This window comes from Glycine soja, chromosome 11 (assembly GCF_004193775.1).
Source record: "Glycine soja cultivar W05 chromosome 11, ASM419377v2, whole genome shotgun sequence".
In the NCBI taxonomy this organism is placed as follows: Eukaryota; Viridiplantae; Streptophyta; class Magnoliopsida; order Fabales; family Fabaceae; genus Glycine; species Glycine soja.
The window spans coordinates 36,571,313-36,640,843 of record NC_041012.1 but is presented as its reverse complement, the minus strand read 5'-3'; the positions used below and the strand labels follow the sequence as shown (position 1 = coordinate 36,640,843).

The 69,531-nt window shown below is 31.9% G+C and overlaps 5 protein-coding genes across 8 annotated transcripts; 1 reads left to right on the top strand and 4 right to left on the bottom strand.

Moving 5' to 3' along the window:
* Nucleotides 1-563: 563 nt before the first annotated feature.
* LOC114377276 (protein E6-like) lies at nucleotides 564-2,046 on the bottom strand. Its single transcript, XM_028335715.1, has one exon. It carries the CDS (start codon nucleotides 1,981-1,983, stop codon nucleotides 859-861), a length of 1,125 nt encoding a protein of 374 aa, XP_028191516.1. The 5' UTR covers nucleotides 1,984-2,046; the 3' UTR covers nucleotides 564-858.
* An 8,136-nt stretch (nucleotides 2,047-10,182) lies between these two features.
* Nucleotides 10,183-19,946, bottom strand: LOC114375949 (homeobox-DDT domain protein RLT1-like). Of its 4 annotated transcripts, none has more exons than XM_028333822.1 (18): nucleotides 19,160-19,946; nucleotides 18,571-19,005; nucleotides 18,128-18,210; nucleotides 17,041-17,451; nucleotides 16,843-16,923; nucleotides 16,569-16,733; nucleotides 16,253-16,475; nucleotides 16,018-16,118; nucleotides 15,430-15,516; nucleotides 15,177-15,329; nucleotides 14,924-15,079; nucleotides 14,416-14,625; nucleotides 13,678-14,337; nucleotides 13,029-13,589; nucleotides 12,259-12,876; nucleotides 12,043-12,147; nucleotides 11,674-11,937; nucleotides 10,183-11,395 (listed from the first exon to the last, which is right to left on the bottom strand). In XM_028333822.1, exons 1-18 carry the CDS (start codon nucleotides 19,356-19,358, stop codon nucleotides 10,517-10,519), a joined length of 5,391 nt encoding a protein of 1,796 aa, XP_028189623.1. In that variant the 5' UTR covers nucleotides 19,359-19,946; the 3' UTR covers nucleotides 10,183-10,516. The 4 variants fall into 4 exon arrangements, with proteins under 4 accessions (XP_028189623.1, XP_028189621.1, XP_028189625.1 ...); XM_028333820.1 differs by having other exon boundaries at nucleotides 10,183-11,398; nucleotides 19,160-19,942; XM_028333824.1 differs by having other exon boundaries at nucleotides 10,183-11,398; nucleotides 18,128-18,204; nucleotides 19,160-19,941.
* A 3,684-nt stretch (nucleotides 19,947-23,630) lies between these two features.
* Nucleotides 23,631-29,377, bottom strand: LOC114376446 (triose phosphate/phosphate translocator, chloroplastic-like). Its single transcript, XM_028334564.1, has 12 exons — nucleotides 29,046-29,377; nucleotides 28,870-28,944; nucleotides 28,615-28,680; nucleotides 27,289-27,367; nucleotides 26,535-26,655; nucleotides 26,340-26,435; nucleotides 25,823-25,935; nucleotides 25,607-25,684; nucleotides 25,367-25,483; nucleotides 24,747-24,846; nucleotides 24,545-24,645; nucleotides 23,631-23,962 (listed from the first exon to the last, which is right to left on the bottom strand). The coding sequence occupies exons 1-12, from the start codon at nucleotides 29,300-29,302 to the stop codon at nucleotides 23,945-23,947; spliced, it is 1,221 nt and encodes a 406-aa protein (XP_028190365.1). The 5' UTR covers nucleotides 29,303-29,377; the 3' UTR covers nucleotides 23,631-23,944.
* A 4,206-nt stretch (nucleotides 29,378-33,583) lies between these two features.
* LOC114373681 (protein DMP4-like) lies at nucleotides 33,584-34,549 on the bottom strand. The gene has a single exon (XM_028331196.1). It carries the CDS (start codon nucleotides 34,393-34,395, stop codon nucleotides 33,742-33,744), a length of 654 nt encoding a protein of 217 aa, XP_028186997.1. The 5' UTR covers nucleotides 34,396-34,549; the 3' UTR covers nucleotides 33,584-33,741.
* Nucleotides 34,550-58,335: 23,786 nt separating this feature from the next.
* Nucleotides 58,336-62,455, top strand: LOC114376622 (receptor-like protein kinase HSL1). The gene is made up of 2 exons (XM_028334826.1): nucleotides 58,336-61,179; nucleotides 61,652-62,455. The coding sequence occupies exons 1-2, from the start codon at nucleotides 58,548-58,550 to the stop codon at nucleotides 62,041-62,043; spliced, it is 3,024 nt and encodes a 1,007-aa protein (XP_028190627.1). The 5' UTR covers nucleotides 58,336-58,547; the 3' UTR covers nucleotides 62,044-62,455.
* Nucleotides 62,456-69,531: the final 7,076 nt, after the last annotated feature.

Sequence of the window (69,531 nt, the reverse complement as noted above, 5' to 3'; positions counted from 1 at the left end):
TCATTGGCATGGAACCTACAAGTGTTGATTCTAGGCAGCTTGTATAGGTTATTGCTGAATACCAACATAGATATTACTCCAATAAACCTTGAGTTTTTTTTTAATTAAAATGGAAAGGAGCAACCTTGATAAGAAATTGATACTCTATAAACTTTGTCATATACGAAAACTTTTTGATGAATTAGTATTTGTTATTTGGCAGATGGTCTTATCAAATGATCATATCATTATCTAATGGAGATTGATTCAGCTGTCTGAATTACAATATGTTACTCATAGCTAATCATTGACTTCATTTTGTCCATTTTGGTACAAAAGGGAAGGAATAACAAAAAAGATGTTTATCACTCAACTTCAATAGTGTGGTGCTCCCTCACACTGTTTTGAAAATGGTATCTATGATCATCTATGTTGGTAGTTAAGGCAAGATGGACCGCCAATGCGGATTTAAAACTAGAAAATTTGTATTTTTTTGTTTTATTCTTTTGTCTATGCTTCCCTTTTCCTTTCTCCTTGATCCTCAAATTTCGCTGGTTTAAAGAGAAAAACAACGAGAATATTGCTCTTTTTTAGTGAAAAAAGCGCAAAACTAGAACATGTTTGATAGCAAAAGCCACATATGCCTTGATACTACATGCCATATTTTCACATCATTACATAGACTGTGCAATTCCAAAAGCAAGATTTAACTTAACAAGATTACCACTAAGTAAAACCCCTCAATATCCTACTACCCACCCTTTAACATTGTTTTGTAATTTATAATGAAAAGCACAATAAAACATCGATCACCCACTGTGAATACTCCAAATCAAAAGCAAAATGAACTCTTCACTTTGACAAAATCATGATTGCAGCTCAAGGGTCGAAGTCCTCTTGGTCATCTTCAAACTCCTCCTGGTTCTGGTAACCTTCCATGGAGTTCACATTGTTGTTGCCAAAGTAACCTCTGTTGCTGGACCAATTTTCTGAGTTAACTCCTCTGGTTGAGCCACCATATTGTGTTGGATGGTTGTACTTTTCAGACTTAACATCATAGAAGTATTTTCCACCCTCTATAAACCTCGTGTCACTCAAACCCTGCCTCTCGCCGTTGTAATTGTTGTTGACAGATTTGGTTTTGTAGTACCTGTTGTTGGCAGCATCATCATTGTTGTTGTTGTTGTAGAAGTATTTCTCATTGGCGGCTTGGTCGTTGTTGTAGTAATATTTATTGTTGTTGTTGTTGTTGTTCTGATTCTCCATGGAGTTGTATCCTTCTTCAGTGTACTTTGTGTCACTCAATTCATTTTGCTTACCAAAAGCATCCTTGCCGTTATAGAAGTAGTTGTTGTTGCTGTTCTGATTTTCCATGTTGTTGTATCCTCCTTCTGTGTACTTTGTGTCACTCAATTCGTTCTGCTTACCAAAAGCATCCTTGCCGTTGTAGAAGTAGTTGTTGTTGTTGCTGTTCTGATTTTCCGTGTTGTATCCACCTTCAGTGTACTTTGTATCACTCAATTCATTCTGCTTAGCAAAAGCATCCTTACCGCTGTAGAAGTAGTTGTTGTTGTTGGTGTAAGAAGTGCCTGTGAGTCTTGTTGTTTCACTCAACTCATTTTGGTTGGTGTTGTAGCCATCCTTCTTGAAGCTGTAGAAGTTGTTGTTGTTGGAGTACTTGGCAGTGTCCTCTTCAGCTGTGGTAGTTTTGTATGGCTTGTAAGTGGTGGTGTAGGGTGCAGCATTAGTTGTTGTAGTGGTGGGAGGGTGCAGACCAGTCTCATGACCATATAGGCCATAACTGTTTTCAGTTTCAGGAATGAATGTTGGTTGTTGTTCTGGCTTGTTTACTTGGCCTTCATTTTTGGGAGTCTCAGTCTCTTTGATGTTGTTGTTGAGAGGGGTGACTTTGCTGAAGAATTGGCTGTCTCTGGCATTAACTTGGAGGGAAACTAAAAGGGTTGTTAAGAATAGGAAAGGAATGAGTTTTGAGATTGGAGCCATAGGTGAGTGTGAAAGAGTGGAAGATGGAATAGACAATGTATACTGATGAGTAGCTTTGATTGTCTAAGTTTCTTTATATAGAGGGGCTTGAACCTTTTTTTTTTTTCTTCTCCACTCTCAATTTTTCTAGTGAGAGGAGGGTTTTCTGATTATTGTGGTCCCCACATAGGGAACTTTAGGTGATTGAAATGGGCCATTTTATTTTTCCTTGGTTAGTCATATTATATTATATTACTCTTGGCCGGACTGAGGAGTGAGGACTCTGCTTATTTTCTTTATGGAAAGCAACATCATTATGAATTGCAAATCTTGTTCAGCAAAAAAATCCTACCTTTCTTGTTAACCTGATCCAAGTTGAGCTCAGCATTTAATTAACTGTATCCTATTTCGTTACTTCTAAGCAAACCCATGATTGATTATAGCTGCATCATAGAATGTACTTATGTACAAATGCAGCTAGTAAGTGGAATAATATATGCAGATAAAAAACAAATTGCAATCATTCAATCACAAACTATTATCAACAATACCACAAAGTTTTTATATTAATTAATATAAAATTATTCCAATTTAGCTAAATCTTGAATTTAAATTCGGAATATACAGTTATCATAAATACCCATAATAATCCTAACACACTCTATCATGATTATTTCTAGTAAAACATACATGTGATTTTTACTCAAAGACACTATTATATTTTTTTCAAAAAATACACTATTACGTATAAAAAAATATTAATTTTTATAATAATTATCTTTAAATACATTCAAAAGATAATTATTTTTATTAAATCACATAGTGAAAACGTTTTTATTGACTATGCATACCTATTAAACCCGTAATAAGTATCATAGGACCTAGTTTATGTAACTATTAAATGATGATTTTATTCAATTATCTTTCTAGAATGGTCACATTGTCTTCTAGTGTTTCTGTTTGATTTTAATTCGAACACTTTTTGTGCTACTCTGTTTCGTTCTAAATAACATTGATGTACAAAAACTTCCTCATTGGAGTAATCCAAAACCCGTCACACTAATTGTTACCCTAATGCAAATAGCACTATAAACTAAGCCTATTGATAGAAATATGTCCCAAAATTAACTTTTATATTTAGCCTTTTTGTGAACAAAGTAATCATACTCATACCCTCTTAACCCTGCCAAAGAAAATCCCAATGTAGATTACTGCAGATAGTTGGAATTTAAGTATGATTTTTTTTCCTGAATTAAAGATTATGAATATCGTAAATTTACTGAATCAGAAAACAATTTTATCTATAATGTATGATTGTCGTTTACCTAAATTAGTTTTACACATAAAGAGAATTAAACGCGAACTCTGCTGTTAAATAAATTGTGTTTATCAATGTGTCAATATTGTACATTAGTATGACTTATTTAAATGGTGGGGCATGCAGATGTGATATGAAAAAGCTGAAGCTTGGACGATGATTAGGGCACAAGGGTAGTATGGAAAACCAGAGCAAGAGAAGGAAGGGCCGGGCGAGTAATTATGCGTGAATTGTGGAGTGGGTGGGTCATGGAAAAACTGAAAATAATAGCATTTGGTGCACACACCATGTGCCCCTCTATGCTTTGTCTAGATTATGGACTGCACCTAACCCTTTTACTACACACATGAGTGAAGAGTGATGACTCATGATCCTTACGAACGCGTTTACTAAGTGCCCTTTTCTGAAAGTGCATGCGTCTGTTAGTCACTCTCAATTCCTTGCTACATGAAGTTAGTGCAGGGTAGGCACTGAGTTTGACTTGCATTTCTTTACCTTTTCCTTTTTCTCTCTGTTTTTAATCAAACAATCTTACTCCTCCTTAAACTTTAATTTTTCAATTAGTGAAAATAAGTCTTTGATAAGCATGATAAAGAGGACAAAGAAACTGAGACTCTGGTATAGGCTATAGAATTTCAAGCCTATGCCCTCAAAGAGAACTGAAATACATATTAATCGAATATTGACATAATTTCAGTCAATGAAAAATTTCTATTAAAATGCAATGTTTCCGCTTAATTCTTTAGGAAGCAGTTGTTTGTGTCATGCAAGCCTGCCTAAAAAGTACGGAGACAATATGACACAAATATGGAAGTGTGATAAATTTAAAAATAAAATAAAACATGGTTACAATGTTGCATACAATTAATAGAATGCACACAAAAAAAATTACAAGAAAAATTAATATTTTAAAATGAGTATAAATTGATATAAACATAATAAAATGTTATGTTACAATTTATTTAATTATTAAAATATTTTCAATTGAGGTCATCATATTAGTACAAATTATCATTAATTATGTTAATGACTAATATTTGTTTAAGTATTCGACTGGTATGTGAATATCTCATCTCAATGTTTTTTTTTTCTAAAAAGTTTAAATTAAGAACTTGTTTAAGGAGACTGAACTAATTTCAATTAGTTCAATAACATATTGATTGATGGATTTTTTTTATTGCATTTGTATGAATGTTTTAAAAATAAAAATTATTAATTAAAACGAGGAGTATTGGAAGTATTCATGAAAATTATGTGTTCAACAGAGACATTGAGACAGTCACCGTTTGGAAGAGTCCATGCTTCCTTGATGAGTTGATTCCAACGGATCAGCCACGTGAAAAAATTAGGGAGGGTGAATACGATGATGTTACTAAATTTTCTTAATTCAGTCATAAAAAGGGTATGTAAGTTGGGGATCAGCTTCTAACTGATTTTGTTGCAGTAGCCAAAATGGGAAAAGAAAAAGCCTAGTAGGTTGCCTAGAGAATCTTGCATGTTCTGGTTTTTCAAGTTTGAACAGAAGAAAATAAAATCTAAATGTGAATTTATTTGTTTTTTAATGGGAGAAATCTTTTCTTTTTCTGGTGACTTTTTCTTTATGTTATTTCAGTTTTTGTATATAGTTAGAAAAAAGACTATATACACTTATAACATAATAGGATAATTCAATTACATTCACATATATCATATATAGTAAATTTAATGATTTTTATAATAATTATCTAAAAAATCATATTAATTATGACTTATAATTAAATAATAATATAAAATAAAGAACTGTCTAAAAGGAGAAACTGACGGTAAGAAACTTCCATGTCATATTCATGTGTAGAACCGTGTCTGCCTCTGCCTACACCCAATGTCTATTTTCTCTTGGTTATGACCCCGCAAGAGAGGGAGAGTGTGTACCTATAATCATGGTTGTCGATGATTTTATAAAGTAAAAGTGTAAAGTTCAATTCATCTGAAAAAAAAAATGGAGAAAGAGATTAAAGTTCAACTACTTGACTAGTCTAAAGCCCACCGCCAAAAAAGAAAAGGGTAAATTGGTTACAATGTTCAATCCTATACTAGATGAGGAAAGAAAACAGCATTAGCTTAGCAAAGTCTGATATATCTATTTCAAAATAGGGTAATGTAATTGACATGATAATTGCAATTACTTTAGGTTTCAAAATTTTCTAGTTCATTAATGTGAATCATAAATTTAATAAGTTGTCAAAAAAAATATTTAATTAATAAGAAACAAACTCATATCTTATAAGAATGTATATAAGAGGATGCGTATTCAATTCTTATTATGGATCTAAGTATCTTTGTAAGTATTTATTGATCCTTGAGATCTGTCCTGATTTGATGAATTTTTAAGATTCAACACACATACACTTTTGTTAAATAATAATAAATAAATTTATGGATATATTTTTTTATTGTCCATAATCTAATTATAAATATATATAAAGAGAGAACTCTTATTTTATCCTATTGATCATAATTTAACTTTTTTGTTAGGATAAAAAATACACTAGAACAATAAAATATGATAAGTGAGAGAATAATATTATCATATCATAATCACTTAATAAATAATAAATTATAACATGATAGGATAATTATCTTATCCTAACCACTAATCATATTCTTATTTGATAAAATGATTTGGAAACAAATAATTTAATCCAAATTAATCAAATCTAATTAGATGGACTCACATAAAGAGATATAACTTTCAGGAATAATTTCTAATTCAAAATATCTGAACTAAAGTTTTACTTAAGTTAAAGGAAGTTCCTTGTCATTTTTTAAATGTGTGAATAAGGGTTGGAATAGAGACACATGACACTCTAATGCTACTAGATAGGGTGCCAATAGTATATTGGGGCTACTAGTATATACTTTACATACAAACAATTTTACCTAATCTTATATTAAATGAAATAAATATTTTTCTCTTAATTATTCGATAAATGAATCAACAAAAATTAAGTGTAACAAGACATTTGTAAATTAATTTCGTTTTTTCCCCTATAAATTAAATTAATTTAAAAATTTTCAAAACTGAAATATTTTGTATTTTAATTAATATTTCTTTATTATGAATAAAAAATATTCTATTAAATAAACTAATTTTATTTTCGCATAATCATGAAAGAAATTCCATTCTCTTGTAAGTTGTAATGAACATATATGGGAAATTATTCTTTCTAAAAGAATGACAAAAGCAAATTCAACTAACATTTTTTCATATCATATAAGAGTGATTTGAAGATAAAGCCTTTTTTTTATATTAATGAATCAAGTAAAAAAATTCTTTTAAAAATACATTTTTTTTATCTTGTCCATAGGTTCTGTTTATTTTCGGAGGTAATCCTGAGGAAACTTGTAACAATAATTATTTGTTTTTATCACTCCCATTCTAAGATTTATTTTTTCTTTCAAAGATTCAAGACAGAGAGACCTTTGATTGGAGTATTACCACACTTGCACCTTATGGATCAGCTTGGTGACCACTATCCAACCCCCTTGGTTTCTTTTAAAAATTATATGAAATCAACAAAATGACACATCAAAATATTGCATGCAATAAATCAGCACAAAATCAGGTAACAAGGTTTGAAAGTGCGCCGCATGCAGCTGTATGTTTTTATTTTTATTTGAGTATTAGTAGTATTGTCTTTTGTAGTGGAAAATCAATATAATAGTTTGATGTGGAGGAATTCACTTCAGAGTTCATACATAATAAGCTTATCCATTTTCCTTAATTTTGTTTTTCCTTTTACCCTTTATTCTTCTTGGATGAAGAGAAGTAGAATACGCAATTGGCGGAAATTCGATTACTTTCTGCCATCTTTCCAAATGGAATAGATTATAAATAGGAAGAAAAAATGAAGGCCGGTGGAAGAGATCGAAAGTGAAGTCAAAGAGGAAGAAGCACTCTTCCACTCCCTCTCATATCACAAGACTTTCTGGACTAGAGCCAAGGGGGCATGAAAGGATACAATATTTTATTTTATTAACTATAAACAAAGTCTAAGCCTCTACGGTATGAAAGTTTGCATTTAATTTAATAGGATAATATCATTTGAATAAAATTCTTTTGTCAAAACTTTTGTTGGAGCACTCACCCAAAAACTTTTGCTAGAATGGATTCACTTATTTTGTCATTCTCAAGTGATCAACACCATTTTCACCTATTCAATAATCGCCCTTAAAGTCTTAACAAATTCGGAATGAATTCTGTCAAAATATTTTTGGACGAGTAACATTACTCAATTCTATATCTTTAGAAGAATGGGTATCATTTTAGTCTCAAAGTATAAGGCATTGTCATAATAATTTCTTATTATTTTTTTAAAAAAAAAGTTTTGTAATTTTCAATTATTTTGTCTAATAATTTTTTTTATTAAAAACATGATTTTCATATAATTAGAAGTCATGAGATAAATCCTTGAAACGCTAATATTATCGAAATGAGTTTTGTCTGCCCATATAAAAAAATTCATATGCAGACTAGAGAATCAAATCACTTAGTATATTTAAAGAACAAAATCATGTGTTTTACCTTGATAAATTATTCTTATATAGATAAAACAAAAGTTATTATAACAGTAAACCGTCAAAGCTCAAACTCAAAGTTACATCTGTCCCCAACCACCAATAAAAAAATCAAATGTTCTCCAAGCACAAGTCAGAAAAAAAAAATTGTCACTATAAAATTCAGTGTGGACATTCCCCGTTTGTAATAAAAAGAAAAAAAAAAACATTGTCTGCTCAGCAATCATGATATGAGTAACATGCATGCACTCATTACTGGAAAGGTAATTAAGAGTAGAAGCCTGAAAACATGTACGTTGGATCAAAGGATGAAAGAAAAAGTTATAAAGATTTGTTAACATCTTGAAATTAATCATCCATGACTTTGAATTGCACAAATAAATTGAAATGAAGTCTTTCCCGGAAGGAAACTAATTCATCAGTTGTTAAAATATGCAGACAATTAATTTCTCTTCAACAAAGTTCATGATTCCGAGCCCAGCAATTTTTTTTTTATGAAGAAATGCCTTTTTCCAATTGGCATTGATGACACTTTTTTTTTTCCTTTGGCTATCTTATACTGTTAAGCTTAAAGGTAATAACTCCCCTCACTGAATATTGAATAGTGTATTTCAACAAACTTGGTTTCCTTAGCAAAATATTTTCAGTTGCTTTCTCAACACTTCTAAACTCTTACAAAGTCTCCTCCTCACTGTACCTTGGCTTTCTTGTTACACTGGGAAAATCTCAGGACTATATATAGATGATCTTGAATTTATGCTTCAGTAAATATTAGTCACAGGTAATATATCAATTTGTATATGAAAGAAGATAACAATAAAAATAATAGACAATGGCCTAGATATAATATTGTTCAACTTGTGAAGTAACCTCTTCCATCCTTTTTTTCAGCATATTCTGGATTAGATTCTAAAATCTGGAGATGAAAGTTGATCCTTCTCAAGATATAGCCCAAACATACTAGGCACAAGCCTATTTCTAAAATCATTTGAACTTCAATGAAATTCAGAAAATAAAATGCTATTAATATTTGCATCTATATGACAAACTAGAAGAACCTCTTCCTCCGGAGCCTTAAGTTGTTTCTCAGCATGCAGTGAATCAGCCAGCAAGATAGATTAATACATGATCATCAAATCATCTGAGACAAAGGAATTTTATCTTTCCAATTATGTACAATGAACTATTCTGCATCAGAAGAAACGACTAACTGCAAATTGCCTTTTATCTCATAATAGTAGTTCAATAAGACCAAATAAGTGTAATAGGAACTACAGGGGTGGTCAGCCTTTAATATATCAGTCTCATTATTGTTTGGTTAGAAATGACACCAAGACTTTCTATGAGATTCTCTTACTCTCTCCATGGCTTAGAATTTATGGGAAATCACTTTTTTTGATAAATCTGGTTTCTTATTTAATGATTCCTTTGATTTATATTAAATGAGAAGCAAAACCTATTAAAATTGATAATTTTCAATAAATTTTAATCAATTATAGAGTCTTTGAGAGTGTTAGAAAGAGAGTCGCTAACTTTTCTCTTATTTAGTTTAATAACTCAATAATACTTTTTTTATAATCAGAATAACCTCTTAAAAGTCCAAAACTAATCATTCGAGATCAATGACAAATCGACGAGAACTCTTTTTTCCCCATCTCTAACCAGTTATCACCCACCTTTTGAATCACCATTTTTTAGTGAAATTGTTTGTAATCCACAATCTACACTGAATTACCACACCACCACTTCGTCTCCTTCATATTTATTCCTTTTCTCACTTGTGCTTATCTACTATTTTCTTTTCCAACGTGTAGACAAATAACATTGTTTGAAAGATTCGAAAGACTTGGAAATGGCATTTTTCTTAGGTGAAGAAAAAGTCATCAATTGTTAAGGTCAACTACAAATACAAAATTCAAAGCAAAACATGCTGCTATATATATATATATATATACATATATATAAAAGAGCAACTACTGAAGCTTAACAGCATTTTGACTCTAAATTATTATACAAGCACGCTAAAGGACATGGCTGCTTGAAAATTGTTTCTTTTGGTCAATCTGAGACACACTGTATAAATTGAGGTTCGGATTCAATTAGCAATAGTCTTAGTTGCTCTTTGAAAATGCATGTTGATAGAAAAATGAACGAAGTTATTATTTGTAGCATAACTCCATGACCGATGGCCAATTTTACAAAATATATAATTATCAGATTCATTTTACTTGCTAAATAGAAAATACCGTGTAAGGGCTTTAGCCGAAGATTATATGAACAATTAATGTCCAAGTATATCATCTAACGATCATTACTATATCTATTGGTAGGGAGAAAGAAGCAAATTTCTGAATTGTTTTCTTGAATTATTGATTGTATAATGATATTAATTTTTTTTTATTTTTTTTTAAGAATCCACGCAATGGGCGGGTTTATATATCCTATTATACACTATTAATCTACTCAACCATAAAACTAGTATGAACTATGAAGCCTTGCCATGACTTTGGAGCTCAGGTACGTTGTAAAGCTGGCTGCAGTATAGGGGGAAAAAATGTAACGCAGCCTTAAAAAACGAGAAAAGATCCTCTGTTTCCTTTTCTCTCCATTTCTTCCATTATTAAGTTTTTGAGAAAATAAATGTTACTCGAGGATCCTTTCCCTTAAAAAAACAATGTTCTAATCAGAAGAATCTTCAGAGACATCCGAGTCTGAGCTTTCTTCATTTACAATTCTGTTTGCAGTACCATCTGAACCCTCCTCACTCATAGCATCTGCCTCTGAATCCTCCTCCTCATTGTTTTCAATGCCAATGCCATTGTCATTGTCATCTTCAGAAGCTTCCGCATCCTCATCCTCATCCTCATCGCTAATTCCTCCTACCAAATCCCTACTCCATCTGCTGGGGGCACCATTAAAACCTATTTCCCAGTTTCCTTGATCATATTCCACAGCTTGGCCATTGTCATCAGATTCTGCTGCTTGGACATTGTCATCGGATTCCATTGCTTGGACTTTGTCATCAGACTCCATTGCTTGAACATTGTCATCAGATTCCATTGCTTCGACATTGTCATCAGATTCAACCTCTTCAATGCTGTTATTACTGTTAGCAGCCCCCATGTGGATGGGAGTCATGGGACTTGCCTTTTCATCATCCCAGTCATCATCCAAGCTTCTCAATGATTCTCTACCAATGCTGGAGCTATGACTGGCATCCCTATGGCCCATCAACAAATCTTCAACAGCCTTCTTCCCCACTCTTCTTTTCCTAACTGTTCGGCGACCACGCCCACCAGCTTGTCCTTGTGATCCCACTCCCTGTTTTTTAATCCTCTGACCTGCATTCCCAGCAACTTTAGCACCACGACGGCCAGTATTTTGTTTGGTTTTAGATAGCTTTTTACCCCGTCCTTTATCACGGCTCCCTCGTCCTCGTTTATTGTTGCTTTGCACTATTTTCACAGGAGCAGATTTAACTTTCATGAATTCATCACGGTCCAAGTCTGCTGCTTCAGCCACTTTACTAGATTTAGAAGGATTATATCTTGAAGGAAGCTTCTGCAAGAAAGCAAACTGGTGAACACAAGAAATTTCCAGCAAAACAAACACACCTTGCCCCCATAATATTAACAAAAGGGACTTGATTTCCAGAAAATTTGACATCCAATCTGCTTGGTGAATGTCTTGACAAAATAGTTCATCTTCATTGTTTTTGAGATAAAAATATAAAATGGCAGCATGACTCATCATAGGCAACCTTTAAAGGTAATACCAAATTAAGAGTTGAGCAAAAGCAGTCTAATTGAAGATGAGGAAAAATAAAATATACTCACTATGTATACCCTATCTTCTTTCTCCTCACAAGGTTCAGGTTTCTCATGCGGTACGTAGACAATGGATGCATCAAACTCAAGAAGTCTGAGAGACACAGCTGAAGTGGTCAGTGGAACCCATGGAAGTACAGCAACTGATTCAGGATCAGTAGAGGTTTGTGCAGCACTCTTTGACATACTGTTCAAACCCAACTGTTCCCCTGTTGTAGAGAAGGTTGATGATAAAAAGTCTTGCTTCAATGCTCTCTCAAGTAGGGTCAATATCTGAAAAATGGATTGTTAAATTTAGAAATGACAGTAGATATTGATTCTTAATTTTTAAAATATTGGAAAGATATGGAAGATAAAATTTTAATAAAAATGGCAAACCTGTAGCAGTTCCTCAATAGAAGATGATTTACTCAACTTCACACTCCAATGCCTCCTAATATCTTCTGTCCAATTTGATTTTAATGCTTCGGGCAGAACAGATGCCTGTAAATCAGAATGTGAATATAATATATCCCTTAAAAAGTAACATTCTAAAATTAAATGAAGAAAGCAATGGGCCTGACGTTAAGAATGTAAAGCACACCATCAACTCACCTCAATAAAAGCTAGCATGGCCTTCAGCAATCTTGTCCGCAAGGGAAGAGAATCCAAAATACAAATATCTTTCGATGATTTATCTCCACATTGAAATGCATGTTTAGAAAAACTAAATCCACTATTTGAGGGAAATGTCCGGTGGCAACCACTGCAATGGGAGTCTTCAAAGAAATAAGGGTTGAGACAGATATCACACATGACAACCTGAGGTTTGCATCTCTTCTTCCCATATTTCATTGCACACAATATAGATGAGTTATAGCATTCTTTCCACATCCATTTTTGAAAATCTTGATACCTTCTCAAGGCCGATTTCTTGTCACTCTCACTTTTCCCAAGCTCGATTTTGAAGGATGATGAAGTTTCTGAAGTGTCAGAGTTCAAGCCACAAAGGGTACTGCTAGGACTGTCAGATCCAGTATGCCGATCAGGACTGGAATCTGTTTCATCAGCTTCATTTTTAACACATGTTTCACCTATGCTTCCAATTTTGGAACATTGGGTATTCTTACGAACATTTTCCTTAAAGGAACTCTCAACCTTTTGCAACATTAGACGCAAATGAGATTCCCTGATCCCACGTGAATCGAGTGAATTCAGAAGTGCATCAAAGGCCTGCAGAGGATTGGTTTAAGAAACAATAACAATTAAGACGAAGCATAAAGCTACACTTAAATTCACAAGTTATTGGCAATTAAAGATAAAAAAGCACCAAAGATAACTCAACATTTTCATCTTTGGCTAGCCAATCAGTTAAGCAGTTTTACCTCTTCAGTATCAATAAGCCTCCAATAGCCATCAAGATATTCAACAAATATCCTGCCAGAACCAGGATCATTGGAAGAAGCGGATGCAACAAATTGCCAATAACGGTTACGTCTGCGATCTTGCCCAAGGGGTAAGGATCTGTAGACATACATCTCTTCCGCCATGTGGGAAATATAAGATTTCCACTGAGAACGTGACCTTTTTGAATATTGTCCAAGTGACTGAGTCTGAGGGTTATCTGGACCAGTGCATAGATCTTGAGCAGAAGAGTGCTTTTCAATAGACTGGCTCTGTGCACCAAAAACTGCTTTTTGATTTTCTGCAATGCTGGGAGAGGGCACATTATTATTATTATTATTGTTGTTGTTGCCAATATTAATGCCAATCAATGGGCTTTGCTTGCCCTCCATGACCGGACAAGAGTATTGTATTTCAACTTTATTCCCATTGATAGATGGAAAATCGGATTTACTGAAAGTATCATCTTTTAGACGAACTTTATCTACTTGTGATTCGGCCCACATTTGTTTCTTCAGAGCATTTGCTGCTTCCAAACGATCCTGAACAACTTCTCATGTCAATTTGATAAACAAAATACAAAAAATAACTTAAGGACATAATACATACATTATAGGGAAAAAAGTTTACCTCAAGAACAACACGGATTGAATTTCCTTCATTTGCCACACCAACCAACACAACAAGAGCATTTAGACGTTCCTCTACACTGAGATCAGAATATTCTCCTTCTGCAAGCCCAAGAACCCATGACTCTCCAGGCTTGCTTTCATCAATTTCCATATTATCTTCACCAAGATTTCCAACATTCAGATCTTCAACAGCACCAGGTTGTCCAGTTACAGCAATTGGAGCATCAGCATTCTTGGAACCACTCTCAGGAAAACAAGGTAGATCCTTATCAAACTCACCTTGAAGTTCAACATTATGACCCAAATTTGCTTTTCCATTTGATGAGAAATCATCACACTGTTCAGATGTTCTGTTAGCACTTGACAGATTTACTAAATCATCAACTTCAGGATCCTCATCAATTTCATCACTTTCTGACTCTTCTCTTTCAATATCATCGGTATCCTCACCAGCTAGAAACCCTTTTTCAAATATCTGAATTTTCTTTCTTGCATCTGAAAGAATGGACTCAGCATCAGCAGGATCCTTTCTAAATGCCTCACGTACACAATATGTTGATGGAGCTATCCTTTCAAAAAGCTTGGCATCTCTTGTTAAAGCAACAGAAATCGATGCCTCAGGTGTCTTGCTGGTCGTCAAGTCTCGAAGACCAGATTTCTGATTGATCAGAGACATAACAATTTAAGACTAAACCTGACAATAAAAAAGATTACATAATATGGACATGCAACTCACCTGAATTTTTTCTGCAAGTTCTAGTACATTCAATCCTTTCTCACCCTCAAGCGAGAGAACATGAAATGCTGCAAACTTAACTGTACCAGGAGTTAATCGATGTCTAGATCTTCGAGGGGCTAACAGACCTCTCTCGTGCATTTTTGCAACTGCATTTTCAGCCGCTGAACCATTACGAAGTGTAGAAATGATATCTTCACAATTTCTGCCCTGCATTTAAATATACATTTTAATCCACTTATTTGATACAATGACATTAAGACCCCCAATCACATATGAAAGCATTTAATTGTTTAATAAAATGAATGCATGCAAAACAAAAATGGTAACAAAAGTCTCCAAATGTTCAGGGTGAAGAAAATTGCTAAAAATGAAATCAACAAATTGAAATTATATCTTAATTGTATTTTACTGTATTAAAATCATTAAACTATGGAGGTATTCATGTATCGCAGGAATCTTTAAAGCTGCATCTGAAAATAATAAATCAAAATAAAGAAAACTAAACCTCGTCTTTATTATTTGCATATGACCATGAAATACTTCTTTTCTTCAACTGTGGTCCATATCCAGCAGACAATGCTAGCTGTCGGAAAATTTCTGGCCATGTCAACAGATTTAAGTGCTTGTGCCAATTTCGTATGTCAAAACCCCATGCATATGCCTGACATAAAAAAAATTATAAGACTGGACTCCACTAAATAAAACTACTATTTCTCTGAAAAAGATAAAAAAGAAATTCTAGAAAACATTGAACTTACCCCTTCCACAATCTCTGGATGGCCACCTCCAGAGTTAGCAGCACCATTTTGATTCGCTCCTAATCCTGTAGAAGGTGTCCTTGCAACATCTTCAATGTCTTTTATTATCACCTTAAGAAGAGCAACATGTATCTCACCCAACAATCTTGAGTCCTGGGATAGAATGATTTGAACACCCAGAATGAGCAAGAGTGCACAAAAAAATAGTTAAACTGATAGCATGAAATCACCAGCGAAGTCCAGACTGACTTACATAGTCATGAAATGCTTGAACAAACTCATCTAGAGTAAAAGACCATAACTCCAGAACATCAGCAAAGTTAATAAAAAATCTCCAAACCTGAAATAGACCAGTACAGCTTTCAAACCTTAAATTTAGAAGCCTTAATTCCAGCAATTATCTAAAGTATGAAAGGAAATCAGTACATCTACAAAACTGCTGATTCAGCAAACAAGCTCCACACACCAACGAGATAACAGGAAAATAACTTTTCAATTATAGAACACAGAAGAATAGATGCCCAATAATTCACCATTTCAAATGCAATATCAAAACTAGATAAAAGAACAAACTAGGAAAAGACCAAAAGAAAATATCCAGGTTAACCTGATCTTAGTCTAACATACACACAACATTTAACCTCAACAACCTTAAGTCCTTAACTATGTTATACAAGCAGACACAAAAGCATTAATCTACTATTTCAAATCAAGAGGAACTGTAAGAATAATCAGTCAGGAGTCAGGACCAGAGCAGAATAGAGAACATGATGAGTGGTAAATTAAGGAATTTGTACACTATGCATGTTATAAAGAAGCAGAAGAGATGATGTCAACATACCATGAGAAGATTGCCAACATTATTTTCTGAGTTGATCCAGGGTTTGATTGCAAATGGTTTTCTTAGCTTTACACTCTTTGGTGGGAAAACACTCAATGAATCTACAATATAAGAATAAAGTTTCAGTACTTAAAGTAGAAATTCATTTCCCCCTTTTAGTTTCCAAATAAATACTGAACGCCCAAAGAAACCAATTGTGTACAATTAAAAACAGAAATAAAAAAAAATTGCTCACCCCTAAATGACTCAAGGTGTTGCAGAGTATCAAAATCAAGATGGACAATAGAGGAGAACCCCTTGCTTGAGGCAGCCAACTCCATCATTTCCAGTTGTTCATCCTCAATAAGTTCCATAGATTCCTTGGCCATTCTACGAGCAGTCGCCTTCTCAAGAGCAGCTTTCCTTCTCTCTGCATCTCTCTCTTTGCGAAGCTCTTCTCTTTGCCTCATTTTCTCTGCCTTTTAAGATAAAATATGTGAAAATTATTAAATATTCTCAGATGTCTAAATATTAGTCAAAAGAAGGTTATCATCATAAGGCTTAAAGATTACTTTTAAATTTTCTTTCAGCAAAAACTTTTCCCTTCGCTCAATTTCACGTTTTTGCTCACGTCTTGCTCTTTCCTCCTCTCGCTGTCTCTCACGCATCAATCTTTCTTCTTCCTTCTTTCTTTCACGATCTTGTCTCTCCATTTCTTTTCTTGTCCGCTCTTCACTCTACAAAAGGAGGGGAAAAAGAGAATAGTTAAAAGAATGTGAATGTGATTCGTTTTTAACCCCTATAAAATTTTGTGATAGCAAGCTAAACTGAATTCAATAATAAAACCTTTCGTCTAAGGTTATCTTGTTTCTCAAGCTCTTTCCGGATTTTCATCTCATGGGCTTCAACATCTTGGGCATCATCGCTCTACATAAATATAGTCAAAATTATAAAATCATCCATTGCAAAGAATATAGTGAATAATTCAAAGAGTTGAACACAGAGCAAAATTATGACATTAACTACTACAGATTGCTAAGATACCTTTCGTTTCTTCTCAATCCGTGTTGCATTGTTATGCAAAACTTGTCCACTATGTAGAGCATGGAGATTTTCTGGCCCAACAATTTGGTGATCAGTAAAGTGAGAGTTCTTTCCAACATTAGCTATGTTTGGGTACATTTCCCTTTGGGGGGCAACATCATCATCCCGAGAAGGAGATTGATAGGGAATCAATTGCTTGTCTTGTTGAGACAAAAGACGAACACGAGAAGAATGACCTTTAGTAGCATGAATTCTAGGTAGATGTTCATTTCCATGTGCAAAAGGAGGATTTCTGACAGAACCTTCCACTAGATCATGTAAATGAGATTGGCTGAACTGTCCAGAAGCATCAGACCTAATGGCAGACTTGTTTGGTAGAAATTGATTGTCACGGAATGTCCTTGCCATAGCCTAGAATGAAGGAGCTCAATTTCAATTCAAAACACAAATAAAGGAACTAAGCAGTAAAAATAAGCATCGCCATCTGTACAAATAATTTAAACAAAGAATAGCAGCAGGTTTTCCAGTTCCTCGTACTGTAAAGGAAAACACAGACTTTGAAGATCATTTGTATAAAAATTTGAATGAGCATTTAAAATGATAATCTGCACATCAAGACAAGATAAAAGACACTCAAACTAAACATCATAAAGATATACTAACCAAGCAAACACTAAAATCTGCTGATAAAAAAACACCAAAATATACACATGCTATTAACAACTCAAGCAATGAAAGCTCAGGCTACCTCCAACCTTACCACCAGTGTCCTTTTCCATTTCCATTGTACAAAATTAGCATCTAAGTAAAAAATACAAATTCACCATTTCATCAAAAACAAAATTTCCAGGTATCCTGTTTCAAGCTGGTACTGCCAGTCGGTAATTCAGGAAGAAGTAAAAGACCAAACAGCATCAGAACTAAATGAATACGCACCTATACACTGAGAGAATGGACAAGCATTTAAAACAGGTGCTCAATCAACATAGCTATCTCCAAAATTCCAAATTTGTGATCAATATGCAATACAAGACAAGTTTCATTCTATTGACCAAGATTACACTGTTATAGAAGAAAGAAAACCAACCTTATTTGTTCTAGCATCATGTCTTTCATATATTTTACTGTCATAGGCAAAACTAGGTAGCTTCTGCTGTTCTGTAACTGCTGTTACAAAAAAGAAATATACAACAAGGAGTGTCAGCAGCCAAACAAAGTGCATGCACCTATCACAGACAACTTCTACCTATTGTTTCTAGCAATTGTTTAAATTAGAAAGTAGCGCCCCTAAAGATGGAAAGCAAAGCCATATATGAAAGTTACACAAATGAAATATAAAGCACATCTATGTCAGAATTTTTCAAGATGCCTAGTTAGAGAAACAATGCAGGGAAGATAAACAAATTCAAGCATGCCAAGTTAAATCAGGACCTAAGAAATGCAAAACACAACATACAAGATAAAAGAAACAGCAACATTCAGTTAACAAGTTAAGATAAGGATCACAAGTTTCTATGATTGTATATATACCTATAGGTGCCCCAAAGGCATCTGGTGGCAATGGATCAAACTCTACTCCTAGAATTGGTCCATTCTCCCTCAATGGCTCCCCTAACTGCGCCTCAACACAAGCAATTGCTCTATGCTCCAACTTAGCCTGTGGGGACTCATAATAACCAGGCACACCCAGAGGAGCCACATTCAGGGGCTCCACTCGGGCATACGGGCTGGAACCTGAACCGGACCCGGATCCATACTCATTAGCAAGCTCAAGGCCCAACCTAGGGTCATCCCTTGGCGAATCCGGCAATGGCTCTGCCAGCACCTTCCTCGGTGGCTTCTTAGACGGCAAGTCCTTCTTGTCCTTCAACCTCCTGTGGCAGAACCACATCTGAAGCTGTCGATCTGACAACCCCAATTTCTCAGACAGCTCCACCCTCATCGTCTCCGAAGGGTAATTATCCACTAATCAAGCCAAAAAAAAAAAAAACATAACAAAATCAACCACATCCCCTCAAACAAACAGAAAATAAACCCCAATTTAAAAATTACTCAAAAAATCAAATCAAAACAAAACAAAAACACAAAAAAATTGCAAAAATCAGTGCAGAGAACGAACCAGCATAAGCCTTCTCGAGGGTTTCAAGTTGAAAGGGGGTTTTCATCTGGCGCTTGGGCTTGCTCTGCCCCTCATTACAATTCACAATCTTTCCACTGCTTCCGTTATTGTTATTGTTGTTGTTATTCTCATTGCTATCATCATCAGTGCCACCCCTTTTCAGATTATTCTCTCCCTCTGAACAAGCCTCGCTCTCCATCGACGAAAACCGATCAAAGATCGAGACTTTCCGATCACCGCTTCACAAAACCCCACACAAATTGCAGAACCCCAAAAGAACAAGAAAGAGAAAATTAGGGTTCCTATGGAAAATCAATCCCTGTTCTTCCTTAAATTTTATGTCTTTCTCTCTCTTTCTCTCTGGATCAAACCCCAATTTCGTAATCGCCAAGGAATGAAAAGGCACAAGGGATGAAAACAATATCAACAAATAGATAAAGGGTAAAATATAAAAGCTGTGAGCATTTTGTGAAGATTGAAAAGATAGAACAACGAAGAAGAATAAAAGAACCAAGAAAAGAAAAGAAAAACAATAGTAAGATAAGAATATTAATAATCGAAAAACAAAAATAATAAACCAACAACAACACTCGTTGTTGCTCTTGACTGCTACTACTACTATAATTCCACCACCACCTTTCATTCATAATAATAATTTCTCTTTTTAAATTTTAAATGTTTTTCTTCGTCGAATAATAATCCGTTTTTCTTTTTAAATTTATTTGGGTTCTCTTTTTTGTGAACGGACGGTGTCAGAGTGGGGTGTGTTTTGTAGTTCCTGTCAAACAGGACTTTAACGAACGCTATAAAATCAATAACACGCCAAAGATAAGAAAAATATGCCTTTCTTATTATTTCTTATCTTAAATCTTCCTTTAGTTTAGATTTCTATCTAATATCTAAAATTTGCATTGGTTTTGATTTTCATTTTGGCTAAAAGTAAAAGTAAAACTATCTTATCTAAGATTAAATGTTTGCTGCCTGTGTGTCTCTTTCTTTCAAAGTGGTGTATTAATTTTGATGAACATTTTTCGGAGGTTCTTGTCTGGGATTTTCTATTTTAATTTATTTGTTTGCTTTGTTTTTGTTTTGTTCCTAAATAAAATGCAAATTGTGGTGTGTGTGGTTTTTGGTTTACGAAGCAAAAGGGAGGGAGAGAGAGGAATGAGTTGCTTGCTGACTCTGCTTCGGATTGGTTCTTAAAAACTTGATTTTTCGTTTTCAGCTGAGGCTCGGTTTCGTTGATTTTCAGTGATTTGGGATCTCTTGATGTTTCACGTTTATGTTTTGTGGGGTCCCCTATGTTGCCTGGGACCACATCCTAAGAATTGGGCTTTTCTTTGGGCCTTTCATTAATTGCCCGATTTGCCCCTTCATGTCATGAGAGGATGAGGATCAAATGAAAAAAACAAGTATTTGGTAAGTACTGTTATATAAAAAGTTTAAAAGAAGTGATAGGATAGGATCCATTTAAGTCTAAAAATTTATTCTAAATCTACACCGATAGAATATATTAATCCTATGATTTATAATATCCTAATAAATATAACAATTTTAATATAATTTAATAATAATCAGTTAATTACCTTTAATTAATAAATTAGATCATTTAATTGATTTGATTTTTCAAATTAATTATTTATCAAAATTATTAACAGAAATATAATTTTACTATTTTTCATGCAGTAAAGTATATATTTATTTATCTTTATTTATTATTTGCATGACAACAGTTTGTTTTTGACTCGTTAAAAAAATAAACGTATAATGTAATTACAATTTAAAATTATTTATAAATTTTATTATTTTGTATTCTTTATTTTATGCATTGCAAAAGCATTATGTAGTATTTTTTAAACCTATATTAACAGTAAAAAGATGTATATAATAAGTAGGAAAAAATATAGACTTTATTACGTGGAACATTTGTATAAAACATTATTTTATTAATAATTTTTATAAATAGTTAAAAAAATAGTCAAATAATCTAATTGATTGATTATAGTTAACTAATTGATAGTCATATTTTATGTAAGAGTTACTAAATTTATTAAGATATTATAAATCATAGGATTAACTTAAACTAACGATGTATATTTAGTGTAAGTCCTATAAACTTATACTTAGTGTCAATGGATCATATCCCTTAAAATAAGAGCCCAAAGTTGCTTGCTTTAAAAATAAAAATAAAAAAAAATAAAAATTGACTCAACAAAATTGCATATAACCAAACTTGTGTGAGAAAGGGCTTGACCTTTTTATAGGCTTTTTAGATAGCAACCATATGCAATCTAAGAAGAACTAGAACGTTTTTATTAAATTAGGTGATTCTGTAAAATTATATATCAAATTAGATAATTTTCAAAACTATTTTTTAGAAATAGGTGATTTTGACTTTTTGACATGGATGATAATGATAATAAGTATAAGAAAAATGACTTCTACATGGGTTGTGTTATAACTAATGTAACTTTTTGCAGTTATAGTTACAATCGTTATCATGAATATAGAATAACACATAGTAAAGAAAAATTAAATAACACATTAAATTATGCACAATAATTTTTGTAATATTATTTTTATTTTAAATTTATTATATTAAATATCATTCGAAATGTGATAGATAAATAAGATATTCATATACCTATACTCATATTAAATAACAATATTAAAATTTTGAGTAGATATCCAAACCAAAGCTAGAATCCTTAACGAGTAATTTTCTTCTTCATGAATATGTTTATTAGACCAGATCCAATTTTTATTCTTGCGATCTACTCATTGGATGACGATGGATAAAAAAAAAATTCATTAACATTTCTAATAAAAGTAACATTTGCTCCATGAAGATATAAGACTCATCCAATAGTTGAAAAGATAGAAGAAAAGAGAGAGAAGGCCATATGTTCAAATCTTAACAAAACTAATAAAGTAACATTTTATTAATTAAAAAACAAATTATCTCACCACCATAGAGTACATAACATAAAAAGGTCATGTATGCGTGTCGCCAAATGGAATCCTCTTATGTCTCAAGACATGTTATAGAACTACTTGATGAATCTCTTCTTCCATTAAAGTCTCCCACCAATCCTTTTCTCCCCTACATTTTCACATCTATCCCTCTCAATTATTCTCTCCATCCCTAATTATTCTACATTCCACGCCAAGGTTCTCTCAACGTTCACTCTCAATTATGTGTACTGATACTAATATGGATGCAACTAATATAGATGCTAGTAAATGACTCATTTTTTCCTCATCTACTAACATAGATGCTAGTCATTTACTAATATCATTATACCACTAAGTTATCTACTCATTTTTCCTCTTCTGATCTAGAGGACCAACTATCATAATCATCCAAAAATGTTCATCTCATGACCAATAGGGCGAAGGTAGATCTGAATGGCTTCAAGCCATGCAAAAAACAATAGGTTGCCTTGATTCACAGCAATGCATGGACCTTGATTGAGTTATCACCTAACAAGACAGCTATTGGTTGTAAGTATTTAGAACCAACCATAATGTTCGGTGGTGCCTTTCGAAAACATAAAGCTTGACAAATTGACAAGGATTTCCTTCAAAGTTCAAATCCCCAGTATGATTTGACTTGGATTATTCTTAGTACTGATTTCTCCTCTGATTGGCATGTCCACCAAGTTGATGTGAACAATGTACTTTTTGAATGATTACCTTCAAATCTACATGACTCAACCTTCGAGTTTTATCACTAGTTCCTAATCATTGGTGTGTAAGTAAGCCACCCAAAAAGTGCTTTATAGACTACTTAAACAAGTTCCTTGGCTTCACAAGTTGTGTCAAGCTTTACAAGATTTTGTTGTAGCTAAAATGTGACTCCTTGTTTTGTGAAGTTCACTGCTTCTTCCAACATTGTAATCCTAGTTTATGTTGATGACAATCTAATCCATATTGTTGGTCTTTAGCTTTCTACTCATGGTTGAGCTTCAGTGCCTAACCCCTCATTTTATCGATATGTGACCATAAATTATCCTTCTCAGGAAATAAAGTCTGCCAGTTCATACATTTCCCTCGAGAGCATCATCGGAAAGCAATCAAGATAATCTTACAGGTTGGATCTATCTGAATAAACTTCTCCCAAAATATTTCTAGGAGAAAAATAATAAGAAACACAAAATGAAATGAGATTCTCCACAAATTAAAATTAACTTTTGCATCAGTTAATTTGTAAAAGCTCTTTCATCTTTTAGAAAAGTTATATGAGAAAGTTTTTTGGTTGAGTTATTTAACTTATTCTTCCATTAGTTGTTTATCTGTCATTGTAACATGTCTATATCAAACAGGGTACACCACTGGATTCAATTAATGCAATCAGAATAATATTTCCCTCAGATTCATTCTCTAAATCAATTATATATTTTCTTCTATCTGCAATGATCTTTTCAAGCCTAGATTTTTTTAACATGACTATTGAACTTGAACCTACTAGTTGATTCAACTGCAGTAGATTGCTGATCATTTTTCAGCTAATATAATAGTTTCAATAGCTCTTTATGGGAATCAAGGGTACGACATTTTCCAGTCAACACGAGAAGACTGATAATCAGCAGCGAGACATTGTTTTCTGAATGAAGAGAGAAAAAGGAAAAAAAGGAAAAAGAAAATATTTGACAAAAATAGAAGGAAAAATAAAAGGGCGCTATCACAAGGATAGTACAACACTGAACCAGTCACTCAATTATTTTGAAGGAAATTTGTGGTGATTTACAGTGCAAGACATCCTCCAGGTTGACGACTTTCCTCTTATGCTGCTTTTGCTTGCTGACAAGAAAACCAAAAGAAAATTGTGTCAGTTAATTGTATTTTCGTGTTGCTATATATGTGGTCCATAGATATTTTGAAGACCACGGTAGAGGTAAAATCCATTCAAAGTGCATTTCAATCTTACCAAAAAAATAAAAAAGGTGCACTCATTAAAAAAATTGTGATCAACAATTTATGCTTAAACGAACCAGCGACCCAGAAAAGAGTAAAAAAGAAAACTGAAAATAACATTCTTTGGTGGAAAAGTAAAACTAGATAAATGCTAATTCATTCTTTTAAACACAGTTGTAATTGAAATTTATTTAAAACACAAAATTGTGCAAGTCTTACTCCTACTAATTTAATGAGCTTCATTTGTTATTTTATAATTTTCAATAAATTTTAATCAATAAATGAGTATATCAAGAAATGTGTTAGAAAATATAGTGACACTCCTCAAAAGTATATTAGTATATATAGTGGTGACTTATAAAGCATCTATGCAGAAAGTGGTTTATACTTGCGAATGAACAATAACTTTTCAAGTTTCAACCAATTTAATATGCAGTTATGGTACAAATAAATTAAGACAATACTCACTCGCTTTTCTTCCTCCATTCTGGCTTTGATGAACGAGTAGAGTGCCACACCAGCAATTGCAATGGCTGTTCCAATACCAGTTTGGGTGCTAATCTTGTTACCTGTATGAAGCAATTACCCAGTCAGAATGTTTAAAAGCAATAAATAAACACTTGTTGAAAGTTAAAGTTTAATAGCAATCAAGGGAGATAAAGATATTTACCGAAGACTATAATAGAGAATCCAATGACAAATACACGTTTCAGTACGTTCCCAACTGCATGAGTGAGAGGAGCCACTCTCTCCAGTGTGTTGGTAGCCACCTATGGCGACAAAAAATGTAGATATATATCATTGCCAATTTAGAATAGGATATGAATTTAATTAGAATGTGCAATCTGTTATCAAATCATAAATTTTTATGCATGATAAAACTGTTAACTTTTATAATAACTATTTTAAAAGTCATATTTAAAATAATTTCTAATTAATTGATGATGTAAATCTTTTTATACAGATAGTATATCAAAGTATCAAACTCAAACTCAAAACGTATTGTGTTTCTGCGAAAGGAATTTAATAGATGAGCAACAATAGTCAATAAGAAACTCCTCCCAGGTGGAAATAGGACAAAATAAATTAATTGAAACAACATTTTAGTATAGAAAAATGCTGATGAATTCTCTTAGGAATTTAAACATCAAAACTATTAAATGAAAACTCGTTTCTTAAAATCCTAACATATTACATGTAATGTTTTCCATTAAATACCTTTTTTTAAGTAGAAGGTAATCTTCAAACTCATCCAAAATTTAAACTATTGCATCAAAAAGAAGGATTTACCTGGTTGTAGAGATGGTAAAACATACCAACCCAGAAGAGATCTGAGACGAACTTGACCAAACCTACTTTAGCAATAGCATCATTGAAGCCGTGCTTCAACAGTGTAGGCCCTTCCAACTGTGGTATCAAATAATGATTGATCACGGATGCAATGCCAAAAACAATAGCTAAGCAACTTATTATATAAAATCGACAATACAAATTAAATTTTCAAGGGGAATTTAGACAGGTTTCACTCACAATTACGGCAGGTGGTATACACACAATTAGAGCAATGATGGAAATGTAGGCATAGATATTGGTACTGTCCATATCAGTCTGTACAAAGAGTTATTTAATAATAATATGAAAGAGCAATAGTCAGTATAGTATGAAGAGTTGAAGACATAAAAGTAATTTCATAGAAATCAGAAATTCAAACAAATTTAGAAGTGTATATCTAGCATAGGAGATAACCATGGCTTTCTTTGAATAGATGCTTCGGTACGTGAAGGAAATGTTTGAAATCATAGCACTTATGAAGCCGACCCAGTTGAATGAGAGCTCGGTCAAAGATGCCATGGACACACCTGTATATTAGATGATATGCAAGATTATGTTAAGTTCCACTTACTAAATATTCTGCAAATGTACAAATATTACCTGCATTGTCACATAATCTATTTACAATAAACTGAAACAAATATTTACCTTGACAGTTCACCTATAAAAAGTCCATGCATTAATGAAAGAACAATACTCTCTTTTCAACATACTATCATCTATCAGTTGAAATTCAATTTAGATCCCACTATCAATAGTTTGAGATTGAGAATGGGACCTACTAAATGGAGAATGAGATCCACATGTTTACTAGGACCCATATGAATTATAGCCAATTGGAAAGAGAGTGATTGAAAATGTGTTGCTAACATTTTTCTCAAGAATGGACAAAGGATTCGTATCTCAATTGAATGAACAAGAGGGATGTTACCAATAACAACAGGAGCCAGTGACAGCCACAAAGTGATGGGGATTGATTGGCCAAGTATGAACTGCGAAGCAGCAGCATTGAAGAATGGCTCAAGAGCTGAAACACAAGTTTATTAATGTTAGAAAGTAGATACGTGTATATATATATATATATATATATATATAGTTTCACGTATATATCTCAAACTTTTATTACCTTTAATGGTATGAGTGAAAGAAACAGCAACTGCAGCAAATGAGACATTGCTGGTCACGTGGCCTAATGCATGGCACACAGCCACCGGAATGAGCAACTTCAGTAGGTTGGAGTCTATAGGCTACAGAACCAACCATATGCCACATTACAAATCAGTATATTACTATTTATATATAGTAATTGAGAGAAATTTTTTATCTACATTTTTTAATTCAAATAGACTTAAATATGTTTTTCGTCCATGTAAGTTCCTTTCTCTAATTTTGATCCTTGTAAGTTGATATTTTTTCAATTTTGGTTCCTATAAGTTTTTTAGTTTATTTTTAGTTCTTCTAAGTTTTAAGTTTTTCAATTTTAGTACCTTTAAGATACTAATTTTTTCATTTATAGTCCCCATAAGTTCACACTTTTAGGAACCAAAATAGAAAAAATACAAACTTACAGGACTAAAAAATGAGTAAAATATTTTACAGGTATTAAAATTAAAAAAAAAACAACCACTAAAATTAGAAAAAATAAACTTACAGGACAAAAAAACACACTAACTTATAGGAAAAAAACATATTTAAGTCATTCAAATGTTCTAACATGTTTACTATGAAACTATAGATAGTGTGACAAAATGTAGATTCAATGAAAATTTGCAATTTGTTAATCGATTAACAGGTTCAATCCAGAAAAATCGTGAAGTGGAACTTAGCAATGTGATTTTTTTTTTTGGATTCTGGGCTGGGAAATATTGAACTTGACTTACAGCACGTTTAGGAAGTCCCACGGCCCAGCTCACCAAACAGTACGCCACACCCACGAATAAATGGATAACCGATACGAAGCTGCATAAAAGCATAGTTAATTAAAATCAAAACTGATGCTGAACAAAAAGAAAATAAAAATAAAACTTATGTGGAACAAAAGAAAAAAACATAGTCAACGAGAAAATCGGGAATATTTTTTTATTGTTTGTATTTATAATTTATAATTATAATAATCTAATATCTAATAAATGCAGGATAAAATATTAGTTATAATATTCAAATATGGCTAACATTTAAATTAATGCATATTAATGAAGCATTTAATTTACACAGAGTGGCAATCTAAATATTTATTACATTGTAATTTTTTTTGTGTTGGGTAAGAGATCACGGATGTTTTCACTAGGTCATATACTAATTCACTGATCCCACTCAATGCAGTGGAACTTTACACTAGGATACTAATTCAAATCACGGATTTTTTTTTATCTTGGGGAAGAGGATCATGGATGTGTGCCACTGACTCAAGAAAATCTTACACACAATGGAAATCAAACAAAAAAATTTCCGCTAAATTAATCATTTTTATTCATGTAAACGCAGGGAATGAGACTTTAAACCATTGTCCCAATCCTTTAGGTTTATTAAATTGTATGATTATTACCGTTCATAATAACGATTTCAATAAAGAAAAAAATAAAATAATAACGCTTTCAAAAACCATACACACAACTTCAAATTAATGGACTGTATACTTTTTTATAATAATAATAATAATAATAATAATAATAATAATAATAATGTGTAAAAATTAAACTCATTAATGAATTATAAAAATTCAGAAGCAAAACCATATTAGCTATTATTCCCAAGTGTGAGTGTCAATTTAGTAGTAGTGTGCTTGGATTAAAAAAGAAAAAAATAATCCAATCGAACAGAAAGCAAACGTTTTGTTTTATTATCCTCAATTTTATTAAAACTAATTAAAATACACATAATTTTTACCCTTATACCATGTTTTACTCTAATTACGTTCAGTTCAATTCAGTAGGTTCTAACTCATTGCACAGACACTACCAAAGAGTCATTGTAGAGCAAAATATAATAATCCAGAAACACGAAATCGAGATATTTCCTTAAATTAACCTTATTCACAATTCAGCAAAAAAAAAACCTTATTCACTTAACAACCGACGTTAACAAAGGACAGAGAAACATGTCTGCGCATAACATTTCACGGATCCAATCACAATTAACATCAAGACATGAAATTCATGAGCTAACACCACACAAAGTTGAAAATACACATAATCGCTATAACTTACTATGGATAGGGGAAGTAATTGTAGATCTTCTTGTTAAGGATGTTGAAAATCACGTTCAAGAAGTACCTGCATCAGAAAAGGAAAAGGACAAAACCGTAATTTCAACACTCGGAACGATCACAGCCACACATGAAGTCTATCTGTTAAGTGGTTAAAAGTTTAAGCTTAGGGAACGTAAGAGACACAGAACAGGAGCACACGACACAATCATAGGTTGTTTTTTGCGTGTAATAAGAACAGAGTCACGTGACGTACCACGTGAAGAAGAAGAATCCGGTCACCAGAGCCGGATACTTCTCGAAAAACCCCGCCGGAGCAACCTTTGCTTCTCTGTGATAATAATAATTAAAAAATGAAAAAATTGAATGACATTAGTTAGGAGAGTGACGTGGCCGAGTTCGCTGAGTCAGAACGGATGAAACGGACCTCACCCGGCGGAATCACTGCCCTCGGCCGGCGAGGAGGCGGCGGCGAGGCATGGCCGGAGGAGGACGGCCTCCTTCTTCAGCGCCGGCGAGCAGAGCTCTGGGCGCAGTTGCCTCCCCCAAATCAGGTTCCCGCCGTCCGCCACGGAGCCCACGGCCTTCACGGTGACGAGGGAGGGGCCGGCGCCGACCTCCCGCGGCAGCTTGCGGAGGTGAGGGAGGGAGAACAAAGTTCCGGCGCGTGACAGCACTCGCGACTCCATGACGAGGAAGGAATAGCAAGAAGAAGAGAGTGTGTCTGTGTGAGAAAGAGATATGGCTTTCTCGTTTTAGTACCTATGGCTCTAGTTACGGTTTTGTTCTTTCGGGGTTTGGATCTGGTGCTTCGCAGTGTAAAAGAGTCGAGTGTACCTCTCTTATAATTTGTATTAACTCTAACGAAAAGATTATTTATGTATTTTAACTTATTCAAATTATTAGTCCACATAAAATCTTTAACAAATCTAATCACGTTCAAGATGGGAAATTTTATATATAAAGATCATAGTAGATGACAAAACTAAGGCTCCAAATATTTGACTATATTATTAGTTGAAGAAGAATCTCCCACGACACTAAATGTTGTGGTTGCCGTTGATGTGTGGGGTGATAGAAAGGAGGGTGAGAGATGTTGAAGGAGCAGGATAGTGTGAGGGAGGTGAGAGGAGGATGAGGATTGAGTGAAGAGATAGGTGGGGTCCTCTTATCTGTTGGGGAGAGATTTGTCTCTAGGGTGGAATGGATGATTGGTGGTGAAGACACGAGAGTATATGTGTGCTCCCTTTTCTTCAAATCTAGGCCTTATCGCCTCCTCTTTCTCTCCTATGTATGGCTTGGAAAAGTTGTGACGGAGGTTATTCAATCACTGTAATTAATGTCACGGAATGGCTCCTTTTTCTCACCAAAAGCCTATACATGCTTTAAATAAACATTAATAATACAAAAAAGTGGGAGGAGGGAATGTGATGATTTTCCTTTTTGTTTTTTGTCACTTTTGTATGTGATCCAAGCTTCTTCTTCTTCTTTTTTTGCGTAGTCCAAATCAAATCAAATTAAATTAAATTAGTAAACCATAAATAAGTTTAATTAGCTTGTGTTATGATTAGTTGTGAGGAATAAAAACATCAATGATGGTGTATGAGAAATGTGGCATGGGTGTTCAACTTGAAAAAACAACCTGCTTCAGGTTGGAGATGCTGCCTTGGATGGATGTGGCATTGTATGTTGACTATTTTGTAAGTGGAATTGTTAACTTATTGTGTGTTTGTTACTAATGTAAAGATGTCACGGAGCCAGGAGTGCCCAGTGACAACTCGAGCAGGTATATAGTATTTTTTTTTTTAAAAAAAAAATATAGAGTTTATTACGGGATAGCAACGTGTCACAAAATCACAATGAATATCAGATAATTAAATTGACTATGGTTCGAATAATTTATAATATTCATATATATTTAATTCAAATTACTTCAAAAATATAATTTTCGTCCACTCTCACATATTCGCTCAACTCAATTAAACTTGACCTTTGCTTTTCGATCTGAGGTTTCTACATTTTTTTAATCCAAAGTTGTATTGGTTTATTAATTAAGGAATGACTCAATAAAATAAAATGTTTTGTTTAGAGAGTTTTTTTTTGAACGACTTTAGAGAGATTTTATTTATGGTATAATTTAATCATGTACTCAAAATAAAGACTAATAATTAAGTAAAAATAATCTTGTCCCAATTCTTTTTTCTGGTTGTAATCCCGCGCAAGTTAATTTACTCACTCGGTAGTTATTTAGAAAGATTTAGTAAAATGGAAAGAGTTGTGTTTTGAGAGACAAAAAATATTTATGTGGTTTGAATATCTAATTTAATATTTTTAAAAATTTGAAATTAAAAAAAATGGCTACAATTATTCTTTGCAATCATTAAATTTGATGAAGAATAATAGAATTATTAAAATATAAGTGTAAGATAAAGTCTGATGTCAAAATTATAATGTTTATGTTCCATGGTTGAGTTGCTACATTGTTTCATAGCATCAATTTGGGAAATGGACTTGTGGAGATGACCACGCTATCTTTGAGACCGCATTAGGTCAAGGAGTCTATTGGGATTTTATTCATCAAAATCCCACTCATGAAGACCTTCAATGATGCTATGGAAAATGATTATTCTGACGTAGTAAGGTTGGCATTGAGAGATTGTAAATTTGTTTATGAAGACCTCCATTTCATAGTTGATGTTGGCGTTGGAACTGGAAACACAATAAAAAGTATTACATAATCAAGAAAAAATGATCTCATCAGCAACCAGAACAACATGCAAAATTGATGATGAACATTTATCTATGGCATCACATGAATTGAATACTTGGCTCGTTGATGATGGTTACACGCTACCCAATGTATATCAATTTTTATCTCTATTTGTAGATTAATTCAACCAAAAGTCAAGTTCGGAAATGATTAAATTGTACAAGTCAAAGGAAAGGAGATAATTTCTATATCAGTCAAGATTTTCAAAGATGTTCTTTTATTGTAAAACTAGATCAAAATCTTAGTGTTGTATAAATGCTGTTTAGCACAAAAGATTGGTCACATCAAGTTGGGATCATTAGATTTCATGCAAGATGCACTTTAGATGACAAAAATTGGCATGGAGTTAAATTAAATAACTATGATGACAGTGATTCAGGCCAAGATATTAATGTGCAACTTGTTGATATAGTAACTAAAGCGCTTCCAAAATCAAGTTTATAATTCATGAAGTTAAAGCTTGGCATGACAAATCTCAAGGAAGAGTGCTTGAATTTTGAGATTTTGCCTTATTTCAAAATTTAAATTTTTAATAAGTTTTATATTGACTCTTTGTTATTGCTGTAGATTTTTATCTTTCAATTATGTTAGGTAACTAATGAAATCTCAATCAATCTAATAGGAGATACGATTTTTTAGGAATTTTTAAATTAGTTATAATCCTATGTATATGCGTTTTATTTTATGGATTTCAATGATAATTTTCTTCTTAAATTTTAATCTCAATTTCTGTTCAAGTTACAAATTCTTTTCCACTAAAGATTTCCAACCTACAACTCGAGTGATATAGGTGCCTAGTGGAATTAGGAACGCTTGGATTATTTGTGTGACCTTTCTAAAGTTAAAATGCATATTGTTTTTGTATTAAATTCCACAAGTTATATCACACTTTCAATAAACAACTTGACATTTGTTCGTGTGAACATACTTATATTTATTTCTTAAGCTGTTAGCGGCCATATTAGTAAAGACTTAAGAAAGAAAATGGCTGTTGAATTAAATTGCACTTTTTCTAAACTTGCCATAAGTACTTGCATGGATAAACTCTGAGACAAGTTATAGCATTCGTAGTTTTGTTTATTCGTAATGTTTTCTTCAAGTGTTTGCTTCCTGACTTCGTGCGTATGATGGCTATGGGAAGCTAAGAAACTGTTTGACACAGTTCCTCTGTTTGGGTTTTCAGGGAAAGCTAATGCTGAAGTATTCTGATGACAAAATAAATTAACAATAAATCTTATCTTTGCAGAAAGTATATATATATATATATATATATATATATATATATATATATACACACACACACATGAATGTTCATTTTAATTAAAGGAATTATGATAATGAATCTTGAATCTGTCATAAATCATGCATAGGGGTCTCTATACAGATGTTATTGCCAACAAACTAGTATACCGGCTCGTTTTGAACTACTAGCTAGTGAAAGAAGTGATGGATTAGAATCAGTGCCTAAAATGTCAAGTTGATGTATAGATTATAACAGGGAAAACAAAGAACTGTGTATTTATTTATCTTTATGGAATTGATGTATATAGATCCAGCTTTGTCTATAGTTAGGTCCACATGTAATTATTCTTTATAGTCTGTTGCCAGTTTGTAAAGGGTTACCCTTTGGATGAATCCATGTTGAGAATTGAATCCGATCCCCTCATCAAATTCCATAAATTGACTAACATTTTTATCCCTCGGTAAAAAACATAAATGAATTTTTTTTTCAACAACCATAGGGTTTTTAAAAATCCCGAGATATAAGATTCAGTCAAGTGTAGAATTAATCTTGAAAATTGGTTTTTCTACTGTCCTTTTTCGTGTTGTCTCTCCAAAACGACGTCATTTTGAAAGTTGTATTTTCAAAACTACATCGTTTTGAAGGAACAACATCGGAACAACACGAAAAAAGACAAAAGAAAAGTCAGGTCTTTAATCTTAAGTTCGAGATTTAGTCACACTTCAAATTTTTTATTCCTCTCCAAAATATATTATGTGATAATTACACTCAAATTCTCTCCCACAAATTTTTTAACAGTGTTATCAATTAAATTAGTCTAATTTGATAAAATAAAAATAAAAAATCATTTAATAGAATAAAATTAAATTCAATTTTATTTAGATGTCATCGGATGGAATGAACCCCGGTCGAGATGCTAGTAGTAAGAAATTTAAATAATATGTAGAGTTTATAAATTCTAATATCAGTAAGACCATTATCATGGTAACAATGAAATTCAATTGAATTCCTTTTACATATAATGTGTTACAGAACAATAAAATTGAATTGATTACCCAATCAATCACACTCTTGAAAATGGTCCATACAAATAAATACAGAAATGACCCAACTTTTTACTTTGTTGAAAGTGGAAAACCAATTCCATGTCTCTGTGTAGGAAACGCCACAAAAAGCATGCTACAAAAAGCCCCAATGGCCACAGGCAACACCGTTAAGATTTCCCGTGCCTCATTTGAAGGTGATGGAAAGAAACAACTCACTACATTCTGATCAAACAAAACAACTGCTGCAAAAACCAAAATTGACATCACAGCATGCACGAAATCAATAGGCTTCAATCTATATTTCGCGCCGAGTTCAGGTGAAATTGTGGTTGATCCATCAATGACCCACATGCCCCTGAATGTGGCAAGCCCATAACAAACGTTCCCCTTGTCATCTCTGAAGCTATCAGTGAAGCATTGCAAGAAACAAGAGGCTCCACAAAGAGCCACAAGCATAGAAGTCATGAACTTGCAAACCAAGTCACAGTTTCCTTGGTTTGTGACAATTGGAGACAGAAATTGGAAAGAGAGAACAGTGCCAGTTGGTAAGAGATTCGCCAAATGAGCTGTGCTTTGAAATGCTTGACTCATGGCTCTCTGAATGAGGCTTCTCTTTGCATCATCTGGCACCTCCATAATATTGTGCAAAAGTGGTAGCTTTTGTTCATCATGATTCTTGGAATTATTATACATATACATGTCTTCTTGAACTATAACATCCATTATTGACCACAGAACTTTTCTGCTTCCTTTTGTATTATTCTCATTTGATCAGCTGTTTGTTTTGAAGCATATAGGTTTGTTAAAATTGCATTTATTTTATGCCATATAGTTAGGCATTGTGATGATAATGGACTAATTAATTTGAGTAGAACCAAAGAGAGGGAAGGGAGTGTTGTCATGACTTGTAAGAAACAGTAACTGAAACTTGATGAATCAGCTTTTAACTTAATTTGTGGTACTTGGTTTCATCAGGGACTAAAGTTAGTTAGAAGAAAGGTCACAGAAGGTGCGGTGCTTGTGATTTTTTTAAAACATACGTGATAGTTACGAATATACGAGTTTCCGGAAGATAAGAGAGATAAGGCTTGGGATTTCAACAAGTAACTTCTTAAGAGTGAAGTTTGGTGACAGAGGGAATGTTTTGCTGTGACGCAATGGCAAGAAACTGGGATTTGCATAGGTTTTTGCTTTATAATTAAGCACATGATATACAATATGTATTCAGAGGTTCCACGTAGGAATAGGAAATCTTAATCTGGCACTTTTGCTTAAATACATTACTTCCATAGAAAGTAACTAGATTTAGAGTATCACGTGATTGATTAAAAGAATTATTTTCATTTTTATTTGGTTATTGTATATTTTAATTTAAATATATTATAAATTATTAAATAAAATAAATAATTTAATGAATCTGTGAAAAAGTTAAGTATACGTTAATAAGCTTAGTATAAAAATATGGAGATCTAACCAGGGTAGTTCAAAGATCTAAAAGGACCCAACTCAGGGTATTATGTTGATAAAATATTGTCCAGATATACAGCGGAAATTAATTTTCATCAAGAGTATTTTTTTAAAAATAAATAAAAAATGGGGGATAGTTGAGAAGATCATGGGCCAGAAATATGCGTATACGCAATTACAGGATAAGTTTGAACTTTCGAAACCTAACGCCCACGAAGAGAAAATTTCATTGGGCTTTTAAGTAAGCCTGTTTTACTATAAACTAGGCCCCGACTTCTTTCCTAGTGTCCATCTGCAGGCCCATTCAACTTATCGGGCTTTATACTCCGGCTGATGGTATGGACAAAACAAAAAAGCTGGTAACTAAAGCTAGCCATTTGAACACATCAAATAATTGACACACTACATATGAGATTATAAATAATTTTGTTATCTCTTAATTTCTTTTATGTTTTTTGTATGCACACGTCAAAAAACACTTCCTAAAATCACAACAGACGACAAAATTTAAATTCTAGATGTAAAAAAACATTATTGACAAAGGAACTAGCCAGTGAACTTCCTCCCAACAATCATGCCAAAATGTGTTTCCAAACAAGTCTCGTTGAGCTGCTCAACATCATCAAAACAAATGGTACCTTTGGTTTTGTCCTTAGCAACAACAAGTACCAAAGCTGGTCTTGTTCTGTCTGTTCCCCACAGCATCTGTTTAGTCTCACTGATTCTTACTATGGAAGGTGTACATATATTATTCTCACACGTACACACCTATTGGCTATTCTAAATATTTTTTTAGTTTTACTATGCGCAATATCTTAGAATAGTGAAAAAATAAATTCAATTTTCATGGCATTCATTTGGTGTACATGTATATTTGTAGTGTAACGTTAAGTAGATTAATCAATAATAATGAGTGACATAAGTAGTAGTAATTATATTAGAGGAGAATTATATTCACCTTATATGCACTTATAGTTGATAATAAGTCTTAGTTGCTGCTTTTGACAATGACAAACTTCATACCATAGCATGGTGAGAAAAAAAAATCGTTGGCTAGAGTAATTATAGTTGGGAAATGGGGATAAGAATGAGAAAATAATGAAATATACTATTCATATAAAAACCGAACAAAAACTTCATAGCGTCGTTATATATGCTTAGATGATGTATGGAAGTGGTGGTGGTAATGATAGAAATTATGGTAGTGATGATAATGAAATGAATAGTGTGGCAACTGAAATTGAAGTGTTGGTGGTGAATGGTGATGGTTTTCGAAGTAGTTTCCTCAGTGGAGGGTAAGTTAACTCACAATGACACTAGTGGTGGCATTGGATTGGGATAGTGGTGAGATGGACTTGTTGCAATTTTGATGGCAATAATCATCGTGATAATTGCAAGAGCTAGAGGTTTGAGTATGACACCAGTAACATGAAAATGACATTAAGTAGGGACCATATATATAATGTTTTCATTATTTTTAAAAATAAATAATCATCACAGAGAATTAAATGACCGTTCCTTTTTAAAATACTATATGAAAAATATATTTCTTACAAAAGAAATACTAGTACTTCACTTGAGAATTTCAAATCAAGAATTTAGAAAAGAATAAATTTTTTCCTTGATTTTCAAATTGAATATATATTTTGAAAAAACGGAGCTTTTATGCATCAAGAAACTTGTACAGTAAAAGTATTAAAGTAATTCTATATGAACAAGTTGGATTCATTTTGCACTTCAATGGTTATAAAATCAGTAGATATGAACAAAGATATTTTCAAAATGATGAAGAAATACTTGATTCTAAAGTATCATATCCAAGTGGAATAAGAGTACTAATATATATCTTTCAGATCATATACGATCGTGATGTACTATTTGTTGTAAATTTACTAGTAAGATATAATTTCTACCTATACAAAGATTGTTAGATTACTATGAGGTGATGGAATCATTTCATGACTATTTATGAAAAAAAATTATAACAACCATATCACTTAATCATGTGAAACATTAAAATTACAATAGTCAAATCGAGAATGAACTTGGTTGCTAGTTATGGCTTAATATTACACATATAAGACAAATGTGCTTTATTTTCATTAAAAGATATTATTAAGCATCTTATATGAAAATAATACATGTATTGATTAAAAAAAGAAAAAAATACATTAAAGTTAATAGAATAAAATATGTTTTAAAAAAAATCATTTAGTATAACCCTAAAAATGTTTATGTTCTTATCATACATTGATTGTCCGAGATGCTTCTCAATGGTTTTAAATAGGTCGATCTTTTTCTTGTGATTAACTTAGTTCTTGATTGTTTGACCTTCTCTAAGCGTGAGGGAAAAAAAATACAATTTAACTCTTATGCTCAAGTTAGTTATGGTTCAAGGTGTTTAATTATTAATGTATTGTTAGAATGCTTACCTCGTAGTCCCATTTGTTAAGTACTTGGATGAAAAAGGAAAGTTACCAACTTGGTAACATTCTTTTCAACTGCTACTTGGGATATCCACTAATAATATGGTGGGCCTCACAAGGTTAATTAAGATTTCTAAGTAGTTGAATTAGATATTACATGTTATATAAATTTTATAACAAATTCGTTAACATGATAATTAAGTAAATTTGTTTACCAAGGTACTTCTTATTGTTTCATTTGAAAATCATGCTTACAATTTTGGATTTTACTAACTCATATCTCAAGTGTCATTATATATATTGTATTTTTTTCTTTCTTAATCTCAACTTTTGTTATCGAACTTTTTCTAATAAGGTTTTTAATGAGATCATTTAATAACACATTAAAAAATGAAATATTATTTTTTCTTCCCTAGATTTTTGTGTCACATTTCTAATGAGGTACATTTTCATATAATAAATCGGGTAAATTATGCTTTAAATTCCTTTAAAATTACTAATGTTTGAATTTCATAAATGTCCAACATTTAATTACTTTTAATGAGGATATAATGTGATTAATTTCATTTGCAAATAATTTGATCTTTTTTCTGAGTTATGCTAAAACCTAGTGAGCGATGAGGAGTTCAATTACTTTTTGACACACCACAATTGAATATGCCAAAACTTGTTTACTTTAAAGAAAAATATAGATTTAGTTTTTTACTTACATATTTATCTTTTTACTTAAGAAAAATTAATAACAAATATTTTTTTATTAATAGATCTAAAGCTTGAGTTTTAATAGTCTCACCCTAGGCCAACCTTACATTAGCAATATTATGATTATTATCCATTAATAATAGGTGAATAAATCACACTAAGACTCTTACCAGACATATTGTCTCTCAATGCCTATAAAAATCAACAAACATCCCTTTCCCATATGCATGCGTAGTATATTATACATTACGTGTTACTTTGCCAGAATCATACTTAAGTATCAGAGCCTCTATAGATAATCACTACTGTCACACTCTGCCATTGCAGTCCCCTCCTACCTATAGCATTCTTTGCTGGCTTTGAACATTGTTCGTAAGAATCCAATTGAAAAAATTCTAAAGAAAATGTCATAAATTAATTATATAATCATAGTTTTTCATATTTTCTTCTATCAAAACTCTTCCATTTACTTGTATAAATACTCCCATGATTATGTGTAAAAGGCGTACGTTGACCATAAAAATCCCAACTACTAGTGTTCTACTTACAGGTATAAATACTTTAAACTCTCGTCACATGTACTCGTATTAATTTAATTCGCTTGAATATGCAGCTTTATTTTTTCTTGATGCCTTATAATAACCTTTTATTTGTTTTGTCCATTTTTTCGGTGGAAGAATCTTTAGCGAATAATATACTCTAGAGTGCAGAATCTGACTGGGGTTAGGTGTGTGTATTGACTTTTCAGTTCTGTATGCACATGAGTTCAACCTATTAGATGATGCAAAAATTCTTGTTTAGAACTCAAAAGATATTTTTATTAAAAATAATTATATTAGAATTAGATAGAATTATTATAAATATATTTTTTCTGAATATTTAGCACAATTATATATTTAAACCTTAAATCTAAAATTAGGCTGAAATAATCATTTATCAATTGAATCACATGATGTGAAAATATGCAAAATAAACCAAAAAAGTTTATTTTTTTTACAAAAATAAACCAAAAAGTTAATCGCAAAGTCATCGTTTTATATTCATCTTAAAAGACGCTCTTTTCTTTTTGTTGGGAACACATAATAATATACTTATGATATACTTTCTTCTCTCTCTCTCCACATAGCAACATCATATATCATGAGGATGCTCCCCTGTAAGGTTTAGTAATTTCAGACTTTGCTTCCCAGGTAAGAATGGCCAAGTAAAATCATTCACTCATACATTTGCTTTTGGCTTATTCATAGTAATTTATGAAATCCTTTTTTTATCTAACAGTTGCTAGTAATTTTTGCCGTATTTTAGTACTTCCTCCGTCTAAAGAAAACAAAAGGAGAACGATGATACGACCATACATATTTTATTTCAAAAAAAAAAATAGCATTGTGTGAAAAAGGATATAATGTTAACTGAAAAATTATGAATTTAATTTTTAATTTTAGTATCCCAATTTGCAACTTTTAACTATGAATCTAATTTCTATATAAAAAAAACTATGAATCTAATTTTTTTTAGTTAATTTCGTACTTTTTCATATGATTTTAATTAATTTGAAATAAAATATGTAACGTAATACCATATTTCCTTTTTAAAGGAAATACCAAATGAACTCTAATATTTTATGATGTAAGTTGACCGAAAATAAAATTAGACAAGGCATTTGAACGATTTATCATTATTACTATCCTTAATTACTACTCAAGAATTATGTCTTCAACACTGTGAAATTACTGGACCCAACCAAATGGACCCTTATGAACCCTTGCTACTAGTCTAGGACTTATGACGAATCTATAGAAACCACTCCAATAACCCTTATGGATGTTTCAACTTTCAACTTCAATGATTTTAATAATGAGAATGAGAAAGAACAAGTGTAGGTGAAGTGATGATGGATTGCATGGACTGTGAAAAGCTTGGCCAGTATTTTACGTTACGGAGCACAAACAATTAAGCATGTTGATAGAGCAATAGCCATTCAAAATCATGAGGGAGAAACCTTTTCCCCTCCCTAATAATTGGCACCCTGAACCTTTTGTTCAATCGGTTTCACTTTGTGTTTCTTGTAGCAATTAGTTTGTTTGTGGACTTTTCCCTCAATTTGAGGATTCAAAAGGGAAAAAGGAAACCCACATTTGATTGCGTATGCACAATAATATTTGGTATGCAGTATTTGCACCACGTAACATGAACAGAGCATCCATGCATATAATCATGTCCACCTGTTCTTTTTCCTTTGACAATGACAATATTTTCTTAAACTATTTATTTCGCCTATGTCATTATCTTTATTTTAACTTTTAGTTTGAAAAATTATAAGATTTAAACTCCATTTAATTTTGTGTGGTGGTTTGTCATCCCGGATTTTTTTCCCAGTGGTTTTACACCGGTAGAAAATGTGCTATGGCGTTAGCTAGGAGGAAAAGGCAAAGAAAAAAAAAGTAACAGAAAAAAAAAAGTGATGTAAAAAAAGAAAGAGGTAAAAATGGAAGTATTTTTAAGTTGTTAAAAGAAATAATGATATTTTTATCTTTATACCATTTAACTTTGTCTTAGTGCATGTTTAGGTCTCGTTTGGAGATCTCAAATCTAAGTTAATGAAAGAAATTTCTTTAAATACTTCAGAACGCAACCAACAACATTTGAGAGGGAGTGAAGTTATTTTTTTAAACATGCATTTATTCTCTTTCTCTCCAAATTGAGAAGAAAAAAAACATCTCAGCGAGTCTTTCTACTTTTTTTTTTCTTTCTTCCCTTGTTTTCTTGTATATCAAAGGAGGTTTTTTTTTTTTAATAATTATATTACCATCCCTCCCCTTTTCCTTCCACTCATTTTCTTGTCTTACAAATGGAGTCTAAGTTTTTATACGCGTGAAAAAAAATAAAATTTATTGTTTTCTCATACAAATATTAAAACTTAAAAAGCTTAATTGTAGATTTAAAAAAAAAGATGCTTAATTACATTTTGGTTTCCTTGATACTTAAAGAATCTAAAAAATTGACACAATTAAAATTTGTGTGACTAAAACACATAATTGTGATACATGACAAATTAAAACTACAATTAATCCAACTTAAAATAAGAGAAATTACAATGATAAAATGAATAATTTAACTTTTTCCCTATTTTATTTTTCATAAACCTTTCAACCTCGTGTCTTTCAATTCAAATGTATATTTAGAAATGGATCAACTTTAACAAAAAAAAAAAGTAATGACAAAACAACTAGTTCACATGCAATGTCCTACACTTTCACATCTTAAAAATCTCCTCAATACTAACGCCAATATGCGCCACTCAGTTTGTGTATGAATGGTCTACAAGCACCTACTCTTGAGTCCTACAATCCTAGTACTCGTTCCAAAGGTGAAGACCCTACTACATTTTTGGGGAATTGTCATATAGAAATGATTTAAAAGGAATCAATACCATTTAACATGTACATAGCAAAGGCTTCCATTTTCCAAATTCCAACACGTCTTATGCTTTCTTTTCTTCTTCATTTTGGCTCGTGTCTCTTTTTTGAACAAGTATAAGTGCTTTAAGTCTTTAACCTTCGGCTTTAGCATTGGATGACCCAATTGGCCAATTCAACATAGAGCCATATATTCTAGTGTTCTGGAGTCCATATCATGCCCCTACCACCCAATTCCACTTTCTCTTATATATTCTACCCAGCACATGTGACTGGATGGATATGATAGATAGTTGCAAAACACAAGTAACAAAGAACACATGCCTAGGGTATCCATCTATCAATCACTTGTCCATCTTGGATGTTGTCGCTTGTTGAACCTTCGTATGATATATATTATCTCTCTAATTAATGTCCATTGGCTTTTTCTTTTGTTATGGAGGAAAATTTGTAGGCCTCACCATCTTATTTATGGTTTTCTCATTTGTACCTATGTTTAGGCCAATGTCTTTCATATATTTTATAAAAAAGTTGATTTTGTAGTCTATGATCTTGAATGGTAACTTGGGATGTATGTAGCATAGACTCTTTAACTTTCCAAATGCCAAGTGGTTGGGGCAACATTGTGTGTGGGACACTAATTCCCTGATGACATCATTAGCACAATTTTTTTTTTATCACTTTTATTAATGAGTCACATAACACATGGAAGAGTCCCATATTGGGACACATCGGGTGATGGGATTAGAAAATGCTCATCATTTACGTCAAATCCGATATTCTGAGCCACAAAGTAAAATTAGATTTAATTATATTTTTTATCCTTATAATTTAGTTTTTTTTTTTCATTTTTTTCCTGTAAACATCTTTTTTTTTTCATTTTATTCCTTCTAAAATGTGTTTTTTTTCATCTTTAAGGTGTTATATAGAACATTTTTTCCCTGTTTAAAGTATTTTTTTTAATGTTTAAAATGTTATCTAAAATATTTTAAGAATGAAAAATAAAATAAATACATCTTATAAAGATTAAAATGAAGTTTTTTTTTACAGGAATACAAAAAAAACACTAAATTATAAAAATCAAAAATGTATTTTAAGACGTAAAATTACGACTTAATTATACTCATTTTTAAAAGAACTTAATCAGTTATTTTATTCTTATATTTGTATAAAATATTTACATTCTAATCTCTATATTTAGAAACTACTCATTATAGTTATTATACATATATTATATTTTAATTCATTTTAGTCTCAGCCATCCAAAATCGGAGGAACTAAAACGTATTAACAAAATTTATCTGTATGGATTAAAATCAACTAAAAAGTATATATAGTTTAAAACAAATAATTTTGAAGTATAAAAACCAAAACATAAAGATTGTGGAGTTATAGGAATCAAATCACTAATTAAACATAAAAAAAAAATAAAAAAATCATACGCTATGCCAATGCTACCACCTAATTAAGGCACCGAGAAGAACTTTATTTTCCTTGCCAATTTGTGATATATATATATAATCCAACATTTTCTTGACGCAGAAGTTGACACGAGGTAGGCAATTCAATGATGAAACAATTCATGGTCCCCGACCCATCATTTTCTTGACGATAATACATCAAAATAGCATCAAGACCATAACCGTCTTGGCCAGACTTGATTTCATAATGATTGTTAAAAATGACAATGGTCTTTGGTTTTCTCATGAAAGTGAAAACAATAATAATAATCCATGCACAAAAATTAGCTGGCTAATCAATTGAATCACTAAACTCTCACTTCAGCGGTGACATAAAAAAACCTCAAACGCGTAGAGAGATTCTGTCTGTGATTAACTGAGAAACTTCTTGCTTAATTCCACACTTGTCAAAACAACCCTAATTGGTTGGTGCATAATATGTGAAATAATCATGAAAAAAAAAAAAGAGAAACTAAAGTAATTATATAAGAGTTGGTGTGTGTGTGTTTATTTTGGCATAGCCTTTCTCTTTAGGCCCCAGAAGAAGAAGGGTGGTAGTTCCTAGAATATGCATATGAATCATGATTAATCATTTACTAAAACATTTGGTGAAAGGTCATGCTTGGAATATCTACACTATACAGCTAACTATATCTCATTTTATAATTGGTTCATGTAAAAAAGAATGAGCTCTACAAACATTTTTATATTAAACTATTCAGATTAAAATAATGAACATGCACAGGGATCTTCCCCAAATCTGCTTCCACTAATCATTCACAGCAGTAGGAAACTAGAGGGTTTGTACTAAAAGTTGAAAAAGCCACTTCCACAGTGGGAAAATATTTTTCCCCAAAGTGGCTGCAAAGTACTCCCTTTTCACACGGTTTGGAAAGAGAAAGCATTGTGACACTAAGAAAAGTGGGAGATGGTGGCATGAGGGAAAGCTAGGTGGACTTGAAGTGTAAGATGACAATAATGTGTGTGGTTTGGAACAAACTCAAATGGGTTGGATCCACCATTAACTTTACTCGCATTCTGCTACTTTGTCTATCTTAATATATAATTTATCAGAGTCACACCCTTCTCACAATTTATAAAAGCTTTATTGTTGGCCCCACAGATCATTTTCCTGGGGTCTATACTATACTCTATATAGTCTATAGTCTATACCATGTAGCTCCTGATATATTTTAGTGAAACTGGCTGCTATGTACTCTTCAAAATGGCCTTACACTAATTATAATTTGGTACAATTTGTTTTATCAGTATGAAACAGTAAGGAAGGTTCATCTCGGAATCAGTCAAGTGTTTTGTTGATTTCTGCTAGTTGGACCACTGAAATATTTATCATCTGATGATTAAGCAAATCAAAATGAAAACCAGTTATAATCTTTTTCTCTATTTTAACTTGAATATGAAGAAGATTTTAAGTCATCATTAAAGAAGGTGCTTTAGATAGACTATTTAGTCTGGACCACAAGTAACAACTATATAGATTGGGGAAAACTAAAAGTTAGTGTAGATTAATTAGTATCGTACAAAAGGAGTGAATTTATGATTTAGGAAGGTCTTGCTTTACTATATTTTTTGTTTGATACATAAGAATACCAGATCATGTTCACTTAACTGAATTAAATTTTCTTGTTTGTTTTACTACATTTTGAGGAAATGGATGCCCTTCACTTCACTTCACTTCCTAGTCAACTTAACTCATGGCCTAGCCTTTTATGTTCTCCAACAAAACAGTAACACTTCTAAAACAAATGTAGAGCATTATTACTTATTTTATAGTGAGATCCTTTCCAAATTAAGTTAAACAGGTCGCGAGGATTTACTGTTCTGTGAAAGGCAATAATTAGATTAATAAATTAAATGAGAATTAGCATTACCTCATCATGTGTCTACAGAAGTCAAGAATAAATTAAAATGTGAAGACACAAATGGATAAAGTCAATCTCTAATATAATAGTCTAAATTTTATCATTTAATTGTACTTTCCATTTTCTAAATTCGATAATACACAGAACTCTCCTTTTTATAATTTGATTGTCTTTCAGTTGAGTTACTTCATTGCAAGCCAAAGAATTTAAGTTCTCTTGGGCATTCTTATAAATATTATCTTATAAATATTAAATAAAAATCTTTATAATATTAGTGTAAAATATTTATCAATTTTATCGATAATTAATATCTGATGAAAAATTTGATAAACTAAATCTTTAATAAGATTTTCTTTTGTGATCACGTTTTTTAATTCACAAAATAGGAGTCTTTGGTTAAGTTTCACTTGTAGCAATGACATGATGATAAATATTAAATATAATTTACAGGTAAAAGTATTAATTAAATATAATTTGATTGTCTTTAGTTGAGTTAGTGAGAGCTATAGCAAGCTGAAGAATTTAAAATCTCTTGAGCGTATATTGTTACAAATTACAAAATAAAGACAAAGAAACAAATTCTTTCTACACTTTTAGACATTAAATTTATTTATTTTCATGTAACATTTTTTTAATAAAATATTAAAAAAATACTTTAAGAGAATAAAATGCTAGATTTTAAGATCTGAATCGAACTCTGATCATTTATTACTTGAAAGTCTAATAATAAAATTGTCAGTTTAGTGGATCATACCAAAATTCTTCTACTTCGGCTGAAAAAAAATCATAAAATTTTACTAAGTGGCACTGGTTTCGAAATTCCAAAACATATTTTATATGTTTAATTATTTACTTTACAAAATAAGCTCATTTCAGATAATATTTCTCAATAATTGCATATTGTCATTCTCTATTAGAGTCTTGATTATATGAAACGATATATGATCATTTGATCTTTGTTTGTTCAGGGTTTAACTATCAGACCTAATTTAGTGTATAGAATGGAGAATATTTAAAGTTGTCCAATTACCCTTCTTTAGTTAAGGAATCAATTTAAATACATCGATCTTTGACTTTGCATCATGTGATGCTTCCCAGACTATTCATATATATACATGCTTACGCCAGGTGATCTTATGGTTGGGATCTTTTGGTTCGAATTTTTCATTAACATAACATATTAATTATTAATATTTGTATAAAAAAATATTTACACTAAACCTGTTAAACAATAAACCTGTTAAACAATTAACACGGTTGACTCTACTTTAAATTTAAATTTAAATATATTTTTAGTTCTTGTAATTAAGTATTTTTTTATTTTAATTCTTATAAAATGTGATTGTTTTATTTTTTATTTTTAAAGTATTTTAAATACACATTTTTTACTGTTTAACGGATTTTTTTATTATTCGAAGTATTATTTAAAACATTTTAAATGTGAAAAATAAAACAATATATTTTGTAATAATTAAAATGAAAAAAAAATTATAGAGATAAAAACAAAAAAAAAACTAAATTATAGAAACCAAAGATATATTTAAATACGTCTTAAATTTATCTCATAATTAGACTCAAATGTTATAATTCTAACTCACTCATATTTGAGTGCTATAAATAGAGTATGTATATTATTATCAAGGTGATGACACTCTTTTCATATATTATCACTTTGTTTGATTTACTTGCTAACTTATGACATGTTTGGTTTGGCAATGGCTCTCCAGAATTGCATATTGTATGTGAAAAATCGGAAGCAACACAAGCGCTGCATGCTTCATAGGCACTACGAATAATTAATCAATTACACTTGACCATTGTCACCCAAACACACATGTAGACCTTAGAGTGCACACTATTACTTTCAAAGTTAACAACTAGCACCATCCCCATAGACATGGAGATTCAAGAAGACATGAAAGGCTTGACTAAATCAATTTTTGCATCATAGTTATGAACTTAATTATATGAACGAGAACAAGTACAAAAGTTACTCTGGAAAAAACAAACTTTGACTGTTAGATTGTTAAAGTTGAGTTCATATACCCCCGGACACCGAAGAAAACAAAAACACACATTATGTTATTTTACATGATCCTATATATTTATGATGAATTAAAAAATATGCTTCAAAATTCATAATCGATTGTTCCAAGCTTCAAGTTCAATTGGAGTCAGTCCCTTCAATTAAAGAATGTGTCTAGTTAGTGTGCAAAGTAAACGCTTTTTTTTATCTCTTCTTGTTTCTTTAATTACCACAAGCATGTTGTATAAAGCGTAAAAGGCGTTTACTTCACTCATAAATTATTTCTTCATACACCGGTACACAAAATCATAACCAATGCTAGCTTGGACCAAACAAAAGACTACAGAGAGAAAGGAGGCTCGAGTTTTCACACACGTACGTACGCAGCTAGCTCGCAACACAGGAAGACAAGTAGCATCATGCCATCAAGTATATATATAAAAAAGTGTTACATGAACATCATTGTCCTGATAAGCTAGATTTATGATCTGATAAAAAAAATATTTAAAATGATAAAATATTTGTATATATATGATTATATATATATATATAATACACGGTCTTAGCCAGACAACTTTGCTGTGCATGTTAGATATAGTCAAGCTCGTGACAAAAAGACGCATAGTTTATTATTATGAGATTTGAAGCCTATTTAATTATGGCATGTAGCTGGGTAGCTCATGGTCAAATGCACGCCAAGTAGTCATAAGATGACTTGGAGTTTCCTTTGGATGTTTTCCCGCGGGTGACATGCCATAATTGATATGCAAAACAGTCTTTTATCTAACCATGCATGTTCATGAAAGTAAAAGAGAGCTATATATTCGTGAAAAGAAGATTCGTTCTAAATAGTCTCAGGCCTCTTTTTACTTTTATGATGTGGTAAACCTTGGCCATATGTAACATCATATTCTTATTTTTTATAACTATATATAAGAGGTGAAAAACACATAAAATAATTATATAAAAAAGTAATTACTAGTGGTAGACTTAAAACTTGCATGTGAGTTTTGATCAAATCTGAATCAGAGTTGTGCTAGGTAGAGCAGTTGAATTTGACCGAACATTACAATTGTTTTGATTTAGGTGTGTTCTTCATTAAATTAAATGATGTCTAAAGAGTATGGACCGTAGTGTTTTACTATAACATAACACGAATGAGATGCACTGGACTTGGATGAGTACATGTACATTTTTATGCTCAAGTCAATATTAATTTTACCTAAATGACAGATGTGTTTTAAATGTTTACCTAGCACTGTAACATTACTTGTATTTATAATAGTTTGAGATGAGATAAATTTCTTGGCACGATAATGTTTCTTTGTTTCAGTTTTTAACAGAATAACTTTGCTTCAAGTCGATATGTGTTTAATTTATTATCCATAGGTATAGTGTAGAAATCCTATGATTAAGTGTTGCTGTTGACTTCAGTCAATACTAAATGAATTGAATCGGCCAACACACACATTACTTTCCTAATATATTTTTTTTCTAGCATGCAAGGGAATTAGAAAATGCATAGAAAAATAGTGTGTGAATTATTGAAAATATTTTCATCATAGTTAAACTCACTCCTTAGTATTTATTATTTAATAGATCAAAATATACTTTTAGTCCTTTATTTTATTTATATCATATTCAGTTTGAAAAAACAATAATTGTTTTATAAAAATATATAAAAAACTAAATTGAACATTTAAAATATAAGAAAAAAATTAAATATAATCAAAAGTATAAAACTAAAAGCATATTTTATATAACCTATTTAACTTGCCTGTATATAACTTGTTTTTTTTTTCTGAATAACTTTTGTGTTTATAATAGTATATGATCAATTGAAACATTATTTTGTTTTTGATATATATATATATATAGTTGCTCTCAAAACTATTTGAAATTACAGTTTTTTTTCTTTCTTTCTTTTAACAAGAAACTTAAAAATACTTTAATTCTGATGATCTTTTGCTAGAAAAAAAAAAAACTTACCTTATAGGTACAAAAGAGCTTAATTAAATACGTCCTTCATTTGAAGAATTTATTTACCTCCCTCACCTGAAATCAAAATAAATTTATTGTAATACAGTTAAATACTTAATGTTGTATATACAAATAGATATAAATACTCATAAACAAAGGAGTGCCTAGATATATCACACTTCTCTTCCACTTACCAAACCAAAAGTGTCATTATAATGTCAACCAAAAAAACTCAAGTGTCCTATGCAGCAGTCTTATTTGGACCCAACATGTCTTTAGTAGAAGAGGGAATCTATCAGAAGAGAGAAACATCAGCAATTATTTATTATCCCCGATTTTAAATATTGGGATATGATATAAAGTTATGATCCGTATTATATATGTAGTTAGGCTACATTACTGCGGTGGGACCTCTTAAGGATGTGTATTATACCATCCTAGCAATGTAGCAACAACCCACTTGGGAAATTTTGACAGTGAATTGTGAGAATTATGGTGCCCCTTAAATATAAGAATAATTTTGAATCTACCATATTAGTTAATGATGTTTAATTGCATAAATCCTTGTAGGCTTTATTCGAAGAAATAAATTGGGAGGTAGGTGGATTTTATTATGTTCGGTGGTGCATTAACAAAGCCAAACCACCGACGAACAATTAATTAAGGAGTGCTTAAATAAATTGCTATAGTCTTTAAAAAAAAAAAACATTGCTATAGAATTTCGTATGCTCAGAGTTAATTTAATATTTTCTCTCAAAATTCGACTAGCTAGTTACATTGACTAAATGCGTCTTGGACTAATTTGCATATATCTACACCAAAAAATAACTAAGGGTTTATTTGAATAAGTTTATTCAAAAACACTTTTCCAATAGCTAAAATTAAGTAAAGTATAAATTAATTTGTAAATTTTTTTCATATAACTTATTTAAAAGGCGGGATAATTTTTATAAATGTGCATAAATTAATTTAAACTTATGGAAGTTTTTTTTTCTTAGAAGTGCATAAGCTACCCAAATTAATCCTAATTTGCATGTATTGCAGTACTTCTATCGTGTTATATTACATGTCTTTTTTAGTGTTTTGTTTTCTGGTAGTGTTTTTTTGAGTGTTTTAATATGTTTCAAAATATTTGTTACTATTTATTTTTAAAAATTAAATATTGTTTTTTTATAATACTTTCAATTAATCTATAAGATCAATCCTCAAGTCAGAGCCTTAATTAGAGGCAATGAGTGATCTCGGATGCCGTTCTTTCATCGTAATATTGAGAGCCATCTATCTTTTTGGCACCACAATTTTTCTTAATAATCTGTATTATTGATAAAAAAAAATACCTCGTGTCCATAAATTTTAAATAATTTTATCATTTATTAGTTTTAAAATTTTTATTATTCTCTCTTAATAATTATTCACTATTCTTACGTTATTAGTAACCTTTTTAAAACTTTAAATCTTTTTTATTTATAAAATATGTAAAGAGACAGTATTTTCAATCCTAGTATTTTATAAAGAAAATATTTAATGAAAAAGTAAATATATTTATTAATGCCTTAAAAAACATAAAATAAAAAACTACTTATCATGCAAAATAAAGAGGAATATTAATAAAAATTAAGAAGGTTTAGAAAGAAAAAAAAAACATGTTTTTTTAGTAAGAAAGAGTAGAGTAAGCAAAGATGTACCATTGGGATACATGATCAAATAAAGGAACTTCACGGAAAGCAAAGAAAGAGTAACACAGATGGTTATCAGAGGAGCGAATAAATTGCTATCAAAGCTGTGGTTGTTGACTTCTTGTTGACCAACAGAATCAATTTGAGCCTTTTGTTTTTTCGTTGGTCAACTATATAAACCTAGCGTTGTCCATCTTCTTGATCCCAATAAGAGAGAAGACATGAGTTGGTGGTATTTTTTTTTTCAAAAAAAAAATAACTCTAATACTTAAGCCCTGATTAGATAAAGTTACTTATAAGAGAATAAAAAAAAGTAAATTAAGTTTAACTTCTTTTAAAAAAATTAAAACTAATTTATACACTTAACTTTAATAAAAAAAATTACTTAACTTCTCCTAAATTAAGGTGTATAAATTAATTTTAATTTATAAAAAAATTAATTCATTTATCCTTCATATTTTTTCTCTTAAATACTTATGAAGAAGTTTTCCTTAAAATGATGACTCCAATTAATATCCTTTCAAACTCAAATATATATCCTCCATTCGATTTTATTTATAACATTCAAACAAAAAAGTGATACTCGTTCATTTTTATAACACAATTTATATTATTCCTTGCATTAAATATTTTTAGGTTAAAATACCTATGATTAATTATATTGATAAATAATTAATTTGAATAGACAAAAAGTCCATACCAAAATAAAAGAGAAAAATATTAATGACATAAATAGTTTTGAAAAAAAATATAATTTTTTTTAATCATGATATTGATATAAAGTAGTCTCTGTTAAAAGTCATAACTAATATTCATTAAAGATCTCGAGCATACACAAGATATGTATTTTTCTTTCCATATAATTTATTTTATTCTTAAAGATGAATCAAGATTTAAATTTTAAATCATTTGGTTAAGGAACATATAAAGTAACTATCACTTATGTCAACTATTGGTTGGTAAGATAGAATTATTAGTATCCACTAATTGTTTACACTAATTAAAAAAAATATATAATTATAGAGATGAATTGTTATTTAATTTGGTCAACAATTTTGCTATCTTATAATAATTTCCCCCATTATTCATTAGTATTTATTTGCAAGAAACAACTTGCCCCATGTTTTTAAATGTTGTGGTTGAGCTTGTGCGTGATACTTAATTGGTTTCTCCATGCCCCACAAAACCCAGTGACACACTCAGCCAAATTAAATAAAGTCACGAGGGAATTCATTTCTAGTTATACATTTATATTAGATTCACCTACCTCTGCAGCCTCCGCATTTGAATTTTAACCATTGGCGTATCGATAAAGCAATAAAATTAAGTAGATTCAGTTTCAAGGTCAAAATTGGTGGAAACCATTTGTAATCTTACCAACTTGGTTAATTTACATTCAAAACATAAGGTTGAAGTGTTCAGAGGCATTACTATATCACAGAGACTGCAATTTCTGATGCACATTGCTTCTTCAGTGCGGCGTTCGGTGAAAATAGCACAGACCCTCCATTTCAGATTGACAATTTTTTTGAAAAGTGATTACACTGAACTTCCCAGCTGATACGTACCCTGTGAATTCAGGATGTTTGCTAGGAGGCACTAGCAACTCGTTCCATTTTTAAACACTTAATGTCAATTAATTGTGTGTGATTTCGATCTTTAAGGTTTTTTTTTTTTTTTACTTTATCAAATTAACTTGGTCTCATGAATTTTTATTAAGAAATGTTATTTGTATGATGATAAATTATACAATTAAAAGAAATAAATTAGAGAGGAAAGAAAAGCCCAAGATACAATAAATGATATAATAAAGAGAAATAGCTAGACACTGGAAGTGTTGTATGAGTAACATAACTCATTTTTATTCTGCTTACAACAGTCAAATTATTATTATTTATTTAAATGTTTGAGAGTTTATGATAAATTTGAGACAAAAATGAATTTTTGAGAGTTCACAATAAAATCGACATAAGAAATTATATTAAAAGTTAAAAAGTTGGAATATATCCTACAATGTCTAGGTTTACAAATGACGTAACGTTTCATCATGAAGATTTATAGCTTATCTGTCCTGTCATGTCTTCATGAACATATTGTAACACAGGTGATGGAATCTTAGAACGTCTGGGTCTATTTTGATTGTTGTTTTGGGGAGGTGACTTCTTGATCATGTTCTTCTTTTATAAATTGACCTGATTAAGTTGCTTGTCTTATGGTATTTATCATCTTGAATGGGGATTATATTAATCAATTTTTCATAAACGATATTAATGATTTATTTTTGAGACCGATGTAAATGATGTGTATTATTGACATGCTTAAGTTCAACAAGAGATTTAGGTCTAAACTTTTAAATAAGAGTTAATATATGTTATCTATTTTTTTTATCAATAAGATTCTTATATTGGTAGTGAGAATCAAATTCAAGTTTTTTTTTTATATGAGTTTATTTTTTACCAATTAGACCAATTTTTATTGATTATACTTAATTTTTTCTTTTTCAAATAATTTGTGGCTTTAGAGTTTAAGGAAGAAACTTTTTAAAACAATGGCTTGGCTGAAAGATGAATATTATATTTCACAACAATAACTAGAAGTTAATTAAATGTTAAAAAAGTATGTTTTAACGAAAATTGTTACTAGTAGTTAAAAGTTGAGTTCTTCTAAAAGTTGGTGAGTTATTGATTCAAATTATTTAACAAAATCATTTATTTGACTTTTTGTAAATATAAAATTGCATAAAAAACATGTTTATAATATGATTTTTTTATTTTGTAGATAAAAATATATTTTAAATAGTATAAAATTAAAATAATTAGAATAAAGTTAAAATAAAAAAAATATTAAAATAATTAAAATAGGCTATGGACAAGGAATTTGATTACAAATTGTAAGTGAAAATAGAAAATACGTTTAAACACTATTTGATTTACCCAAAAAGGGGGAGAAGGAGCTGTGAAAGTGAAACTGTGAAAACTGAAAAGTAAAAGAAGAAAAAGAAACAAATCAGTGTCGTTTTCAGAAATTGACCAATTGCCGTTTTGTTGAAAGTCTCCGAGTCTGACTATGAAATATAAACGTCAGAGTTCTATAGTCATGCGTGACTCGCTCACGCTTCAAATTTGACAGTACTCTCTAGTCTCTCTGTTCTCTCTTTTCTGCGTTACACTTGAACTCAAAAGTAATGTTGTTTCCTCTCCAAATATTTTATGAGTAATATTATATATATATATATATATATATATATATATATTATTTTGATAAAAAAATCTAAATAAGATAATAAGTATATTTAGTTTTATAGATATGGAAAATGTATATAACATGTTGTTGGTCTGATAAGAAATTGGACTCAAATCCTTTGAGAAACATCAAAGATTCAATATGGGAATAAAAAATTAGGTTTAATTTTTTAAAATTCTTATAATTTGATATTATTTTTGTTTTTTATCCTTATAAAAATATATTTTTTATTTTAGTTCTTATAAATTATGTATGTTTTTGCTTAAATACATTTTTTGTCTATGTAATTTTATATATTTTTTTCATTTTTATCTTTATAAATTTATTTTTTTCATTTTAATCCTTGCAAAATATGATTGTTTCATTTTTTTTAGTCCTTAAAATAATCTAGATAGTGCTTTGAACAGTAAACAAAAGTATTTTGAAGTGAAAAAAAAATATTATCTAAAGTACTTTAAGGACAAAAAATAAAATAATTACATTTTGTAATGACCAAAACGAAAAATAAATGTAAGGATAAAATGAAAAAAACACTAAATTATAGAAATAAAAAATATATTTAAGTCTATTTTTTTGTTTTTCGTTCTTAAACAACTATAGATAACACTTTGGACAATGAAAAATGTTGTCTAAAGCACTATAAGAACTAAAAATAAATATAATTTGCAAGGACTAAAATAAATAAATAATTTTACAAGGATGAAAAAAATAAGAAAAAAATTAAATTATAAGGACTATAAATATATTTAAGCCAAAAAAATATGATTAGGAGGAAAGGTTCCACTAAAAATAGATGGATCCACTTATTAATAAGGAGACAATAAAATAATATATTATATTTTTACAAAAACAAGATATTATAAACTTTTACAAAACACATAATTTTATGATTAAAAGAATCCAAATTACTTATACACTAAAATATATTTTTTGTTCTTATAAAATTGGGAAAGTTTGATTAACATTCTTATGGTTTTTTTTTATGTTTTTAGTACTCCTAAAATTAAAATATATTATAATTTTTCTTGTAGCTAGGTTTTGATTAAGCGAGCCTAGCTCCCGATTAAATAATAATATATTTTAATTTTACAAGGACTAAACACTTAAAAAAAAAGTTGCAAGTAACAAAAATTAATATTTGAAAAACATGTTTTGGCTTGTCTAATGAGACTCAATTTTTTAGTTGCTATGAATTGTCAGCAAATGCTTGACAAAGATATTAAGTGATTTATGACAACTAGAACACCCCCAAAAAATATTTTTCTCCCTATTTCAGATTGATAAAATCCACACTCAACCCTCCTAATCCATAAAAAAAAAGCCCTTCTATTTTTATAAAGATTAATCCTCATTCATCATCACATGACACTATTTTCACCCACCCCACGACCCTGTCATCTTGGCTCCACCCCCGCCAAAACCACCCTCACAATTCCATTTCCACTTTTGTCCCTCCTTGGTGTTCTAAATTTCTAATCTCCCCAATTAGAGTTTGATTTTGCAAAATATTTGGTTTTGAAAGCTTTGATTCTCAATCATCAAGAAATAGAGCCCTTAAAATAGTTATTTTAGGGTTTCTTTGTCTCTATATGTTTTGGGAGTGAAACTTTTGATCTGCTTAGGAATGGGGGATCGAGGAGAAGGCGAAGATTTTCAAATAACAATTTAGATGAGCATACAGCATGCGACACTAGAGCCAAAGCACAACAAGTCATGGGATGCTAGGATGATTTTGAGGTTTTTGAGAGAGTCGTCGAAGTACTAAACCAGACAACAGAGCTCAAGGTGGTTAGAATTCATGTCATTTTTATATAATCCAAAAAAATAGGAGGATTTTGGATTCATACCAAGGAGTTCATAATCTTCAAGGATTAATTTTGTCGTTGCAATTCAAAAATCTTCAACAAAGGACTGAATTCTGATCAAAACATGCAAAATGGCTTCAATCCCTAATTGGAAAACTTTTGATAATCAAAAGAATAATGATATATGAACATTCATGTATCATAACCACTTATTTGACATTTTTTTCTATCTTTCCCTTTCTATCAATTCATGTCATCTATCATGATTTATATCTCTACTTTTTCTCTCTCTCTCAAGGTATCTAATAGCATAAGGGTATCCAAAGATCTTTATTGTAACTAAAATTACATAAAACTAAAAATGAATAATTTTATCAAATCCAATTAAGTTGTAAAAAGTAAATTTAATTAATAATAATTCTGCCCAAAACTTCCAACTATTAATCTAAATCCTTCAATATTGAGTATTATATCTAGTTGTTTTTGTACCAAAAACAAAAGGTGTTTATTAATCAATGGACTACCATAAATCACATCAATAAGTGGTTCACCGTAGCGTGGTCTAATGATTCAGTTTCAAAATACTACTACAAGTCAAAGTTACATTTCTTTTCAGTTTTTTTTTTAAATAACAAATTGATCGTTTAGGAAATTAATGTCGTGAATGATAATTTTAGGAATGCATTAATTATTATTGCATACCATAAGAAGTTGCAGGAAGAACCTACAAAGCATATTCTACTATCTAACAACTTCAAGAAAATGCCGGGGCTACCTATGGTCATATCATGGTGATGGAGTAGGGTATTAAATGTGGATTATATAAAAAATGTACAAATAGAATTGACGCATTATTACACGACTTGCTAACAACTTTTAATAGGTGTATACGTATATAGTAGTAGTTACGAATTTAACGTAATGACATTAATGGCTAGCTTTTCATTTTGGTGGAAAAGAACATCTCTATAATCAGTTATTGGATGGAGTATATTTGTAAGTACCTCAAGTTTTTTACCAGAAATAAAAGTATTTTATTGCTCTCCTGCTATTTATGAAACTTTATGTGATTCTTATATTAATGGACGTTGAAAAACTATAAACTACTAATTAATTAACAAACAACATATTAATTCAACAGGAAGACATAAATATAGTTTTCAGTTTTTCACACTCAAATAACTCAACAAGTAACACATTTCAACGTTCATAGAAAGGCATCTCGAATCTATAAATTTGCCGTCCAACTCATATGTATTAACTCCACACGAAAAGGTGATACCTAAATCTCTTAATAAAAGAATGATATGATTCTCAGCGGAAGAAATTTTGGCTTCTAGCATCATCACAATATGTATGTTGTAACTAACATCAAACACCAATAACGTATCTTCTTCTTATCTGTCCAAAACTAACTTGAAATGGTTTTTAGTTGTTACATACACTTCACCAATAGACTTGTGTTATCCTCTGTAAGTCACCACATTTACTATTTCACAAATCACACCATTCTATGAAAGTCTTTTGTGCATATGATATTTGGGTTATAGTTTGCATACACAAAACCTTAATTTGAAGAATGTAATTAAATTTCATTTATAAATAAGATATTCGAGAAAACCATAATTAAGTTGTTTTAACACGATTTTACTGGATTTTAGAAATGAAAAAGTTCCTATTAGACTAAACCATGGTTTACGGACTTTATTTTGTTTTGAGGAAATAATTATTTATATTTCATAATTTTCCCAATGAATTTTTAAAACACAAATAAGTTGTCCCAATTACAGTCATCCTTTATGTTCAACAACACCATTTCAAGGTGAGAAATACTTGAAGTGGAAAATCTTTGGTAATCTCTTGCAAGTCAAGCTCTTGTACGTGTAGTACTTAAGATATGTTTTTTTTAGAGAAGTACTTAAGATATGTTAAGCTTATTTATATGACTCATTTTGTTATTAATCCTGGATTTACATAGTGTTTGTTATTAATGAATTGTATTCATGATCCAATATTTTACACCCATATATATGAACTTTGGTGCATATAGTATATATAGAAAGTTCTTGAATAGTGGGAGAGATTGAACTATGATCAGATAACAAATTATTTACTCTCATAGACCTCAACAGGCTTAACGGGGACTAGAACAATACTTGGTAAAATGACTAATGTTATCATTTTCTTTTAAAAAATTGCAAACGACTAATGACCCATATTAAAGGCTTATACTACTAATAGAAACATTTTTTTAAGTATTGTTTTTTTGAAGTATTGTTAGTATTTCTACTATTAGACTACCACGATTTTCGATACATCTTAACAAAATAAAATAAATGAATACATCTTGACATAATTCTTCCTGATTTATCACTTTCGTAATAAACAATTTGAAAACAGTACGACCCCCAAAAAATTGTCACCCTAAAATGTAGCATTAGCTTAGCATTATCGTTGGAGGTTATTACAGAGGATAAAGACCCTGTCCTCTTGTTACCACAAGGAAAGAACTAGATACTAATAGGCACTGTCATTTGTCGTCAACCCCTCGTATCTCTCTCCCCACATTATCATCATCATCAATAATCACATTTTCCCATTAACACCACATTAAAATCACACACAAAAAAAGCAATTACAATTACAAATGTCTCGTGCTGCCAACTCACTCCTCTGCGTGCCAAAGTGCACTCAAACACAAACACTCTCTCTCTCTGAGCCTCCAATGGAAAGTAAATAAATTGAACCCACACTCTCCACTCCCACACTCAACGCAACAATTTCTCTTGCAATGACAAACCCAAAAAACCAAACAACACTCTCCATCGTCATCATAGTCTACATTCTCTTCTCACTAGCAACGACGTTGGTGTCGTGTCTGAACCAAGAAGGCTTATACCTCTACCAGCTAAAACTCTCCTTAGACGACCCAGACTCGAAACTCTCCTCATGGAACTCACGAGACGCCACTCCCTGCAACTGGTACGGCGTAACCTGCGACGCCGCAACAAACACCACCGTAACGGAGTTGGACTTGTCCGACACCAACATCGGAGGCCCATTCCTCTCTAACATCTTGTGTCGTCTCCCAAACCTCGTTTCTGTGAACCTGTTCAACAACTCCATCAACGAAACCCTACCTTCAGAAATCTCCCTCTGTAAAAACCTCATCCACCTCGACCTCTCCCAGAATCTTCTCACGGGCCCACTCCCAAACACGCTCCCGCAACTTCTTAATCTCCGCTACCTCGACCTCACCGGCAACAACTTCTCCGGCCCCATCCCTGACTCATTCGGAACATTCCAGAACCTGGAAGTTCTCTCCCTCGTTTCGAATCTTCTAGAAGGCACAATCCCTTCCACCTTAGGTAATGTGAGTACTCTGAAGATGCTGAACTTAAGCTACAACCCTTTTTTCCCCGGTCGGATCCCGCCGGAGATCGGAAACCTAACGAACCTCCAAGTTCTCTGGCTAACGCAATGCAACCTCGTCGGCGTCATTCCAACCTCCCTCGGGAGGTTGGGAAAGCTACAGGATTTGGACCTCGCGCTCAACGACCTCTACGGTTCCATCCCGAGTTCGCTCACCGAGTTAACCAGCCTGAGACAGATCGAGTTGTATAACAACTCGCTCTCCGGGGAGCTTCCGAAGGGAATGGGGAACCTCACTAACTTGAGGCTCATCGATGCTTCCATGAATCACTTGACCGGAAGGATTCCGGAGGAGCTCTGTTCTCTGCCGCTGGAGAGTCTTAACCTTTACGAGAATCGCTTCGAGGGCGAGTTGCCGGCGAGCATTGCTGATTCGCCGAATTTGTATGAATTGAGGCTCTTCGGTAACCGGCTTACCGGAAAGTTACCGGAGAATCTCGGGAGAAACTCGCCGCTCCGGTGGCTTGATGTTTCGAGCAACCAGTTCTGGGGGCCAATTCCGGCGACGCTGTGTGACAAGGGGGCGCTAGAGGAGCTTCTGGTGATTTACAATCTTTTCTCCGGGGAGATTCCGGCGAGCCTCGGCACGTGCCAGAGCTTGACACGTGTGAGGCTCGGTTTTAACAGACTCTCCGGCGAGGTTCCCGCGGGGATCTGGGGGCTGCCGCACGTGTACCTGCTCGAGCTTGTTGATAACTCGTTTTCCGGTTCCATTGCGAGGACCATTGCTGGTGCTGCGAACTTGTCGCTGTTGATTTTGTCCAAGAACAACTTCACGGGAACGATTCCCGATGAGGTTGGGTGGTTGGAGAATCTCGTCGAGTTTTCAGCTAGTGATAATAAATTCACTGGTTCGCTTCCTGATAGTATTGTGAATCTTGGGCAGCTTGGGATTCTTGATTTTCATAAAAATAAGCTCTCTGGGGAGCTTCCGAAAGGGATTCGTTCTTGGAAGAAGCTCAACGATTTGAATCTGGCGAACAATGAGATTGGTGGGAGGATTCCTGATGAGATTGGGGGTTTGTCCGTGCTGAATTTTCTGGACCTTTCTAGAAACCGGTTTTTGGGGAAAGTCCCTCACGGGTTGCAGAATCTGAAGCTGAATCAGCTCAATTTGTCTTATAACCGATTATCCGGTGAATTACCTCCTTTGTTGGCTAAGGATATGTATAGGTCTAGTTTTCTAGGGAATCCTGGGCTGTGTGGGGATTTGAAGGGGTTGTGTGATGGGAGGGGTGAGGAGAAGAGTGTGGGTTATGTTTGGCTGCTTCGAACGATTTTTGTTGTTGCCACTTTGGTTTTCCTTGTTGGTGTGGTTTGGTTTTACTTTAGGTACAAGAATTTCCAGGACTCGAAGAGGGCGATCGATAAGTCGAAATGGACGTTGATGTCGTTTCATAAGCTGGGTTTTAGTGAAGATGAGATTTTGAACTGTCTTGATGAGGATAATGTGATTGGAAGCGGATCGTCCGGGAAGGTCTACAAGGTTGTGCTTAGCAGTGGGGAGGTTGTGGCTGTGAAGAAGATATGGGGAGGGGTTAAGAAGGAGGTGGAGAGTGGGGATGTTGAGAAGGGTGGTAGGGTTCAGGACAATGCTTTTGATGCTGAGGTTGAAACTTTAGGTAAAATCAGGCATAAGAACATTGTTAAGCTGTGGTGTTGCTGTACCACTAGGGATTGCAAGCTCTTGGTTTATGAATATATGCCTAATGGAAGTCTTGGTGATTTGCTTCATAGCAGTAAGGGAGGGTTGTTGGATTGGCCAACAAGGTACAAGATAGCTGTGGATGCTGCAGAAGGCCTCTCTTATCTGCACCATGACTGTGTTCCCGCAATTGTTCATAGAGATGTGAAATCTAACAATATTCTGTTGGACGTGGACTTTGGTGCGAGGGTGGCTGATTTTGGAGTAGCTAAGGCGGTTGAAACCACGCCCAAAGGAGCTAAATCCATGTCCGTCATTGCTGGCTCTTGTGGCTATATTGCACCAGGTTAGTTGACAGAAGTTTCATATTTTTAATTTTCTCCTGTTCATCATGTTCCGATGAGGTTGAGGTACATTTAGTTGGCAATAGTACTTCTGCATTTGTGCTTAACTCATCGTTTATGGCTTTGTGGCGGGTCATTAGAGTAATTTGATTGTTGGTCCATTACTGCTAAAACTAGAAGGGTTTGCATCTTATCCTCCTTAGACCCTACAAATCACGATGGTAGTTTCCTGCATGGGCAACACTTTTTAATGTTTTTGTTGCTTAGTGACAAGTGGTTTGTTCTTGTTGGCATTATAGCTCGTCTTTGTATTAGTAATAGTATTATAGTATAATGCCAACAAGAATATAGATGTAAGATAATACGTGCTCTAGGTAGTTGATACAGGTTGTCTAGCATCTTTTGATTTTCTTTTGCAGTCAAAGCATTTCTGTTTCTTTGGAGCCAAACTAACATGAACCTTTTCTCCTGCAGAATATGCATATACACTTAGAGTGAACGAGAAGAGCGACATATACAGTTTCGGGGTTGTCATACTCGAGTTGGTCACTGGAAAACGCCCCGTGGACCCTGAATTTGGGGAGAAAGACTTGGTTAAGTGGGTGTGCACAACCTTGGACCAGAAAGGCGTGGACCATTTAATTGATCCAAGGCTTGATACTTGTTTCAAAGAAGAGATTTGCAAGGTCTTCAACATTGGACTCATGTGCACTAGTCCTCTTCCTATCCACCGGCCTTCAATGAGAAGAGTGGTGAAGATGTTGCAAGAGGTGGGAACAGAGAACCAAACCAAGTCTGCAAAGAAAGATGGAAAGTTATCCCCTTATTACTATGACGATGCCTCGGATCATGGAAGTGTTGTTTAATGAAAGACTTGCAAGGGTTGGACTATTTGATGATCCTGGAAGGGGGAGTTCGAAGCTTTTCTTTTACTATAAGAGCCAAATTCCCTCCATGTTTTCCGCGCATGCTTTGCTTTACAAAAGTTGACTAAAGAAAAGAGAAATTAGAAAATAGCATTTTTTTGGGGGTTGAAAATAGAGGCTTGAGGAGTTGATGTTTTGCCCTATAAAGTATGTCAATATCAAGAATCTTCCCTACCAACGTTAAATTGATGTTTGCATCACAAAATTGTATTCAGAAATGATATTTCCATCGTTAAAAAGTTTATTTTTTGGAGTAGATTTAATAGAAAGACTTTTAGCTGACGATGGCATGATCCAGGGGAGTTTTAAAATTGCAATATCAATGAGACAATGACTTCCACATTCTGTATTATATTTTTTTTTAATTTTTTGTTTCTAGAAAGGTGTCTTTGAAATTCTATTAAAAGTGATGGATTAATTCTTTGATAGAAATTAATCATTGATAAAATTAGGAGATACTTTATATTCATAACACCGGTTAAAATAAAAGTTGTCCTTGAACCTTAAGAAGAATCTGAAATGGGGATATGAGAAACCACATAAATACAATCCTATAATTAAGGTAGAGGAAAAATTCTGGCCAAGCTATGCTTTCCCCCTTTAACAGCTTCAAAATTCTATAAGCAGCACACTACTGTAATTTCAGTTCACTCATGTTAGGTGACATCCCTAAATTGGGAATCTATAGCCTGGCCATGCTTAAATGCTTATAATTTTCTAGATGTTCCAGCTTAAATGTTTTGACTGTTCTCAGCATGAGAATTTACTTCTCACGGTGCTCAAACAAGTGTGCTGGGTACAGCTATAAAGATCTGAGTCAATGAGGTTGTTAGGCAAGCTTGTCTCTGGGCCCTCTCTTTAAATTCCTTGTTTCGTCCATTTGGGCTCCCTTCTACTTTATTTGTTAATGATTAATGGTGATGGGTATTTATATATCCATTCGGAAAATGACTAATAGAGTCTTTGGGTTAGAGTTCAACTGAACATAACCTACTTTTTAAAAAAAAATAAAATTTACCAGTATTATTACTTCTCTATTTTGTGCATTGAGGTGTGCAAACAGACATTTTGTGCTTGTGAGTGTGTTTGTTTTACACAAATCATGCGTTCCAAAGCACATTGAACAAGCGATTTTTGTGAGAGAGAGCTTTGGGGTTGAACATGATTTAATGACAGCCTGAAGCTATGTTTGTTTTGGCGTTTACCACATTCAACGCCAAAGCTTCCTCTTATTAAAATTACGTTCAACACGAACACAAGAAATACTTAAATCAAATACACACTGAAATGGAAATCCAAACAAACGAATGATAAGATGTGGTAGTGATACTTTTGCTGCATCTGGCAGTGGAATTGTGCATGTTCTTATGTAGAGGTTATTTATATGCAAACAACTTTACTGTCTGGAGAAAGGTAAACGAAGTTATTGTAAGATAGACAAAACATTGAACCTTTTAACCACTCCACTTTTTAAAGTTCTCAGTAGAGTAGGAAAGCACCAATTCACCAACAACAAAATGTGACGCTGTTGCTATCACTGCGATTGTTGTGTTTCTTTGGCTGTGTTTTGCTTTGTAAATATTATACGTGGCTTTTTGGTCTGATGGCTTGTAGCTACTACAATGCTCCGTAATTGCTGCCAAATGCACCATATATAATTCACACAGCTTTTCATGGATCTTGTTTAATGAATGACTCCAGTGAGAGCCAATCATGCATGCAGTTTTGAAAACCAGTGAGAGCCAAATGCCAAGACAATGCATGAGTCATAAATGCTGAGGATGTAGGACCATTCCGTGGCTAAGTGGCTCAGTCGTATACTATTATATGTCCATATTATTCGTAAACGTACCACTACAATTTTGTTCCCAAGGGATTCATGCAATTCAAATTTTCCGTCCAATAGTTTGGTCATTCAAATAAAATGCTATCAACAACCAATGACTAATCCTTTTTTTTTACACATGGGCCTCTAAGTGGTTATGCTTTCACTCTCACTCTCACTCTCAACCGTGAATGACTGTCCATATCATTTGTGAAACTTCCATTCCCTTTTTGTTTTTCTTTTTCATTATACTTTTTTTATATATTTTTTTATTTGATTTTCTTAGACCCATTCAACCTAGCATCCATAATATGTTGAGTAGGATTGTCAATTTTGACTTGCTACTAAAATGAACCAGTCTATATTAGTTGAATATTCAAAAAATTACGATGAAATAACTCATGCAAATTCGGTTGATTCACTATAAGCCTTGGTCTCAAGGAATTTGAAATGAACATGGATCACAATTTGAGAATCTGTATCTTTCTTTAATGAGACAATTGGTCTTTGTTTACCTAATAGAGCAAATATAATAGGTTTGGAACTTCAATTGAAAATATCAAATAAACTAAACAAAATCGAGCTGGAGCTAACTTACTATTTTAAAGCAAATCAAAATCGAGCTTGGTTGAGCTAATACTTTTGGAGTTTAAAATTGGATTTGGTAGTTTAAGTTACGAACGTTCTTGTGAGATCGCGCTATTTTACAACCATTCAGGTTCAAAAAATTAGGAGCAAAGATGGTTAAATTTATATGTTTTATATTTGGAGTTGTTAACTTGTTACTTTGATTTCAATTATGAATACTACCTTGATTGAGTGAATTGTGTCATATTCAGTTGTTGGTTGAAAATAGTTTTAATTTAGGTCATGGAAAAAGTTTAACTATTCAGTACTATTTATCCTTTATTATAGGATTAAATTTATTACCTATCCTAAATGGAAAATGTTTCCAATTTTATAACCTAGATTAAATTTGGTGAGTAGGTTTGATTTATATATCAGCAATGCTATACAGTACAAAGACTCTAAGTATGTTTGTTTTGCCGGTGAGCATGCTGTCACCTGCCGCCCGTGTTTCAAGAAAGATCTAACGGATGAAGGCAAAAGAAAGAACAGAGATGCTTTGGCCAACAACCTCCGTTTCGTGCTTTCAATGGGTTGTCAAACATACAAAAATATCACTCAAAGTATTCTTGGTTGAATATTAAATTAAAAAAAAATTAACAAATCGTTTGATCTAATGAAACTAGACTCATGATGACCTTAATAAAAAAAATAAAAAATTCAAAAATATAATCTTTGAGGAAATAAAGGGCGGTTGTGGTAACAAAAGTTTTCGTACACATACGAATTTGGATTGTATCTAATAGTATTTTCCTTTTATATATGTACCCAAAAAGAAAAACTACGATAAAAAGGTACATACATTGTATCTGCGTTGGAATACCTCAAATCTACATACTTGTTAAATAAACAAAAAAATGCACAGGAATTACCATAGTACTATTTTCAAAAGTTATGCTACTAGTTGCATAAACAAAAACTTCTTTTTGGTTCGAAAGCTACGAGTTATGCAGATCATTAAATTCAAACAGCAGAAAAATATTTGTTTCTGATGTGAATGAGCAATATCGCTCACTATGAAGTTTAGACTTTAGACAAACATTTTCAGCGTTGAGATTAACGTACAAATTCAGAAATAGCTCTCGAATATGCAACACAATAAATCATCCTTAAAAAATCTGTTTTAAAATCACACAAAAAAACATGCCCCCACCAAATCCTGCTATAAGAGCCTTGCGTATCTGAATACAAAAATAGGCAAGAGTGTATTTGGATAGAGAATTTTAATTGAAGAAAATAATTTATTAGAAAATTTAAATTTTTGTAATTTAGAATTTAATGTTTTTTTTTGAAGAATTTAAAATTTTAGAATTTTAAAATAGAATTTTAAATAATTAAAAATCTGGAATTTCAATTTCCTTGTAAAAGGTGAGAAATTGAAATTCTCTTTTTACCGTCTTCTTTTTCAAGAAACACCGTTCGAGCTCGTGGAACATCGATCGGGTGTGAGCGTAGAGGAACACGTATAACTAACATACCAATCATATCTCTTTTTTTTTTTCATTCATTTTTTCTACTCTCATAATTTTAATTTTTTTAAACCAAACACAAAATTTTGAAAAATTTCAATTGAAGTATTTGAAATTCTTAGAATTTAAAATTTCTAAAAATTTTAAATTCCCCCATCCAAACACTCTAAGAGAAACGGGATCGATAATATTTTTGAACCCTAGTGCCGGAGAAAGTCAAGATTTTTTAGATTTTATTTTAACAGCATTAAGGGAACTGGCATTTTTCCAATTTTACCCTCACACGGATCAACTCATACGGATCAAGATGATCCGTGTAAGCCCAATTCAAGTTTTTTTAATTTTTTGAAAAATATTTAACCAACTGAACTAATGAGCCAATTACATTATAAAATAAATAATGTTGCTATACATAACACTAAATTTTTTAATGCATATTTAATGTGCATGTAAATTTAAATAATAAATTTTGTGACAATTAATTTTGATATAACTCATACGAATTATTTATCCGTATATTTTTTATAAATAAAAAATATTTACTATTACAAAATTTAATATATATTAAATATATTAAATTTTGTAATAGTAATTTTTTTAATGCACAAATGAGTAATTTAACATATTAATAATTAAAAAAAATAAAACTTTAAGAATTAAAAAAAAAAACCAAAAAACCAATACGGATGAATTTCATCCGTATGATTTATACGGATGAAGTTCATCCATATGATTTATACGGATGAACTTCATCCGTATAAACCATACAGATCAACTTCATACTTACGGATCAATTTCATCCGTATAAATTATACGGATGAAGTTGATCCATATGTGAAAAATCTACTTATGAATCACCACTTAACCAGAAAAAGCAACTTAAAAAGAAATAACAAGCCAAAGGCATTTTGGACATTAACCAAAAATGCTGGGTGCACCTAGCAACACCCAACATTAATTACTCGGCCTTCTAAGTCATATATAACAATAGACCAGGCCCATGAATTTTGAGCATATATAACAGGCTGTTGCTTTATGCACCCAGCACAATTGCTTGTACACCCAGCACAGCAACGTGAGTGACTTTCGCATTATTAACACAACGTTCTAACCAACTAAGCTAATAGACCAATTATGTTATAAAATAATTAATGTCTCCATATGTAACACTAAATTTTCTAATGTATATTTAATGCGCATGTAAATTTAGATAATAAATTTTGTGACAATTAATTTTGGTCTAATAATGTATTTTTTTACATATAAAAATTTTAAATAAAAATCATAGATTTAATAGAAATTCATATATGTAAATATATTAATTATTATATTAAAATTAATTGTCACAAAATTTATTATCTAAATTTACATGCGTATTAAATATACATTACAAATTTTAGTGTTATATATAGCATTAATTATTTTATAACATAATTGACCAATTAACTTAATTGATTACGTACGAGACTTACTAATTAGTCAATCCGGATGAGACTTACGAATTATCCAATCCATATCAATTTTATTGAAGGACAAAATGGAAATTGACAAGTTATACTAGGTGTAACAGAAATTTACATGGTGCGCGTAGCAACACCGTATTTTCTCTTAGATCCTTTTATATATATATATATATATATATATATATATATATATATATATATATATATATATATAATTTCTTTTTTACAGAAAGGAAATATTTTTTAATCTGAAACATATTGGCCATATAGTCTATATATGGTTTTAAATAATATAGTTGGGCCATTTCCCTGCATCGAGGCTATAGCTAATGCATTTAGCAACTGGTATCTGTTCGACTTCGACCCCCACAATTCAAATCAATTTGGGTAACATATGATATAGGTTGAATTAATTTCTAGGTCCTTATAGTCTTATTAAATTTTTAATTAAGTACTTATAATTAAAAACACTTTATAAAAATGGTTTGATTAATTTATATTAATTGGGGACATAGTAATAAACCTTTTTTTTTATTATGTCGACAAGGTATTTAATTCCCTAATTTTACTTCTTGTTGGTATTAGCATTAGGAACTGTATTCTGTTAAGTTGGCCATTTAGTTGGTTAGCTTAACTTTAACCTGTAATTAGTTCCTTTAACACTAGTTAGATATATGGTTAGTTTACATTCAGTTTTCTTATTGTAACAGAGTCATATAAGCTCATCATTGCAACTTAACTGAATACAGTTCCTAATAGTTGGAGACATAAACAGAGATAAAACTTTTTTTTAGGTAAGAGAGAAACAATTTCTGACAAGCTAAAGCATTGATATCCAATGCTTACCTCATGTGTGGATCCAAATCCAACAGCTTAAAAATAGAATGCATTGCACTTATTAATTTGCCCATGAGCTGACAATATAAATGGTTCCATACAGACATGCACGTGCGTAACCTGTATATAAATTAGCCAAAATAAAAGACATGCATGTCATTTGAAAAAGATCAAACTTTATAATCACAATTCGATTAACCGAACTATTTTTATAAAATAATTCAGTTAAATACGGTTATCCATTACAAATATATGATTCAATTTTTTGAAGAATTGAATCGATCCAACTATTTTATAAAAAATGATTTTTTTTTCTCTCAAAATAGTGAGGGTTTTAATATTTAGATTGATCAGTTTGATTTGATTTTTTATACACTCCTATATTCCAAATAAGTTTGCTTACCATGCCACTAGCACTAGTTAACAAGTTGGTGCTGATCACCAACACAAACATGAGCTTTGACAAGTTGCCACTTCCAATTTAAAAATGCATCCACAAGAGGGGGCTAACTATGCGTTTCAAATAAGTTTCCCACATCGAATTTGTAAATGGGGCCACAAGAGGGGGGTAACTATGTGTTTCGATCTAGAACTTGGTCTAAGGCTAAGTTCGACATGAAATTACAGAAATGAAAATTTCATCCTTTGTAGGTTTCTCTAGCCCCAAATGAAATCAAGGATTTAGCGTATGTTTGACTAACCGTTTGCAAGCTTTAAATCGGATAAACTAAAACAATAATTGTCATTATTTTTTGTTTCAACTATGCATTTAAAGGTGTTTGAACTAAAGAAAAATAATTGGACAAAAAGTAAAGGTTTTAAGGTATAGGTCAACTCCTTCTATGGGAAGAGATGGTGATATCCGAATAATAACAAGCTACCAACTATTTGATTGCTTTAGCATTTTTGTAGGACCGATATTGCCAATACTATAGACGTGCCACAAGATCTCTTGAAAAAAATATGCTAACATACTTTTTAATATTCTCTTTTTTAATCTTTTTTTTTTCTTCTTATCGTTTGATATTTATGCAGATTTAATTAAATATGTGTTTTGTTTCCCATTTCTAGAGTTTCATTCTAAACTAAAGAAACTAATAATTATATGATTTTTTTTTTACTTCAAACTTATGTGAATTTCAATTTATTATGAAAAAGTATTTTAAAAAAAGTATTAGAAGATGTACTAGTAGTATTTCTAAAGATG

Bases quoted from the DNA above. Each gene is read 5' to 3' on its own strand.
- LOC114377276 (XM_028335715.1), bottom strand. From the start codon at position 1,983: ATGGCTCCAATCTCAAAACTCATTCCTTTCCTATTCTTAACAACCCTT.
- LOC114373681 (XM_028331196.1), bottom strand. From the start codon at position 34,395: ATGGATGTTATAGTTCAAGAAGACATGTATATGTATAATAATTCCAAG.
- LOC114376446 (XM_028334564.1), bottom strand. From the start codon at position 29,302: ATGGAGTCGCGAGTGCTGTCACGCGCCGGAACTTTGTTCTCCCTCCCT. The intron at 26,656-27,288 runs GTAAGTCAAGTT...TTGGTTCTGTAG, and splicing joins TGGGACTTCCTAAACGTGCT to CCTATAGACTCCAACCTACT. The intron at 25,685-25,822 runs GTTATCTCCTAT...CTCTTTGTACAG, and splicing joins TCTATTCAAAGAAAGCCATG to ACTGATATGGACAGTACCAA.
- LOC114376622 (XM_028334826.1), top strand. From the start codon at position 58,548: ATGACAAACCCAAAAAACCAAACAACACTCTCCATCGTCATCATAGTC. The intron at 61,180-61,651 runs GTTAGTTGACAG...TTTCTCCTGCAG, and splicing joins TTGTGGCTATATTGCACCAG to AATATGCATATACACTTAGA.
- LOC114375949 (XM_028333820.1), bottom strand. From the start codon at position 19,358: ATGGAGAGCGAGGCTTGTTCAGAGGGAGAGAATAATCTGAAAAGGGGT. The intron at 14,626-14,923 runs GTTTAGTTTTCT...ATTTAAATGCAG, and splicing joins ATGCAAATAATAAAGACGAG to GGCAGAAATTGTGAAGATAT. The intron at 14,338-14,415 runs GTGAGTTGCATG...CTGATCAATCAG, and splicing joins AACTTGCAGAAAAAATTCAG to AAATCTGGTCTTCGAGACTT.